The 72,089-nt window shown below is 35.4% G+C and overlaps 3 protein-coding genes across 11 annotated transcripts; 2 read left to right on the top strand and 1 right to left on the bottom strand.

The window, feature by feature from the left end:
• Window positions 1–22,531: 22,531 nt before the first annotated feature.
• On the bottom strand, window positions 22,532–28,175 carry LOC112286283 (cell division control protein 48 homolog A). 6 transcript variants are annotated; one of them, XM_024528035.3, is made up of 7 exons: window positions 27,422–27,666; window positions 27,006–27,115; window positions 25,870–26,264; window positions 24,634–25,694; window positions 23,838–24,479; window positions 23,349–23,700; window positions 22,532–22,771 (listed from the first exon to the last, which is right to left on the bottom strand). In XM_024528035.3, the coding sequence occupies exons 2-6, from the start codon at window positions 27,059–27,061 to the stop codon at window positions 23,389–23,391; spliced, it is 2,466 nt and encodes an 821-aa protein (XP_024383803.1). In that variant the 5' UTR covers window positions 27,062–27,115; window positions 27,422–27,666; the 3' UTR covers window positions 22,532–22,771; window positions 23,349–23,388. The 6 variants fall into 6 exon arrangements, with proteins under 6 accessions (XP_024383803.1, XP_024383802.1, XP_024383804.1 ...); XM_024528034.3 differs by having other exon boundaries at window positions 22,532–22,707; XM_024528036.3 differs by lacking the exon at window positions 22,532–22,771 and having other exon boundaries at window positions 23,116–23,700; window positions 27,006–27,109; window positions 27,422–28,175.
• A 3,650-nt stretch (window positions 28,176–31,825) lies between these two features.
• Window positions 31,826–42,248, top strand: LOC112286282 (nodulin homeobox). 4 transcript variants are annotated; one of them, XM_024528030.3, is made up of 19 exons: window positions 31,826–32,052; window positions 32,374–32,550; window positions 33,366–33,407; window positions 34,029–34,154; window positions 34,552–34,707; window positions 35,079–35,162; window positions 35,476–35,604; window positions 35,905–36,129; window positions 36,315–36,446; window positions 36,759–36,854; window positions 37,110–37,274; window positions 37,511–37,823; window positions 38,271–38,396; window positions 38,688–38,757; window positions 39,072–39,126; window positions 39,635–39,832; window positions 40,379–40,888; window positions 41,049–41,083; window positions 41,568–42,248. In XM_024528030.3, exons 2-19 carry the CDS (start codon window positions 32,383–32,385, stop codon window positions 42,139–42,141), a joined length of 3,204 nt encoding a protein of 1,067 aa, XP_024383798.1. In that variant the 5' UTR covers window positions 31,826–32,052; window positions 32,374–32,382; the 3' UTR covers window positions 42,142–42,248. The 4 variants fall into 4 exon arrangements, with proteins under 4 accessions (XP_024383798.1, XP_024383797.1, XP_024383800.1 ...); XM_024528029.3 differs by having other exon boundaries at window positions 31,883–32,052; window positions 32,411–32,550; XM_024528032.3 differs by lacking the exon at window positions 41,049–41,083 and having other exon boundaries at window positions 31,883–32,052; window positions 32,411–32,550.
• Window positions 42,249–49,402: 7,154 nt separating this feature from the next.
• LOC112286470 (protein NUCLEAR FUSION DEFECTIVE 4) lies at window positions 49,403–52,903 on the top strand. The gene has a single exon (XM_024528382.3). It carries the CDS (start codon window positions 50,185–50,187, stop codon window positions 52,084–52,086), a length of 1,902 nt encoding a protein of 633 aa, XP_024384150.1. The 5' UTR covers window positions 49,403–50,184; the 3' UTR covers window positions 52,087–52,903.
• The last annotated feature ends 19,186 nt before the right edge of the window (window positions 52,904–72,089 follow it).

Raw genomic sequence — 72,089 nt, 5'->3', positions numbered from 1 at the left:
ATATGTCAAAAAATGAGTTTATCCAGCTACAATAGGGACCGTGCGGCTGGAACCTTGCACAACATCTAGTAAAGGTCCTATTCTCTCCTTAGAGCCCTCTCCTTGTTTTACATTAAATATTATTTTAGGACCTAAAAATTACAAAGTCTCTGCCTTTTTAGATTCAGGAGCCTCAGCGTGTTTTTTAGATGAAGAATTTACTAAAAGACATAGCATATCTTTAGTAAAGAAAACTAAACCTGTTCATGTAGAAGTCATAGATGGTCGTCTATTGTCTTCTGGAGATATTACTCATGAAACCCTTCCTATAGAAATAATAATCAACGATCATAATAGTTTTGTAGTATTTAATATCATTAGATCTCCCTCTAATCTAGTCATTTTAAGTTTATCATGGTTAGAAAAATACAACCCTCAAAAAGATTGGATTTCTCGAACTCTTACTTTCTCTAAAAGTATAACTAACAATGTAGTTAATCAAGTAGAGAGTCATAAGTTCAGTTCAATTAAATCCGTATTTATAGGTACAAAAGCTTTCTTGCATGCTGCTATGAAAGAATCACCATAAATTATTTATGCCACACCCGTTTCTACTGGTGAAAAGACTTCAAGTGGCATTCCAAGCCAATATCAAGAATTTCAAGATGTATTTGAAAAAAAGAATGCGGATATACTCCCAGAACATCATTCCTATGATTGCTCAATTGACCTTCAAGAAAGAGCACAACCGCCATTCGGACCAATCTACAGTTTATGACAAAATGAGTTGGCTGAACTCAAGGAGTATATTGAAGAAAATCTAGCCAAGAATTTCATATGCCATTCTAAATCTTTGGCAAGAGTTCCAATTCTATTTGTGAAGAAAAAAGATGGATCATTGCGGATGTGTGTTGATTATCGAGGACTCAACAAGATTACCATCAAGAACAGATATCCACTACCTTTAATATCTGGACTTGTTGATCAGATGAATCAAGCTAAGATCTATACAAAAATAGATCTTTGGGGAGCATACAATCTAGTACTCATCGAAGAAGGAGATGAATAGAAGACTATATTTCGAACTAGATATGGATATTTTGAATACAACGTCATGCCTTTAGGAGTTAGAAATGCACCAGCAGCTTTTCAACATTTAATGAATGATGTTTTTCGAGAGTTTTTGGACGATTTTGTGGTCTGTTATCTAGACGACATCTTGATCTATTCTAAGAATCCAGAAGAACATGAACTTCATTTTTGTCATGTATTACAAAAATTAAGAGATGCAGGACTCTATGCCAAGATAGAAAAGTGTGTGTTCCACACTACTCAAGTCGATTTTCTTAGATTACATCATTTCAAATGATAGACTTATGATGGATCCTAAGAAAGTTCAAACTATTATAGACTGAAAGATCCCAAAAATGATAAGAGATGTCCAATGTTTTTTGGGATTTGCCAACTACTATCGGATCTTCATCAAAGACTTTTCTCAAGTTACAGCTCCACTTACACGTTTGACTTGTAAAGACAAACTCCAATGGAATCAAGAAGCAGAAGTTGCTTTTGAATCTTTGAAGACAGCGTTTGTTTCTACACCAATCTTGTATCGTGTTGATTTTTCCAAAGCATTCTTTATGGAAACAGATGCATCGGACTTTGCTTTGGGTGCGGTTTTATCACAAATGGGAACAGATGACAAACTTCATCCAGTAGCCTTTCATTCAAGAAAATTCTCAGCAGCAAAAATCAATTATGAGATCCACGACAAAGAACTTCTTGTAATTGTGGATTCTTTTCAAAAATGGCATCATTATCTAGAAGGCGCTTCCAGTCCAGTCACCATGTATGCGGATCACAAGAACCTCGAATATTCTATGTCAGCACATGTATTAAATCATTGCCAAGCTCGTTGGAGCATGTCTTTATCAAGATTCGATTTCATCATCACTTATCGGCTAGGAAAACAACAAGGTTTGTCCGATGCCTTATCTAGACATTCTTATCTTGCACCAAAAGAAGGAGATGTAGCTTTTAAGCAACAAAGAACGGTTCTCTTGAAGCCGGAGTAATTTCATCTTCAAGCAATAAAATCAACATTAACTGTTGATTTAACTTTTCTTAAGCAAGTCCAGTTAAATATGCCTTGAGACCCTCTTGTTCATGATATCAAGAATAATTCTTCTAAATCTCATGATCCCTCTATATTTGAATTCAAGAATAACCTACTCTATTTTGAAGGATGCCTATATGTTCCAGAAAGAGAAGCACGTTTACGTGTTCTTCAAGCTCGTCATGACTTCCCAGCAGTATGATATTTTGGATATAATAAGACTTTAGAGCTGATATCTAGGGATTTTTGGTGGCTTCAAATGTAGAAGGCAGTTAAAGACTTTGTACAATTATGTGATGTTTGCTTAAGATCAAAAATTCCTCATCATCGACCTTTTGGACTTCTTTAGCCATTACCCATTCCAAAACAACCATGGTCTTCTGTTTCTATAGACTTCATCACGGATCTTCTAATCTCAAGTTCTTATGACTCTATATTTGTGATAGTAGATTGTTTTACCAAGATGGCACATTTTGTACCATGTACAAAATCTATCACAGGTGAAGAAATAGCTAAGCTCTTTCTTGACAATATCTATCGCTATCATGGATTATCCAAGGATATTATATCAGATAGGGAAACTCAATTTGTATCAAGATTTTGGCGAACGCTTTTCAAGATTCTTAAAGTGGATATAAAACTATCTTCGGCATTCCATCCTCAAATTGATGGACAAATGGAGCGTGTTAATCAAGTTTTGTAGTAATATTTAAGATGTGTCATTAATTACCAACAAGATGATTGGACAACTCTTTTGCCATTGGCAGAGTTTGCTTACAATAACATGGTACATTCTTCTATAAAACAAACACCTTTCTTTGCTAATTATGGTTATCATCCACAACTTGATACTTTTGACTTTTCAAAAGTTGATAATCGTGTTGCAAAAGATTTTGCAATTCATTTATCAGAGCTACATGCAACGATGAAGGCGTAGTTAAAAGAGGCTCAAGAACAACAAAAGGTCAATGCGGATGTCTATTGAAAGGAACAACCATCATTTGTCTTGGGTGATAAAGTATGGCTACTTCGTCACAATATCAAGACCACTCATCCTTGTGACAAGTTGGACTATCGAAGGTTGTGACCATTTTCTATTTCTGCACAAATTAATCCAGTTGCATATCGTTTACATCTACCGGAGTCAATAAAAATCCATCCAGTATTCCACATGTCTCTTCTTAAATCATACAAGACGGTGGATATACGAATAAGACGACAAACCCAACCTCCTCCTATAAAAGTAGATAATAATGAAGAGTTTGAAGTAGAAGAAGTCTTAGATTCAAGGCGGTGCCAAAATAAATTAGAATATCTTGTCCATTGGCACGGATATGGTATTAGTGAATGCACATGGGAGCCATTAAAGAATCTTGTAAATGCAGCAAAGGCGGTGGAGGCTTTTCATCAATGACATCCATCAAAATCAAGATGAAAATCTTCTTTATAAAAGAAATAACATCTAGGCAAGATAACATTCTACTTTCAATTCTTGTTCCTAGCTTCTTTTTAGTAGTGACGCTCAGGAGATGGAGAACAAACAACAAGCAGATTCAACTCAAGAGCCTTCATTTGCTAACTTGTCAGATGAGACATTATGATTGTCACAACCTTCAAGATGACGCAATCGAGATGAAGATCTTCAACAACGACATGTTCTTCCTTGAATAGATGGCAAGATATAACGCATTTGGTATCACGATTTGGGAAGGGACTCCCGATGTTTGGTGATTGTGCTAGAGGTAGGAACAACTCCTGATGGTGTTCCAAATATTCTATTCGAAGGAAGTTATGAAGGCCTCAACAATGATCAAATAATTGGGTGGTCTTCCTGCCCTGATATGGGACACTACCGATGGTTGAGAGGCCCTATCAATCATCTTCGAAGAGAACAAAGATCAGAGTATGTGGCAAATACAATTCGTCGCATCATAGATTTCTTCAACATATGATGATCGCTCCTTGTGGAACTCGTCCCTAGAAGAGAGGATAATGTCATGGACATAATCATGTAAGCTAGTAATTACATATACAAATAGATAGAAATAAGTAAAAGTAGATAAAAGTAAGTAAATTCTATAGTATTTAATATGGAAGCTTCCTAAAAGCTTCATAGACGCTGCTTTGACTTCATAGGTATCTTTAATTGACTTTTTGGATTAGAAACGTGGTCAACAAGTTGGCCATGTGCCACACATGTTGTTAGCTTGAAGATCAAGGTAACTATGTGGCCCACACGTAGAAGAACTTGTCTTGTAAGTGAAGGCATGTGTTTTACAAAGTCAACACATATTGGAGGTCCTATAGAATGTCGCCACATAGCTCCTAGTTAGATAGTATATATAGAGACAAGAGTGAAGGCTTCTTCACTCTTGTCAACTCCTTTCTTGCTTCTAGTCTAGTTTCAAGGGTCTCTAGTTTTCTTGTCTTTTGGCAATAGCCATTCCAGTTTCTCTTTCAATATATATCCTTGTTTATATATATTTTATTACCTCTCTTTGAGTGAAGGCTCACTTGTCTGAATTGTTTTTTTCATCGAGTTCTTATCCTTGACAAACACTCCATCAATTGAGACATCAATCATTGATGCACCCAATTGGGATTCAAACTTACTTCTCGGATTTCTTTATTTTGAGATATGCGACAAATTAATGAAGAATTGAAGATAGTTCGGCACTCAGGTCCTACAGCCAATAGTTACTTCATAGAGATTGTGGACTGTATGGTGTCCAAATCTTTTAGAATATCATATGATTTTGTATTAGTGATAATTTCCAATGTCTGTTTCTTCTTCCCATTCCTAGACACCGTGGCAAGTAAATTGATTTTCTCCATATTAGAAATTGGTAAAGCTATTGGAACTGAATTTAACGAAGCCTATAAAATTGGTTCTTTCAACAAGTAAGATTGTTCTTCCAATTGATCTGATATTAGTTCCTTGGAATTCATACTTCTTAGAGGATCTTTCAACCAAAAGGACGTTTTCCAAAACTGTGCAGAGAATGAAACAGCTCGACATGGAATCGAAGCCTCCGTAATTGATACCTCATTGAGGTGCACAACCTATTCAGGTCTTATATTGAGTAAAGAGTCCATGTCAGGACCTGGATTGGATGGCCCCATAATTGGGTCAAATTGGTCCTTCGCTTCAAGATCACCCAAATGTTGAATTGATCCTTTATCCTTTTGCTGATTTCTTGTATGGACAGCTTTGACTACCTCTACCCAATGAACTGGTGATTCTTGTGTTCTGTTATTTTTTTCCTCTATAATTTACTTAATCGATTGTATCTTCTGATCATGATTATTATGATCAAATGGAACATTACATTGATAATGAAAATAATCTGATTGCTTGTAATTTCTACATACTATAGCATATTCGTCTATAAACCTTAGATTAGGACATTCATTGACATAATGACTAATTTGCCTACACCGGTAGCAACGTAGTGGTTTTCGACCTATACCGTCATGTACACTTAGAGTCTCTACTGGAATATATCTATTAGGTCGATTCCAAGTAGCCATAGTAAATGATCCTAGCTGACTAGTTGTTATTGGTCGAGAATTAGACTACTGAATTGGTATAGTTTGGAGATTATCTCCTTAACTGTTTCCACTATTTTCTATCTTTGTTCCATAAACTGGATTATAATTAGTATTTTGAAAATTTCCAAAGCGATGATTAGGTTGATTTGAGCGATTACTATTCCAACCACTCATATTTCCAATCTGTAATTGATTAACATCCCATTGAGTTGACTGTATCGTCTGATTATTGAACTGTTCTAGCCTTTGTAAATGCCAACAGTTTTATATAGGGTGCTTTCTTCCGCAAAATATACATTGAATATCCATTTATTTGGGTGATGGACATTCCGTATCAAAATGACCTTGTCCCTTACAATTATTACACCATACATTAGGTCTCATATTAAAAGGCTTATGTCGTTTCTCCTTGTCTTTAGCCAAATTTACGGCCAATTCTTCCATCTTCTTTGTTAGATTTAATAACAAGGCTTTATTTGGATCTTTAATAGTCACATTTGTGAGCAACTCCACTTGTTGATAGGTTGGCGATGTACAATAAGGTGTCATTGTTATTGACGCTATTGCTTAGAATGGTGTAGCATTAATTCATTTTTGCAACATAACATTCCTCATGTTGGATGCAGCCATTTGTAGATAATTACCCATCGACACATTTCTTGATTGTATTTGTTGGCTTCCTAAACTTGGAATCATCGTGGCCTCCACTGTTAACAATTAATCATAATAACATTCTTCCCACACCTTTGCTCGTGCCAACGATACCTCTACCGTAGCTAGTCGAGCCTCTTTTACAAACATTTTTAATTTTGGTGGATGTAAACCATTGATTAATATCGACAATATAAACACATCTGGCATTTGATTATTTTTCCATTTACGAAGTATATCTATGACCTAGCCATAATAGGACTCCACTGATTCCTCCGCAAATATCTTGCTATTCATAAAAATTTCTCTAAGCCGATCTTCAAATCCAATTGGTCTAAAATGGGTTAGAAAGGCATTCCTTAAGGCCTCCCAATTGAAAAATCTACCCACTAATTGTTGAATATACCATTCAAAAGCTGTATCTTTTAAAGTTGCTAGCAACCATCTCAACCAAATGTCTTCAATTCTACCATTATTAGCCACGCAGGCTATCAAGAATTGAGATATATGGTGATTGAGATCAGAATCCGACCAACCACTAAAAGTAGGTAATGGTGCTACTTGTAGTTCGATCTCCTATTTCTCCCATTTGTATTACAATTGATACTTCTGGCATTCCCGCGGCCATTGGTGTTATCATTGGTTTCCTTGCTATTTGAATTTGAATTTTTCTTCCTTTGGTTTTACTTGGACCTACAATTTTTTTTTGTCATTCCCATAGGAGATTTCTTATGCATAATTGTTCATCTCTTTCTTTTACTTGTCGATTAATTCTTTGATAATCCTTCCCTTCATGATTATCACTCATAATCTTTCATTCTTCTTTACAAAATCAATATTGCTTTGAATTATAACTTATATATTTGTAACCCTAAAACTGGTTTTTCTCACATTCTCATCCAACATATAATTCCATCTCCCATACAATCAATTTCTAACATTTCATATTGTTATCATTTCCTCGGCAACGGTGCCAAAATGTTGTTTTTGTTGTATTCAAGCTTCAATATACCAAAGCAATTGAACTAATAGAGGTGGGTTCGAATACGGAAAAAGACTAGTTATATGAATTGGGTTTGTTAGTGTCACAATTGACTGTACTCTAGCTATCTGAAATCAATTATCAAACTACAAAACACCAAGGCTTACTACTTCTATCTTAATTCAAAACATAATCCATTCTACGACTATCAATTCAATAATACTTCCATATTCTTATCCGTTCATCTCCTACTTACTCTCTTTATGATTTATATATATTCAATTATTGATCTTAAGCTTACCTATTATATTCAGTTTCTCAATTCATCACATAGAATTCAATATCTCGGCTTACGACTCTCACAATCTACCACTCCATACCAACTTCTCAGTATTAAGAAACTATCCATTACTCGTCAACAACAAAGAAACAAAAAGAGGTAGTACTAAGCTTGCCTCGGCTTATTACTATCACAATCTAGCTCCGATCTCTCTTTCTTCAACCTCTTTATCCTACCAAAAAGATGATCTGTCGGCCAGCGGATTCCAAAGCTTATGACCCTTTGAATTCTTGACCATTTATTCCATTAAAAACCTACTGTTACCAACTAAACTACCTAATCATCAGTCTAATTCTCAAGGTTATCAATAACCAACTAGTAACTTACCACAAAGCTTATTTACCTATTCTACATCCACTATATTCTCCATTCCACCCAATCCATGAAACTTCTTCCATATCAAAATCTTCCACAATAAACCACTTCTTTAGTAATACTTATCTCCCATCGATTTATGCATGAAGTAAGTCAGAGATAGAGTAATAGTACAAAGGTTCTTACTTAGTGATATAGATGTGTATGTTATACAAGGCATATTGGCCATGTAAGAAGAGCTCAACTTTGTTTGTGTATTTTGTATTAGTTTGTTTTTTAATTTACATATTACTTTGTTGTTTGTAATTTTGGAGGTCTTAAGTGGAGGTTTCGGAGGCCTTGCTTCCACAATGCATTTCACAACAATACAAAGAAGAGAATAGTTGTAGTAAGACTAAAAATTGTTTTTTTTCTTTTCACTTACACAATATACAAAGAACACCATATGTGGACAAACTAAACCTTAATGGCTAAAGATACTACAACAAACTTGGTCTCAATCTTCTAGTTTGAATCATACATTGGTAAAACACTCAACGCATAATTATATGCCATTGCTTTGTCCAAAATCATTTCTCTAAAGAAAATCGCCTCTTGATGTGGCAGCAAAATTCTCTAATCATTCTTAGCAAGTCTCAATGAATTCAAATGTCCACACATTGCTCAAATCAGCTAGTATATTATGCAAAATGCAACAAGCAAAGTTCCAATCCACAATGCATTTTGTATCTTTTATTCAATTGATTTGGATATAGATTTCTTTGAACAAAGCCCAAGTACCTTTTAAGATTTGTTGAGATCATTAAATATAGCTGATGCTCTCCATAATATTTACTATAGACTACAGTAATTACTGTAGCTACAGTATTTAGAGTCTAATAAAGAAGTATTGTTCATCCTCTTATCTTCTCTTTTCTTGTGTACAAGACACATCTAGATCAATAGATTTTTGTGTGTATGACTTACTACTACTCTTGTGTGTGTATGACTTACTACTACTGGTGTGTGTGTATGACTTACTATTACTCTTGTGTCTTTTTAAACATTCTCAAAACGTTATCAGCACGATTCTCTTCTATATACTATCACAATTTTTTTTACTCTAATCTTTGACTCTTCAAACCTGTTGCTACCCTTGCTTAGTATCTGGGTCATGATCTTGTTCTTCTTATTGGCCCCTCGCACATTAGTTGCTTGCTTAGAGCACTTGTTTCACTCTCTGCCTTGCTTGCTGTGAATACTTGATCTAACCCAACTCCACCCTCTGCTTACTCTGAATACTTGATCCAGCCCAATTCCACCCTTTGCTTACTCTGAATACTTGATCTAGTCCAACTCCACCCTCTGCTTGCTCCCTGTTCCCTACTACGCCCCAAACTGCCGCCGAACAGACACCAAATCTGTCGCTGTCGCTGCCGCTCGCCGTCGTCGCCACCGTAATGCCGCTGCCACTGTCGTCGCCATCGTCGCTGATCACTGCTACCCACCATTGCCTGCCCTTACCAACCGCTGTTGTCCATCACTTCCTACCGTTGCCCGCCGCTGCCACCTTGCCATTCTACCGCTACCTGCTGTCGCCATTTTATTGCTGTTTTGCTGCCTTAATCTGCAATTCTTTCTCCTTAAAATATATATATATATATATATATATATATATATATATATATATATTAATTTTTTTAAGTTCAAGTTTATCATTTTATTTGACTTTATACTTTAAGATACGTTTTACTCAACTTTTCTACTTGATCTTATATTTTCTTTATAGATTTATTTATAATGAGTGCTTCAACATCTTCAACTGCTTCTACAATGGTTCCTACTATTACTAGTGCATCCCAACATTTTCAAACTCTTTTATTTCCACCATTGACTGTAAATGGAAACAATTATCTATTATGGGCAAAAATGGCAAAAGCAAATTTATTTGCAGAACAACTCTCGGATGCCATTATGTTTGAAGAATCTCCTACAACAAGTATTTCTATATCTCCTGCTATTCGTTGGAAAGCACTTCTTCTCCTTCGTCGACATCTTATACTCGCATTTCAATATTAATATTTGGAAATGGAAGACCCTGTAGAACTTTGGAAGAATCTTAAATCTAGGTTTAATCATCAAAAGACCATTTTTCTTCCACATGCACGTCATAATTGGACACATTTACGTGTCTTGGATTTTTTAAATTTAAATGCTTTCAATAGTGAAATGTATAGTATTATCTCACAATTATGATTATGTGGACAAAGCATTTCTGAAGAAGAAATGATTGAGAAAACTCTCTCTACATTTCTTCCTGCATCTGCTGTGCTTGCACAACAATACATGAATATGAAATTTCAGAGTCATTTTGATCTCATGTCCTATCTACTTCTTACGGAGAAGCAAAATAAGCTACTCTTGTGCAATGCGGAAGCTCGTCCTATTGGAACTATAGTTCTTGAATCTCATGCACTTAATATTTCAAAGTCTAAGAAGAAATTATATAAACATGGGAAACGTGCTCATAAGTATCAAGGTAGTCATAGTCAAGACCATTTCTATACATATGGAAAGAATAAACGTTCTACTATTAATTATAATAGAAAAAAAAAATTAGAGATGCGTTCTTGTCATAAGTATGGAATGATTGGACATTTAGTACACGCGTGCCGTACTTCAAAATATTTTATTAAAATGTTCCAAGAAAATAAGAAACTACGAGCTAAGGCTCGTGAAGTTCATACCATGGATGCGTCCATGGATTCAATTGGTGTTGATGACTTAGAGGCTTACATGACTGATAGAACCTCTAATGATGAATCAAATGATGCGCTTATTGATTCTGCAACAACACATACTATCTTGCGAGATAGACAATTTTTTATTGAAAAATCTTCAACTTGGCAAACTAAAAATATGATGACTATGGCTGGAGCAAATGCGTTTTTTTTCCAAGAGGGCACAATGATGGTAAAATTACTTGCGGGTTCCATCATAAAATATAAACATGCGATGTTTGTACCCTCAGCACCTCGGATTCTGATCAGCTACCGAGATGTACATATTAATGGTTATCACCTCTCGACCGCTATTTTAAATAAAAAAGAAGTTTTGGTTCTTGCAAAGAATCATAAAGTTGTTGAAAAAGCTTTTGCTACAGAAAATGATTTATATCGAATTGTGATTTGGCCTCCCATTATATTTAATTTTGCATCATCTATCTCAGAGAGTCGTGTTTCTCTCTGGCATGGACAATTGGGACATCCAAGATCCACATTATTTAGAAAGATCATTCCATGTATAACTGGGCACAATTTAAAGCCTGTGGATGTAGACTCTATGGAATTATGTCGTGTATACGTGTAAGGTAAAATGATTACTCGGCTTTCAATTTGAAAACTTCTACAAGAATTACCACCAATGCTTGAAAGATTGCATGGTGATATTTGTGGTCCTATTAATCCAATATCAAGACCATTTCGTTATTTTTTGGTCCTTGTTGATGCATCAGGTAAACAATCACATGTTTCATTATTATCAACTCAAAACATGGTGTTTGCCAATCTTATATCTATGCTTATTTGCTTTCAGGCACATTTTCCTGATTATCCTATAAAAACATTACATATGGATAATGTAAAAGAATTTACATCAAAGTCTTTTGAAGACTATTGTACTGCAACATGAATCGAATTGACATATTGTGTTCCATATGAATATGCTCAAAATGGACTTGCAGAGTCATTTATAAAGCGTATACAACTCATTACGTGGCCACTCTTCCTTCATGCAAATCTACCTACATCTATATGGGGTCATGCAGTTTTACATGCTGCAACATTAATATGCCTCCGCCCTTCTTCTCTTGAAATTGTTTCACCACATGAGCTCATTTTGGATTGTGTTCCAAATGTATCTCACTTACGAGTATTTGATTTCCGTGCTTGGATACCACTATCAGAACCTCAATGGCGTACCATTGGAGCACATTGACAAGAAGGCATATATGTTGGTTTTGATTCATCAAGCATTATTCGTATTATTGATCCATCAACTGGCACATTATTACGTGCACGTTTGCAAAATTGCCGTTTTGAAGAAAGTGTATTCCCATCTCTTCAAACAAGAATATTCAATCAACAAAGAAATAAAGTACTCATATTTGAAGCACCAGAAACGTTTACAATGAATCCCGATCCTATAACATCTTTGGCAGAAACTAAAGTTGCTAAGATTTTACATTTAAAACGGATCGCGGATGAAACACCTCATGGCTTCAATGATGCACCCAGAATTTTAAGAATTCCTTTTAATGAGGCTCAGAATGCACCTGCTCAGATTGCAGTGCCATTGACTACAATACCTCAAGTTATAACAACAACAACTGAAAGAACTCGTGGACCAGATAAGCAACCACGTAAGAAGAAAGCTATAAAATTAACTAATCCTGGTATTACTTTTCAAGAAATTGCCACTCATCTTGTAGGACTACCAATTCATGATGATATATCCATGCATAATGTACCTTCAATTCCTATGAAAAATAATCTTGGAATTGGAAGGAATAAGAACAAGTTGAGTAAAAAATTATCTATTCTGTATTGTGCTATAGATGATATTTGGAATAGACCATCTATTACGGTAGATGAATCATTTGCATATATGATTATAGAAGCCCTTTCTTGTGAAGAAGACGATCTTGAACCTCAAACCATCGTAGAGGCAATGCGTCGCTCTGATTGATCAAAATAAAAAACTGCTATTGAGAAAGAGTATACATCTTTGCGTAAGAGAAAAGTCTTTGGTCTAATTGTAGACACTCTTACATCTCGCCCTGTGGGATATAAAATGGTATTAATACGCAAGTGAGATGCTCAAGGCCAAATAACCCGCTATAAAGCTCGTCTTGTTGCTCAAGGATTTACTCAACGATTTGGCATTGATTATGAATCCACATATTCTCCAGTCATGGATTCAATTACATTTCAATATATTATTGGAATGACAGTTCATGCCACCCTTGAGATGCATCTGATGGATGTAGTTACTACATATCTATATGGTTCTCTTGATGCAAATATTTATATGAAAGTTCCTCCTGGCTTAGAAACAGGAACTCCAAATCAACCTGCTTCAAGAAAATATTGTGGTATTAAATTATGTAAGGCCTTGTATGGTTTAAAACAATCTAGATGAATGTGGTATCAACTCCTTCGAGATTATTTAATTAAAAATAATTTTATAAGTGATCCACTAATCCCTTGTTTATTTATCAAACGAGATAAAACTAGTTTTGTGATCATCGCTGTATATGTTGATGATCTTAACCTAGTGGGCACTACATTTGCATGTGTTACAGCTACAAACCTACTTATACGTGAATTTGAGATGAAAATGCTAAGAAAAATAACTTTCTGCATTGGTCTTCAGATTATACATCTTACAGATGGTAGCATTTTTCTCTACCAACTAATGTATATTAAACGAATTTTGGAAAGATTTAATATGAATGATGATTATCCATTGTCCACATCAATGGTTGGAGGTGGTCGTGATGGTGTCACGGACCAAAAATACAAACAAGAAATCTAAACAAGAAGTTCAAGAAGAAATGACAAGAACTAGATTATCAGATGAGTACAAGAGCAACGCCAAGAGAATTGAGCTAGAGCTTCAAGAGATGTGTTGTCGAGACTGAAGAACTCTTCAGCCTCGACTCCTATATATACTATTAGCCTATGGTTCTAAGGAAGCGCATCAAGAAGCTTCCCGAGAACTATGAAGCTTCTCGAGCAACTACCCAAGAGCTAGGAAGCTTCTCAAGTAACTTCCTAGAATCTACTAAAATATTCTAAGAATCTTCTAGAGCCTTCTAAGGGAATCTTTAGAGAATCTTCAAAGAATCTTTAAGAAATCTTTAAAGAATATTCTAAGAGAATATTCAAGGAATCTTCTGGAAGTTTCTAGAGACTTCTTTCTAGAAGGTTCTAGAAACTTGTCTCTAGAAAGGTCTAAGGACTATGTCCCTAACATCACCTCCTCCTTTAGCTTCGAGGTCTCCGAGAAGCAATGTTATCGTCAATCAATACCAACGTAAGAAAATGAAGATCTGTCGCATAACCTCTGCTATGAACTCCAATTGTTGTTCACGAGGCAAGTGATTCAATGGTCCTTGAAGCCAACGATAGTAGCCCATGCCTTCTTCTGACCAAGCATGAACCTCCGTGTCTTCATTGTGAAATTGTCCTGCAAACACTCCTTCTGGCTGACCATTGTAGGCAGGCTCGACCTCAAATACAATCACCAGCGATCTATTGCTCGGAATCCTTCGACGTCGTCGTGGTGCAGGCGGTTCTTCATCTCGCGGTCGTCTTCGTGAGCTAGTTGCTTGAGATGACATGACAAGTGTAGTATCTTGGCTATCCATATTGAAAGGCTAAAACAATAAGAACAAACTTGGGCTACTAACAAAGTTCTACGCTATCTTGGAGAGAATGACTACATCAACTATGGATTTTGGTGGTGCTCTCTCCTCTTTTCTGTTTTCTGGATGAGCAAGCTTCAGTAAGAAGCTATCGTCGAACCGGCTTGGGTTTCTCAGGATATCGTCGATGAAACTCCTGTACCTTTTGCGGCGCATTTGCGAGATTTTCGGCCGGCTCCCATGTTCGTTCATTAATATCGTAACCGCTCCAATGCACAAAGTATTCTAATTTACTCCGTCTTTGCCGTGAATCCAGGACCTTTTCCACCTCGTATTCTTCGTGGTTCTCTATTTCTATGCTAGGTGGTGGACATTGTACTCTTCCAAGAAAAGACGATTCTCGATAAGGCTCCAACAAAGAAACATGAAAGACAGGATGTACCTTCATAGTAGCTAGTAACTCTAGACGATACGCTACAGGATTGATCTGCTTCTCGATAACAAATGGTCCCAATCTTCGATAGTCCAATTTGTCATATGGCCGCTTGGTCTTAATATTTCGTCGAAGCAGCCAAACTTTGTCTCCAATCGTGAATTTAGGTGCGTGATTCTGAAATTTATCCGCGGATGCCTTGTAAGATTCTTGGGCAGTTTGCAATTGAAGCTTCAATGTAGTTTGAAGCTGCGAAAGCTCCTTCACCAATCCTTCAGCTGCCGGATTGTTAATCGTTGACGAACTCCATAAGTCAAGCTTTGGATGGTATCCATAATTGGAAAAGAATGGCATTTGTTGAGTTGACGCATGAAGGGTGTTGTTATATGCGAACTCGGCTAGCGGTAGATATGCGACCCAATCATCTTATTGATAGTTGATGGTGCAACGTAAATATTGCTCTAAAACTTGATTCACTCGTTCTGTTTGGCCGTCCGTTTGAGGATGAAATGTCGAAGAAAGCTTGATATCCACCTTCAATATTTCAAAAAGAGATTTCCAAAACTTTGACACAAACTGGGTTCCTCGATCCGATACGATATCATCTGGTAGACCATGATATCGATACACATTATCAAGAAAGAGTCTTGCTGTGTCTTCGCTTGACGATGTCTTCTTGCAAGGGACAAAATGCGCCATCTTTGTAAGCCGGTCTACGACAACAAAAATGCTGTCAAATGAATTCGATGGTGGTAGATCCGTAATAAAGTCCATAGAAACCGAAGACCATGGTCGGCGCGGAATAGGCAATGGCTGTAGAAGTCCATAAGGCCGATGTCAAGGGTTTTTGGATCTTGAACAAATGTCACAAGATACAACAAAATCTTTCACATCCTTCCACATTTGAGGCCATCAGAAATCGCGGGAAATAAGTTCTAAGGTCTTATTGAATCCAAAATGTCCCACAGCTGGAAAGTCATGACGAGATTGAAGAACTCGGAGTCGTGTTGGCCCTTTTGGGATATACAACCGCTCTTCGAAATATACTAGATCTCCTTCCATCTTGAATTTATCATCACTAGCATGTTGCTTGATATCAAGGGCTATAGAATCTTCAATTGTTGCGACCCGTACCTGGTCGAGGAAGTCAGCATCAATTGGTACAATAGCTGCATTGAGCCGAAATTTCTCTGGCTTCAACAATGTCGTGCAATGTTGATCAAATGCTGCATCTCCAGCCTTTGGCGTGAGATATGATCTCCTTGATAATGCATCGGACAACCCTTGTTGCTTCCCAGGCCGATAAGTAATAACAAAGTCGAACCTGGATAGCGACATACTCCACCGAGCTTGACGTCGATTCAAAACCCGAGCCGACATAAAATACTCCAAATTCTTGTGATCCGTATATACGGTCACTGGATGTGCAGTTCCTTCGAGAAAGTGGCGCCACTCTTGGAAAGAATCTACTATAGCAAGGAGTTCCTTATCGTGGATCTCATAGTTGATCTCAGCAGCAGAGAATTTTCGAGAATAGAACGCAACTGGATGGAGCTTCTCATCTACACCCATCTGTGAAAGTACAGCTCCCAAAGTAAAATCCGAAGCATCTGTCTCCAAATAAAAGGCCTTTGTAAAGTCCGGATGTATCAAGATTGGAGCTGTAGTAAATACCATCTTCAAATCTTGAAATACTTTTTCTGCGATAGATCCCCATTCGAGCTTGTCCTTACACGTTAACCGAGTGAGGGGGGCAGCAACTTGAGAATAATTCTTGATGAAGATCCGATAGTAGTTAGCAAATCCAAGAAAACATTGTACGTCCCTAACCGTCTTTGGAACTTCCCAAGACATGATTGCTTCCACCTTCTTTGGATCCATCTTCAAGCCTTCCGTAGTCGCAATGAATCCCAAAAACTCCATCTCAGTTTGGTGAAATAAGCACTTCTCCAATTTGGCATAGAGTCCTCGCTCCCGTAGTTTTTTGAGTACCAGACGAACGTGCTTCTCATGTTCTTCCTCGTTCTTAGAAAATATCAAAATATCATCTAGATAGATGACAACAAAATCGTCTAGATGCTCTCGAAAGATGTCATTCATCATGTGTTGAAAGACCGCTGGAGCATTAGTAAGACCAAATGGCATGACATTGTATTCAAAATGGCCATACCTTGTTCGGAACGCTGTCTTCCATTCATTTCCTTCCTTAATTCGCACAAGGTTGTAAGCTCCCCTTAGGTCAATCTTTGTAAAGATCCTTGCACGCCCAAGTTGTTCTAGAAGACAAGAGATCAAAGGCAGTGGGTAGCAATTCTTTTTTGTCACCTTTTTGAGACCTCGATAGTCCACGCACATCTATAGTGAGTCATCCTTTTTCTTCACAAATAAGATTGGTGCCCTAGCTGGCGACTTCGAATGACGGATGAAGTTCTTGGCTAGATTCTCGTCAATGTACTTCCGCAACTCAGTCAACTCCGTCTGCGACAAATTGTAGATTGGTCCTAAAGGTGGTTGTGCTCCTTCTTACAATTCAATGGCACAGTCATAGGGTCGATGCTCTGGCAGCATATCAACATTCTTCTTTTCAAAGACATCTTTGAATTCTTCATACTGCTTTGGAATAACCAAAGTCGGAGTTGCATCTTCTCGAGTCGGAGTTGCGAAGATGACAAGAGGTGTATTTTGCTTGGCTTCCTTCATGAAAGCCCTTGCACCTATAAACAAGGATTTGTTTCTAGACATTGTCTTGGCAGATTCCACCTTCAAGGAGTTTGTTGGAAATGTCACTTTCCGCAACTTCCAATCTATCAATGGATTATATCTATCAAGCCAAGATAGTCCCAAAATGATAGGACATGAAGGGGTCTTGATAATATTAAACACAATATTGCTCTCATGGTTTTCAAGACGTACCTTCAATGGTTTAGTTTCATGGATAACATTGCCCGAAGACAATGGTCGTCCGTCTATGACTTCTACATGGACAGGCTTAAGTTTCTTTACAAGAGAAATATTGTAAAGTTTGGCAAACTCTTCATCTATAAAGCAAGCGGATGCACCCGAGTCTAATAAAGCATCGACTTGTAGTTCTTGAATACCCAGATGTAAAGGTACCATAAAACAATCTGAAGGTTGAGTTGAGAGAAAGGGACCTTGATTAATTTTGGATGTTGAGATGTCCAGCCGCACGGTCCCTATTGTGGCTGGGCGTCCTTGTTTTCCTACATGCTTGTACTCCTGAGTCTTGTTGTTTGAGGCTTCTGTTTCTTCTGACAATCTACAGCTTTATGGCCCGCTTCTCCACAATATAAACACAAGTTTTGTTCAAACCGTCGCTTCCTTTCCTCAGCTGTGAGGGGTTTGAAACGTACCGCATCAATTTGCATGGGTTCAGGATCTATGGAGTGATTCTCTGGACCTTTTGAAAATGTAGCAAATACTCCATCATTTCTCCAGCCTGATCGTCTTTCTTGTCGTAATTCAAAGAGGCGGTTGTCACAAATAATTGCCTGAGATATAAGTTCTTCTAAAGTATCCGCCTTAGGCATGGTGATCAATAAGTTCTTGACATCATCTCTCAGTCCATATCAAAATCGTGTCATGAACGCCTTATCATTCCAATCAAGATCACATGTAAGCTGTTGAAATTCTGCAGCATAGATTGCAGCAGAACGTGATCCTTGTCGCAGATTTTGTATCTTTCTTTCAGCCACTCTTTCTCGATCGCTATCTCCAAATGCAGCAGTAAGTCTCTCTATGAAAGCCTCTAGGTCGTACAATATTGGAGAATCCTTCTCCAATAGTGGAGCAAACCAAGAGCGAGCATTTCCTAATAGAAGAGTATCTATGAAAGCAACCTGGGTAAATCCATTCGGATAACGAGAAGGATATAAGCGTAGGTAAAGCCGTATTTGTTGCACAAAACCTCGGAAGTTGGCTTTTGTTCCGTCAAACTTGTCTGGCATACTCGCTTTTGGTTCTTTCGTACTAATCCTTGAAGTATCCATAGGGGTCGTATGTGACACATGTCTTGCTTCTCTCAGTCGAATAATCTCTTGTTGTAGGCTATGAATTTCGCGTCTAGCTTCTTCGGTCACTAGATCAATTTGAGGTTCTTTACTTGGATTGCGAAGAAATGCAATCTCTTTTCGTACACTATTCATAAGAGCTTGAAGATCTGCAAGAGTTGCCACTCTATTGTCTACTTGTGGAGATGCACTGTCTATGACCTGGTCTACTTCCATATTTAGAGAATAGATGGATTAAAATTTTGAGAGAAGAAGAAATTACTAAGTCTCTTGGAAAAAATTGTAGCACTACCTGTCACTAAAACCTACTCGGAGAAAAGGAAAAAAAACACTAAATGATTTCAGTTTTAGAGGAGGGTAATCCGCAACCTCTAAAAATGCCTCAATGCTTTCGAGAAGAGGGATAATCCGCACTCTATCAAGAAGACAAAGTTCTGAAATCGATGTTAACAGTCTTTTTTACTAGCTATCCTAAACAAAAAGAAGGAATTAATATCAGTCCAAGAGAGGGTAATCCGCAACCTTTAGAACGCTCAAGTATCTCCAAGGAAAGGGGTAGTCCACTCTCTGCCTCAAAGAACTAAGCTCTGATATTGTGATTGAGAAAATATCAGTTTAGAGGAAGGTAATCGGCAACCCCTAAAGCGCTAGAATACCTTCAAGAAGAGGGGTAATCCGCTCTCAAACAAGAAGGATTCAGCTCTGATATTAAGATAAAGGTAGTCTCGACAAACTGTCACGGACCAAAAATACAAACAAGAAATCTAAACAAGAAGTTCAAGAAGAAATGACAAGAACTAGATTATCAGATGAGTACAAGAGCAACGCCAAGAGAATTGAGCTAGAGCTTCAAGAGATGTGTTGTCGAGACTGAAGAACTCTTCAGCCTCGACTCCTATATATACTACTAGCCTATGGTTCTAAGGAAGCGCATCAAGAAGCTTCCCAAGAACTATGAAGCTTCTCGAGCAACTACCCAAGAGCTAGGAAGCTTCTCAAGTAACTTTCTAGAATCTACTAGAATATTCTAAGAATCTTCTAGAGCCTTCTAAGGGAATCTTTAGGAAATCTTCAAAGAATCTTTAGGGAATTTTTAAAGAATATTCTAAGAGAATATTCAAGGAATCTTCTAAAAGTTTCTAAAGACTTCTTTCTAGAAGATTCTAGAAACTTGTCTCTAGAAAGGTCTAAGGACTATGTCCCTAACAGATGGTCATGATCCATACCGTCCATGCAAGGAGGAGGAGGAAATATTGGAAGATCAATATCCATACCTCACAACGGTGTCATACTATAATTACTTACAGTATGTAAAAATTAGTGAAAACATGTAATATGTTTATAAGTCTTAATGTGAGTTAGAATAGTTAGTATGTTAATTTAAAATGAATTGAAATAAGAAAAATTATTTAGAAGTTAATCTAGTTTGATCATAGAGTTTATATTATATAGGATTTAGATAGTTAGTATAAAGATTAAGGGAAGGGAGGAGTTAAAAGATGAAAATATAACTAGAAGGAGGTTTATTGGGAAGGATGAAAGTAAGGCATGGTTGGATGAAGACAAGGGGTGAAGAACTTCATCCCTATTGGTCGAATACCATGCCCAATGGGCTTTGAGGAGGCTGCCCGAGGCCATATTAGAAATTAGGGTTCCTCTTTCGAGGCCATTCGAACTTTTGAGGCTAGAATCAGAAGGTTTAGGGTTTTGGGTATAATTTGGGTGAAGATTTTGTGTGATTTCGAGTTTTTATTGAAAAGATATGAATGTTCAAAGATAAGGTGTCAATTTCGTACCTACTGTCACTTCTTTTGGGCATCACATACAAATACGGAGAGCAACGGAAGATCGGCGACTGGATTTGGAGGGAGAATTTTTTCGGCTACACATTCTACTTACTGTATAGTGAATTCTAAGATTGAGTGAAGGAGTTATGAGGCGTTGAAGATAGCACTTGTAATTCGAAGGCAGTAAGTATATTGTTTTGTTGCTAGTTATGGGTGAAGCCATATCTTGAGTTTCTGGACGAATTTTTGGCTCAAAATTTCCACAAGTGTGTGTAATTGGGTTAAGAAGCTTTAGATCAAAGTTTCATAGTATTTGAATAATTACTTTGTGAGATATGAAGGAAGTTGTACACGGGTGTAAAAAAGCTAGGGTTTGAAGCTACAATTAGGGTTTTGAAGATATCACAAGATCCAAGATGAATTTACGGTTGAATTTTGGTGTGGTAGTTTCTAAAGATATATCAGTACTCCATGTTAAATTTGGAATTTTTTAGACGGTTAGATCGTAAGTTATGAGCTATTGAACTTCGGGAAAAATTCCTCATAAGGATATATAAGTTTTTTATAACACCTTAGGAAGTATTTTGGTGTTCTTTGGATTTTAAGGCTTGTATATTGATGTAATTGCTCCAAAGGAGAGGAGTTTATATATATATAATTGTTACCCTTATATTTCAAACTTGATTGAGTATTTAATGACAGCCAGAAGCCCAGCGCTTTCTTGAGGCAAACTCTCTCTACCCCGACAACAGTTGGAGCACTTTTGTATTTAGCTACATCTACAAGACTTGATATTACATTTGCAGTTAGTGTTCTTGCAAGACATAGTGCACGTCCAACACTACGACATTGGAATGGCATCAAATATTTATTACGTTATTTAAAAGGTACTGAAGACTTGGGATTATATTATACAAAATCTGTAGATCCAAAATTGGTTGGATATTGTGATGCAAGATGTAAATCTGATATTGCAACAGCTAAATCTCAAACAGGATATGTATTTTTAAGACATAGAGCTGCAATATTATGGAAATCAGTGAAACAAACAATAACTGCAACTTCATCCAACCATGCAAAAATTATTGCCTTACATGAAGCATCTCGAAAATATATTTTGTTGCGATCAATTGATAAATTTATTCAAACAACCTGTGGATTTTCATATGATGATTCTCCAACTATCTTGCATGAAGATAATAGTGCTTGTATTGCACAGATGCAAGTTGGTTTCATTAAAAGCAACAAGACAAAGCATATTGATCCAAAGTATTTTAGTTATATTCATGACTTGATTACTAATCAAGTACTTATAATTAAGAAAATTGAATCTACAAATAACCTTGCTGATCTCTTCACCAAAGCTCTCCCATTAAGCAAACATCATTGACTTACTTATGGCATTGGTATGCGGCGACTTGCTTTTCTTGAATAAAAAAGTTAATGAGCTCTTTAAATAATTAAAGAAAATGATGTTATACTCTTTTTCCTTCATCTATGGTTTTGTCCTTAAATAAAATAAGGTTTTCTTAGATAAGATTTTAATGAGGCAACAATTCTTGATCTTACAAGATCACAGAAAAGTATAGATCATAAATCTATATAAATTTTATATTATGTAAATATTATGATGAGCAAGGAGGAGTGTTGAGATCATTAAATGTAGTCGACGCTCTCCATAATATTTATTGTAGACTATAGTAATTACTGTAGCTACAGTATTTAGAGTCTAGTGGAGAAGTATTGTTCATCCTCTTATCTTCTCTTTTCTTGTGTACGAGACACAACCAGATCAATAGATTTTTGTGTGTATGACTTACTACTACTCTTGTGTGTGTATGACTTACTACTACTGGTGTGTGTGTATGACTTACTATTACTCTTGTGTCTTTCTAAACATTCTCAACAAGATTCTTATGCAATGTTCATTTGCAGCCTATGCTTTAGCCAAACAATAGTTGAACTCTTTATTGATTAATCGTTCTACAACTGGAAACTTATAATTAAGAATAACTAATTGACTCACACCATAGGCTGAGTATGCCTGCAAGTAGTACCTAAGATCAAAGCATTTTTCAAGGTTTTTGAAAATCCCCATCTTCTTGAACATTGTTGTATCTACACAAGATCCAAGCCTACCATTGATTAGGCTGATGATATGGCAGTCAAGGTCACAGATGATCTACACATTCACAAAGTTTGAGTTTTAAATCTCATAATGTCTGTTGTTTTTCAAAACATTGTGGTATGATGTTAGGCGATGTGATATAGAGATAGAAAGAAGAGAGCTAAGGCAAACAATGTGATTTTTGATATTTGACGCACCCCTCTTGATATTCTGATTTCAAAATCACCCACCTCACAACAAGACAACAGGATAGGTGATTTGATGAAGTATTAAGTGAAATTTCAAAATATCACTGGATACTTCAAACAAATATCACCCAAAAAGGCCGCATAGACTAGTATCAAGAGTACATGCCTTAACTATGAACTCCCAGTCTTTTAGCTAGACAAACACACTAATAAGCCATGAAAATATGAATCAACCTTAAGATTGAGCAGCTCAACATATACAAACGACCTCGAGTATAAAACTGTGAATCGAATTGCAGCGTTTAATTCCCAACCCGAACTGGTCGACACAGCATTCAGGCAGGGGGACCGGGAAAAAACTGCCACTCGCACTGGATGCATATTCATTTGTACAAACAAATATTAACTACTCCTAATATCCTAAAACTCAAACCCCAGCTCACCCTATAACGATTTCCTGAAGCGTTGTGGCAGATAGAATCCTTAATTATACAAGTCGTCTTCGTCAGTTGCTCCTCCAGCAAACGCAGACACCGTCCCTGCAGCACCATTTGCAGCAGTCCCGGAAGCAGTGGCTGGTCGTTCTGGAAAACGGAACTCTGAACCAATGCCTCTAGATTGTTGCAACGTTTGGGCAAAAGCTTGGTACTTGCGGATGTCGGCATCACTAACACTCCTGCGAGCGAATTTCATGGACTCTTCAAAGTGCGCTGCTTTGATCTCTGACACTTCATCGGTATCATCCTCTTCCATTGCTTCTGGGTTCTCAGCTCTCTTTTTTTCCTTTTCAATATCCTGCACAGAGGCATCGGAAATCCAAGTCTTAGGGAGAGACGTGGAATGAAATTGCTAAAATCTCAACAACAAATCTAGGAATAAGACGTGCAAATCTAATTGAAATAACAAAGCTCCAGAGTTGTCCATATACATACTTTTTCAATATTTTCACGAATTGCGTATTTACAAGCCCGTTGACAAATTTCGGTGATATCAGCACCACTGAAGCCCGTAGTGTGGCGAGCAAGTGCCTCCAGATCGACTTCCTTAGCAATGGGCGATTTGCGCAAACATGCTTGGAAGATCCGTAACCTGGAAGCTTCATCAGGAAGTGGGATGTAGATCAGTTGGTCCAATCTTCCCGGTCGCAATAGGGCAGAGTCAATAATATCAGGTCGATTCGTAGCACCTATAATGAAGACCGTTTTCTTTGCATTCATGCCGTCCATCTCTGTGAGCAGCTGGTTGAGTACACGATCTGCTGCACCACCGGCGTCACCGCCGCTGCTTCCTCTTTGAGTAGCAATGGAGTCGAGCTCGTCGAAGAAGAGCACACAAGGAGCTGATCCTCGGGCCTTGTCAAAAATTTCTCGTACATTGGCCTCGCTCTCTCCGAACCACATAGTCAAAAGCTCAGGACCTTTAACACTGATGAAATTAGCTTGACACTCGTTGGCAATAGCCTTTGCAAGCATTGTCTTACCACATCCAGGTGGTCCATAAAAGAGGACTCCCTTGGAGGGTGACATACCAAACTTCTCAAACTTTTCGGGGTGCTCCACTGGATATTGCACAGTCTGGGAATAAGAACACGCTCTGAGTGAAATACATAGAAAGCTTAACCATAAGCTAGAGGTAACTACGTCAGGCAAATCAAGACGAGAAAGGAAAGAAAAAGCTTTTCACTGGTGACATCAGGAAAAGAAAAAATAAATTGAAAAAGGAATATACCTCTTGGAGCTCCCGTTTAACATTATCAAGGCCACCGACATCTTCCCAGGTGACATTGGGCACCTCAACAACTGTCTCTCGTAGTGCAGAAGGATTGCTTGTACCCAACGCAGTCTGGAAGTGCTCGTTTGTAACTGCCATAGAATTAAGGATTTCAGCATCAATGGAATCTTCCTCCAGGTCAATTACATCCATCTTCTCTCTAATACACTGGAGTGCAGCTTCGGTGGCCAACGCTGCCAAATCTGCTCCGACAAAACCATGAGTCTCCTTTGCAACTTTCTCAAGATCGACGTCTTCAGCAAGCTTCATATTTTTGCTGTGAATACGCAACACCTCCAGTCGACCGACTTCGTCAGGTACTCCAATGTCGATTTCGCGATCAAATCGGCCAAACCTACGTAAGGCAGGATCGATACTGTTAGGGCGGTTGGTAGCGCCCATTACAATCACATGTGCACGAGACTTCAAACCGTCCATCAGTGTCAGCAACTGAGAGACAATTCTCCGCTCCACCTCTCCTTGAGTTTTCTCCCTCTTGGGGGCAATGGAATCGATCTCATCAATGAAAATGATGGCTGGAGCATTCTTCTCGGCCTCCTCAAAAGCTTTCCTGAGGTTGCTCTCACTCTCTCCCGCTAGCTTTGACATAATTTCAGGTCCATTGATAAGAAAGAAGAACGCTCCAGTTTCGTTAGCCACAGCTCTTGCGATTAGAGTCTTCCCAGATCCAGGAGGACCAAACAGAAGGATTCCTTTCGGTGGCTTCACTCCAATAGACTTGAAAAGCTGGGGGTGGCGCAGTGGAAGTTCAACAAGCTCTCTGATCTGTGCCATCTGGCGACGGACTCCTCCGACATCATCGTAACCGACCTCATTCAAGCGCTCCTCATCCTCCCTCCTCACAGGCTCACCCTCGCAGAAAATTTCCGTGTCGGGTGCCACGATACAGTATTCAGCTGGATCGGTTTCGATAATTTTGAATTCTATGCTCCTCATTCCTCCACGAACCAGGAACAGGTCCCCTTTACGTACTGGTCGGTATGCTTCCATAAAGTAAGCTGTAAATGAAAATACACAAGTATAGCTAATTGGTAAACTCTGGATCTGATGAGAACATCTCTACACAACCACAACAACGTGCAGTATAGATTATTAAAGTTTGTATTTGAATAAATAAAGAAAGAAAAGGAATAAGAAGAAGAAGGTGAAGAAGGTGGCTCGGGGTTTACATACGTTTGAGATAGGCATCAAAGATGTTGCCGGTAACGCCTTCGACTGAATCGTCCAAAGGTAGAACGTGGATACGCTTTCCATACTTCACATCGGCACACTGGTGCACAGAAACGACATCGCCGAGGCGCACTCGAAGGTTAGCCCGAACGACTTTGTTCATCCGAATCTTTGGCTCCTCGCAGGTCTCATCCGCCAACACAATGCAAACAGTGTCTTTCCGTTTCTTGCCTTTGACCAGGACTGTGTCGCCTCTGAAAAGCTGCAACTTGTCCATGGTCTCTGTGTTAAGAGCAACGACAGAGTTGTCATCGTTCACAGCCTCATCCACAATCAAACGATTGGCAGCTTTCTTACGTTCAAGGATTGCAGATGTAAAGTCTCTCTTTGTCCCCCTCCTGCACCCATTTCATAGAACAATGAATTATTAACATGGTGAGAATTAGGCAAACCGTCGCTTAGAAAGCGACACTTGCTGTGACAAGATCGTCAAGAATGCAGCAATGCAACTGCAAAAAATTTAAAGGAAACTGATGGATTCAACTTAAATGAAGCCACGGTTAGTTCCTTTCCTAGCCAACTAATGACTTCTTCAAATGAAAACAAAAATTGTATGCTCTGAAAACACAGTTCAAGTATCAAACGGCATGGTTGAGACGGAAGAGTGCTATCCGAGGCTAATAAAGAAGTGACAACCAAGAGCATCAGACCCATCCATTCCCTAACTGCGTTGTACCCTAACCCTAAAAAAAACTATCGTCAATATTGTCAATATAAACCCTCCGATCCATAGTGCCGCAATTCTGGAACAATCAATTGACGAGACACAAAACTGCCTCTGGCGAGGTGAACGCAAACACATCACAGGAGAACTACCGACCACGGACACGAACCATTCAAAATTAACCGCTGATTACGTATGCTTCCCAACAGACAAATCCCAGGAACTCTCATTGGCACACGCCTTTGCAAATGCTCAATTAGAAAAATAAACGCCGCATGCACGGAGACCAAAACACAACCTTGCAAATCACTCAACCACACGATCGAGTAATTTATCACAACAAGCAACCAATACATACTACAACAATAATCTTCAACCAAATCAACATGAAACGTCCAACTTATTAGGAACCTACCCTTCCGGAGCAGGAGGAACATCCTCAGGCTTCGTGCCAGAACCAGAAGAGGCCATCTTTACACAATCTCCCAAACTCCACCACCTTCTTCTCTTCCAGCAAACCTGCACCTGGCTCACAAGAATACCTGATATTCAAATCCCAAACCTCTCAAACCCTCATAATGCAAATACTTTTAGTCGTTACGTATCCGATAAGACAGCCATGGGGCAAGTAGTGCTACGTGATGCTTCAATACTTGTCAGATAAATTACACGCAATGCAGACATCCCAACCCTTCAAATAGCGTCGGGGGTCACCTCGCGCACGTCACGCGAGATGCAAGCAAGATGAAGATTTGCAACGTGGAACACCGCCTTCCGGCCTACTAACGATCACACATATGTAAGATAGAAGCCCTCCTCGCGGCAACTTACGAGTGATTGATTCGAGTCAGTGGTAGACCAGCTCGACAATTGCTTGAAGAGCCTCCAACCTTTGAACACCACCCGACCGCGGTCAAAGACCGGATTGCAAGGCCACCAAGAGCTCTCAGTTCCAGGTGCAAGCAATCCGGAGGGGCGGACACCGCAATGACACTGGAGTAAAGCCTCAGTCCTTCTCCTTTCGTCTTTTAACTTCGCAAGTTCATCGCGTCGCTCCCTGTCGTTCTCGTTGTCCCCACTCCATCACGCCTGATGATTGTATTTGTGCAGTAATCTTTTCCACGTTAAAATAAGACGAAACTTTCTGGAAAAAGACAGAACCGAACCGAAGTCGGCTCAGGACTGCTGAACGCACTTCAAATCGCAGCCACACTCATCCCTTCCAGTTACAAAAATTGTGAGCTCAGTTTCGGAGAACAAAATTGCGGATGATTGTTACGAAGCTTCAGATATTCTGTGCGGGGATTTCACTTTTTGTCTGTGTGCATAGAAGTTTAGCATGCGAACTGAGGATTTGTATTCGAGATAGTGAGGGGAGGAAGACGCCGCGGCAAGAGGTTCCGCAAAAGCACGCAGACACAGAAGCGGCGCCATGTCGCATCCTCCATATTTAAAGCTTGGCCGTAGAAAGAAGTGATGGACATTCTGGCGCCGCACTCCTCTTTGTGCTGTGTGCTGTAACAGAACGGGGCCATGGTCGACTCGGACATGGCAACGGGGCTTCCTCCATCGCCACCATTCTTCGGAGAGGGGAAGCCAGTATGAGTAAGCCATGCACCAAGAAGAGCCGTCGCCTCGCAAAGAGCACCGCTAGGGAGGCATCCATTCAGCATCGATGAATGAACTATCATCTGTTGGAAGAATAACATATGAGTGGCGGTTTTTTCATCCAACGTTGTGCTGCACTATTATGCGTGGTGTTTGGAAACTATGCTTCAAATGCGGTTCTTCGAGTTCTATACGTGCAATTTCGTTTCGCTTGATTTAGATAGGACGATTGTGTGTTTTTTGGAATATACATTCATATTTTAAAGTTTTAATTAAATTTGTATAATTTTAAGGAATTGTTAAAGGCGCATAATTTTGAGGAATTGTTGCTTGCATTACAATTTCTTATGGGATATTGTGGAGAAGGTTGGCCATTATTGCATACTTGCTTTCAAGTGGAGGAAGTATTGGGAGTGAGGATTTAGTGTGTATACACAAGTAGAGAGTTACATAAAAAAAAGTGAAATTAGGTACAAATAGAAAACAACAAAGAAGAGTTGGAGTAGACATAAGTAAAGAGCATCAAGGGAAGAAAGTGGCATGAGAGAGCACTAAGAGAGCAAAAGTTGAAGAGAGAGCCTAAGTGTACCCACATACATTGTGGCCTTAACAATATATGGATATTACTTTAGCAACTATCTAATTTTATTTAAAGATATAATATAAATCTATTTTATAATATTTATTATAATTTTTTTTATTTTACTTTATACCTATATTCAAATTTTGTGTCTAATTAAATAATAATAATAAAATCTATCTACAAAATTAAAAATATGAATATCCAAATATGTGTCATGCATGCTGAACACTATTATGCATCAATAAAATACAAATAATGAATTTTTTTGTAAATAAAGATTGACATATACAAAAAAATTGAGTGTCAAAAATCATCATCAAGTATGCAATCAAATATTCATTAAAAATATATTCTTAAGGAAATGTGAAGTATCTAAATACAACTCAATCATGCTATCTCTCACTCCACAAAGAGAGAATCTAAAAATGCAAGTATGTAGAAAAAACTCTAAACTTTACTCAATGGCTAAATTACCATAGACAAGCAAAATCTTACAACTATGAGCTTTCTCTCTTAAAAGCACTTACAACACTTGATTTAATAAGATTATCAAGTCAAGTAGACTTCTCTACATCAATCATCAAACCTTAGTTGATGTTAACAAGGTTAACTAATATGAAACACTAAATGAATAAAAAAAAATCTACTACACTAAAATAGACTAAATCCATTTGACATGGTTTGGCATTTAATACCATATCATATAACAAAATCAATAAAGATTGTATCATGTTTTTATTTATTTTTCTTTTCAAATAGATATTTAATTCTATTTTTGATAAATTAATAATATTAGTACCATCAAATATGTAGAGTAAGTAATTCAAGTTAAGAATCAATCTTCTTATCATAAATCTAAGCATAATCAAGATGAATAAAATTATGATAGTAGCAAAATGTCATTCAATATTCGTATTATATTCTTAGAATAAGATGAGTGTGTGTTATTTTATTTTTCATTTTATGATTATATTTTAATTTTCATATAAAAAATAATATTTTTATTTATATTTAATGTTTTCATTTTTGTAGAATTTTTTCTTTATTTGATTTGGATTTAGATCAAACAATATGTAATTATTTGAATCTTATTTACACATATGTTTTATGACTTTTTTTAATATTTATTTTATTATGATATGTTAATCTTGTCAAGTTACCATGGTAATGTTATCAAAATATCATTTAAATCCACATATAAAATATAAAAATATTTGAACTGCATGCTTGAAGTCAATGTTTTTTTTCTTCCTTTACTTCCTTTAAAAAATACCATTTATATATTTATAGCTAACCTAATTGTCAGATGTTACTTAGTTAGCATCCTGCAAATTGTTGTGATAAACTTGTTCAGAATTGAATTATAAAAATCAGTATGTAGGTTGAACTGAAACTATAACTTTCAAAATGTACACATACATAAATATTTTAAATTTTCTCAAAAAAATACTGCAATTGAATTCTTTTCCGTACATGTAGCCCACTTAATGTAATTTCAGATTAGGTTCTGATTGTACATATTACTCACAGGTCTTCAGGTTAGTTTGAAACCATGTTATTCTTCGTGCTTAATGTTATGTAATTACACCAAGAAGTCATAGCTTTTTATGTGAAAATTTAAGTCTTTAAATTTATTGTATGAAATCTTGAATTTCCAAATAATATTGGAATGATCAAAAAATAACTGTGAATTTTTAACAAAGCTTGGCAAAAATAAACGAAAATGACTATGAGTAAAAATAACATGAGTGCAAACTTTTTAGTTGCAGTCAATCTATCAACATCAATTATTGTTGAAATATGATTATTTGATCAAGGTCATGTAAATAAATAAATGACATGATAATTATTTATATTTTATTTACCATAATTAAATGATGGATCAGGATACTGTAAATCTTCTGCACAAAGTAGATTTAATGCTAATTCGACCATACTCATGTTAATATTCATGAATGAAAAATAAATAAATAAGGAAATAAATAAATTATAATGATTATATTTATGTGTATGTGTATCATATGTCTTGACATTTTATTTTTATTTTTTATTAAGCAATAATGACTTATGTGGTTTGTAATCAAAAGTTCTTCAGCAAAGTTGTTTTATATTCTATGTTTACTATTTGTCACAATATGAATTTTTGTGATTTGATAGTTTATAAGTTTTAAATAAACACAACATTTTTTGAGTAAGTCATAATATTTTATTGTAAATTAGATATGGGTATATGTGTGTGTGTAAATACACTCCAGAATAAGGTAACATCTTCAAAAATGCAAAGAATGGCTGGATGTTATTTAACAATAATAGCACAACAGAAATTAATAATGATGATATATTTCTTATTTTTATTTTTTGATACTTGAAATGAAATTAAAAATTAAAATATCAAAGAAAAGTATTTTTCAAAGCCATTTAAATTCAACTTAAACACAAATTTACAGTTTTACCATTCCTTCTGAACAGCAATTGATAAGAAGTGAAAGACGTTGGACTTAAACTTTAAGGTAGATCTTAAAAGCTTGCTACAAGTTTAGAAAATGAAAAAAAAGTTTTCTTCTATGTCATGCTTTTATGAATTTGTCAAGAAAATAATAACATATATTTATTTTTTCATAATAAGTAATTGAATATATTTGATGATGATGCAGTTTTTATGCAAACTAATTAAAATGAAGTATTTTTTAATAAATAAATAAATACTGTTTATGAACAAAATTATCCGAAATTAGGAAAGTTGATACACATTTAAAAAATCCACTTTTTATTAATAAAAAAATTAACACTTTGACCTAATTTTTTGTTAAGAAAGTATATATTTTTGATCGAATGACAAAATAACAAATTTTCTTAGCAATTCCAAAGAGATTTTCATGGATTCTAGAACCAAGTGCGAAAGGAAGCTTCAGCAACGAGGAGTTGAGGACTTGGAACAGGACGTGGGAAAGGGACCTGGTGGGGCAGGAGAGGAAGGGAGGAGGCTCAGATCTTCTTCGAAACCAGGAGGAAGAGCGAGCGAGGAGGAGAGACGACAGACATCGTTTGTTTGTTCGTTTGGGTGTTTGTTTGTATTGTATCGTAGGCCATTCCTTCCCTTCCCTTCGTTTCTACACTCCCAGCGATGGCGGAAACGTGCAGCTCGTAGGGCTCCGCTCTGCCATTGCCTCTCTTCGCCTCCCTTCCTTCTCGCATTATCCCTTCTCCCCTATCGCTTCTCGCTTCTCTTTTTCTGCTTCCATGCTCGTTCGGAACTGGCTATTATCGAAAGGTTTGTGGTTGTAACCGTTTTTATTTATTTATTTTTATTTTTATTTTTTATATATTTATACTTTTTTGGTGAAATTTCTTTTTGTCATAGGCTAGCTTCGAGGATTTTAGAAGCGGGAGATAATGGCGTTTGTAGTATTGTAGAGTTTTGTTTTTTTTGTAAAAAGAAAGCTTTTAACGTTAGGTGAGTTGAGTGAAGTATTTTGGTCCGTTTTTTGTGCGTCGGAGGGATTAGGATTGAGGCGTGCGGTTAAGGAGGAGGTTGGGGGTTATTATTGGATTCGATTGGATTGGTTAGGCCGTTGTGGTTCGTGGTTTACAGAATCCGAGAATGCTTAATGTGGAGAATACGGGTGTAGAAGGCGAGGATAATCCTTACGACATCTTGGAGGTTGATCAGGTTCTTGAATCTCACTCGAAGAGGTTTAGGCGCAGGGAGTCTGATCAAGAATTTTCCCCGGCTTTAGAGCAATCCAACCGAAGGAAGAAAGCTAAGCAGGTGTGAGAATTGGCGTTACCGATTCTTTTTCTATTATATATCCTGGCTCGCGACTAACTTCTAAAATTGTACTCGTCAAGTTAAATTGTAAGGAGTGCTTCTGTCCTGAGGTAGGGCAAGGATAAACGCATTCTTTCTAAATTATTAGACGAATCCAAGACTCTCGTGCACGTGAAAATACACGTAATGTCCACTTGCCACCGATGTGTCTCAGCTACAATGCGACGTATGAAAATTATTCCGTATTGGTGTCAGCTTATGAAACTCAACGTCTTTCAGCACATTAAATTCAATCTAACATTTCAAACTCGACGTTTTGCATTAAAGTTCACAAAACTGGAGCATTTGTCATGTGCTTTATTTCAGCCGCATGTTAGCAACGCTTTGTAATTACGGCTTGCGATTGTACTTGATTCTGATAATGCCGCAGCTTGTACTTTTATTTTCGAGATTGAAATTCATTTTCTTAAGTTGATAATTAAACGTGATTGGACTAGCCTTTTGAACTTCAGTGGAATTGTCAACGTCGTTCGAAGTTTGTATCATGAGAGGCTCCTAATAGCCTCGAACTGCTACTGAAAACTTGCAATAGAACTCAAGGTCATCATTTGTAGGGATTTGTACTCGGCGTTCCACAAGCTGTCAATTTGCGATATAATGAATGTTATAGAGGGAAAATTTTAGTCTGTAAATTGGACCAATCGATACATGATGTATGACACTACCAGGATGCTCTTGGCTGGTCATTTTTACTGTAGCGCCATTGTAGATGACTACTTAATGGACCTGACGTGATGGTGTGGCATCATGTACAGACAGGTGGTTTCAGAGAAGAGATGGCGCCGCGCGGTACTAATGTAAGCAATATTTTCCTCTTTCTCATGAATACTTAAAGGCGACCTTAGAATTTTTCAATCTTTTCGATTGGTTTTGTAAATTTCTGCTGGTTTGTAGATACAACATCGCTTCAAGCCAGAGCCTTTAATATCTCAAAATAATACAAGAATTGAAGTAATCCACTAATTATTTTCATGTACCTTCTTTCATACATCTTTCTCTCTAACTGTTCAAACTTGCGAACAGATATCTCTAGGATTTTACCAAAAAATAAGTAGAATTTATACATTTACTTTTCAGAATCGAAATTTGGCATTGAATTTTAGAAAATATCTTCTGCAATTAAGAACCTGAGAAACATCTTACTGTCCTAGCGAATGGTTCTCATGCAATTTACTTTTTGTATATTAGTGCGTGAAGCATGTCTTGCAATGGTAGTTTATTTACCTGTGCGGCAGAATCTTTAAGGGTTCTGGGTTACTGGATCCTCCTGCGAAGAAAAGATGAAATACAACCTTGATTCTAGCGGACATTGTTGTCGGCCTTAGTTTCTTAATCTTACGAACCGCGTCCACGATCAGATCCTTTTTCCTGGAAAGTTGTGCTAGATTTAATGTCTCTTTGAGCTTGTCTCTCTGCAGGTCATTGACGAGTTCGTTGCGGTTGAGGAACTTCATGCGTTAAGCCCCAAAGATATGAGCTCTCTTCTACAGGAAGAAGAGTCACTTGTATTGAAACTAAGCTCTGCAAAAGGAGTAATATTAACGGTAAGCGCTCTCTCTTTCGATTATCTTAAGGATGCTGATAGTTTTAGCATGTATCCTCTTTCGTCTAGATTTTTTTGTTAATTTTGGGGGTAGTGCTTCTGTCGTGGTGAAGAATTTTTTTCTTTGAAATTATTGCTACTGCAAATGCATCATAAATTCTCCTAGGCTTACATGTATCTTTTTATTGAAAGCGTAATTAGTTGAACGATATTCAACGTCAAATTTATTTCTACATGTTTTGAAACTTGGTGCCATGAAAGGCACATACCCAAGTCTGGTTGTCGTTATTCATCAAACTGATCATGTATGGTCATTGATGAAATGATAAAATTCAATTGAGACTATCTGTCTCTGATTTGTCAGGAATTAGTTTGCTTAGTCGATGGTCTGTTTGCAGGTGGATGTGGAAAAACTAGCTAGCTGCCTTCCTTTACATCTTATGGCATGTGTTGCTTCCAGTAGCAACGAGCCACGGCTGCGATACTGGCTACGTTCTGTGCGCTTACTTCACACATTGAGTTCCTTGGCTCATGGTTACCCTAAACTTGCACAGGTATGCTGTCTGAATGAACTTTGAAAGTTCTCTCGACAGATTTTTCGTGGTTGGTCGTCCGTTCTTTGTAAAGTTCCTCAATCCTTATTTTTCACTTTGTCGTCGCTTTAGATTTTTGTTATGGTTCCAAATTTGTATTGCACAGAAAGAACCCTAGCAATTAGTCTGTCGTAGTTGTGAGTTTCATGCCTCGTCGAGTCTCTTACTGCGTGTCGGTCCTTGTGGATATAGTACGCCTAATCCCATCTCTTCTGACGCACTATCATGAGAGCAGCTTAATTTGCTATTTAGTTTTAGTGCTTGACTCTGTTCATATATCCAGATAAGGCGTAAAAGCTGACGGTATATACTTCATGCTTTTGGTGATCCAGGTACTGCTACAGGACGTGAAGATAAGAATGCAGATTCTTGATCTTGTCACCTACATGCTTGTTGTTTTAGCTAATATGGAACAGGTTACCATCTATCTTATTTTCCACCTCATGAGTATTTGTTGATAACTGGGTTGTGTTTCTTTCTGTTTTATGTCGCATCTTGTTGTGAGGTTTTTTGGATTAAGTACTCAATTTTTGGCAACCTAACATATGGTTGGGTTTTTCTTTCGCTTCCTTGGCAAGGCGTCACTGGCTATCTCCTTGTGATGTATCGAGCTGGTCAAAGTGGTCTCATTACGATGAAAGCTACAAGAGTTATGCTGTTTCTGACAGATCCTTTGTAGCTATGTTTCAGCTTCTGTGTAATCTATTATTGGTTTTGGTACATGTACAGGAGGGTCGAGGTGGAGGCTTCATTGCAGTGCTTCACGCTGCTTCAGTGGCTTGTAGTTTATACCTGTTAATGGCTTTTATCAGCCATGATTGGTTGGACATTGCCCATGTCCTCCTTGATCACCCAAAGGTACATCCACACTTTGTTATTTACGGCGCAGCGTTGTGTAGTTTTTATTATTTAGATACATAAATAGATAGATAGATTGTCTTTGTGTTAAACAAGGACGGTGAGAAAATTCTGTCAAATTCCATCCTGCACATGACATATGATCACAAGAAACAGTCGAGATCTTCCTGATTTAATGCCCTTTTAGTTTGATTTCGTATGCTAAAGTGCGCAGTATCTGTTGTTAGAAATAGTTCTTTCTTTCAGTACTGAGTTGACACTTGTTTTGCGCTGCATCCACTTCCGGCGGTTTGCGATCAGGTAGACGTCTTCATGGATGCCGCCTTTGATGTCGTCAAACGAGACATTGTCCTTCTTCAAGTGAAGTTGCGCTCTCTCAGTATCAAGCTCTCTGCGAAGAAGACCACATTTGAATCTGCAGAGCGCGTAGCTCAAGTGACTGCATTGCAGTGCGAAGCATCACTGCAAGTGCTTCAACATCTTTGTGTTGCACCTAATTTTAGGGATCAAGTACTTGGTCACAAGGTCAGTTTTTCTTTTAAGTTTTTAGCGAAGTTCTAACTTCCAAATGTATAGCTCCCTCTTTTTTTTTGGCTTTTTAAAAAAACTAAATCAATCACAAAAACAATAATTTTAATCTCAATGTAATTGCTTCATAGTCCTTTCACGAAGAGTGCTGATTCCTGTCTTTTACTTGCTAACTGCACTAGGAGCTTTGCAAAAACGGTGGCATCTTGAAATTAGTTTTGGCAGTATTGAAGCTGCAACTTCCGCCTGTATTTTCAAATTCCAAATCCCTGAAAGCAACCTTCTCTCGCTCTAAAGCCAAAGCTTTGGTCATGGTGAGTACTCGTGACTACATTACTCAAGGGTGCTTGCGTGCTGACTTTCTAGTTTCTGTCACGTCTTTGTACTATCACGTTGTCTTTGTTGATATTCATTCTAGCATATAGAATAATGTTGGCAAATGTTTATATATTGCCATTGTAAACCATTCTATTTAGATGGTATTGCCTAGCTGCCTGAATAATGATTTTAATGACCTAAGGATAATTTATATTTTGGCCCCCTTTGGAGCTAGTTTAGCAATCAGCAGCTCTTGAGCATCCTGTTTCCGGAGGCTGATACCTGAATGTGCCTCATTGCTGTGTCAGATGTTGACATTCTGCGAATCGGAGCAGTGCTCATTCTTGGATGAAGTGGCTGCTGAACCAAATGCCATGCAGCTTGCAGAGCAAGTTGCACATGAGGTAAGCAATCCATATCTCTGTGCAGTTTGTTGCGTGACATTGCAGGCTTGCAAGACGAACAAAGCCCTTAAATCTCAATTGAATCATTGTCCATTGTTCGTCTCTCATAGCTCATTGGAAGTTTAAAAATTCATCATGGGCTAATGTTTTAGTCTATCATCATAACCCATGAGTTGCACAATCGAGAATCTCAGTTCAGAATGTATATTTGTGCGTACTTCTGATTGAGGCTATTTAGCGTTTTACCATTTGCAGGTACTTTTGTTAGTGAAAGGTGCTCTGCTGGAGGACCCTAGACTTATCGAAGATGAAGAAGAAGAGAAAAAGAATCCCATGGGGTTTATGCACATCACTTCTTTGCGCCTAGCTGACATATTCTCTGATGATTCGAATTTTCGCAACTTGGTGATGGATCAAATTGTGAGTGGATTCTTTATTAAAATATCTTTTGACAGACTCCAGGTCCACCATGATAACTTGTTTTTATAGGATTGATTGTCGGCCAGTTTAACTAATGATCCTTTATTGAGCTTTATGTCCTCTATTTAACTTTCAAACTACGATCTGCGAAATTATTCTGCAATTGATCTGTTTTCCACCAACATGTGAAGTAGCGAAACACTTGAACTTGATCGATGTTTTTTCACTTTTTGCAGGCTCCTGATTTGGCATCTGTACTAGCAGTTCATCCAACAAAGTTTCAAGAACGTTGGTGTGGAGGTCCTGTTGCTCGAGAATTGGCAGTAGGAGAGCAGGATGCATCGTTGATATTTGACCCGTTTGAAGCTGCAGGAGATGCAATGGCAGCTGCTGCTAAGGTTGGTGCAGGCGTTTGTGTTCAGGAGGAGCCTTGCAATCCCCCAGACTTCCAGATCATACCTTTGGCAGCTACTGCTCATCAGACTCGGGCAGCCTTGTTGGTGAAATTGTTTGCTAACTTTTTCTGTTTCAATGCCGAAGTTTGCCCAGGTATGCTTTCATCAGAATACATGTTCTCTTCAGCACAACTCATCCTTGGATCAGATTGGATTGTATAATATTTACAAGCTCTAACTAAAGATCTTTTGCATTATATACGTGGAAATCTTTCTTCGACTGAAAGGTCATCCATGGTTTCACACAAGCTCTTCAGAAGTGTGTTCCTTAATCTTTAAGAGACTTCAAAGACTTAGTACCACGAAATGCTTGCTGGCTCATTTCGATTATGAGTACAACCGTTATATCCGGATGCTGTGTTTTTTCTTGCAACTCAGTTCTGGGCAACATTCGCATAGAGTTTCCTGGGATCTGTGTTGGCAAATCTGTTGATCTACATTTCTTATTAGCCTGTCAATTCGAAGATCTTTTCAGGTCTAAGTGTGCCAGGACTGTATTGGCGTTATTTATCATCACTAAAGAAGGTCCTTCTTAATGCAGCTGATGAAAAGGACCGGTTTATGCATACGTTTTTACGATACCTTCGCGAAGGACCTTTAAATCCATCTCATCCCTTATTCTTTTTAAGTTATGAGCGTACAGCTGTTCGAATCTGTGAGAATCTCCGTAAGTTTCTGTCCATGCCTTTGATGGCAAGTCCAGTTATCAACTTCTAATCTTCAAATAAGCTGTTGGGTTGATTTTCCAAACCAGATATTCAATTGGTTTCGGTTCTTACGTTACATTTAGAACACTACCCTGTTGATAGCCTGTCAGGGCATTTCTTAATTTCCTGGAAGCACCAGTGAAGGATGTAGTGACCTTGACCTTTGACCTATTCGAATAGGTTCATTCGATTACATTGTCACGTGTACCACTTAGAGCCTCTCAATTTACAATTTGGTGTGCCGATTGCAGATACGCTGTATGACTATGTGCTGACTCTAACATCAGATACGGTAGTGGATGATGATCTCGTTCTAGTCAGGTAAAATTTATCTTGAAATGGCCTCCAAGATTTCTTCCTTTCAAGATCTTTGCATTGAAGGTGATTGCAAATTTTTAACACCTCCTGATGAATTATTCCACTTGGACGGAAGGTTCTCTTGGGTCTTTAGTTCTTGGAATGGCCGTTAACTTGGTAATAGCTGTTCAGCGTGCTGCACTTCGATAAGGACGGCTTTTCTGAACAAAATGAAATCAATTTCTTTTGAAAAGTACTTTCTATATCTGGGTACTGTTGATTATACGCATTTTCTGCGTTCGATTATTTTCTAATCCAGTGTATCGGTTTTAATGCAGTGACTTTGCAGAGGCTCTTCATCATCAAATGTGCCCATCTTCCGTTAGTGTCGCGGTATGTTCTTCTTTACCGACGCACCGCTTTCTACTTTGTACGTGCTTCAGGATGTAACATTATAACGCATTATAACGCTTACAGTTCATAAGGTGGCAAGAATCAAATAGCTAATTCAGAATCGACTCATTAACAGAATCTCTTAATATTACTAGCCTTATTTTGGCGATTCACAAAACATACCAAATTCTTGCTGGACCTGGTTCTTGTAGTTGCTTAATCCGGGCAGCTATTTGCTGAGTCAATTGTAGGGCTGTGGATCTGCATCAGACACAAGATCAGATCAATTATCTTCAGTGTTCCAAGTTCGTCAACAACCCAAAAGTTTGAATTGATTCATGTAAGAAGACTGGAACCAAAGTAAGGCCTACGTAAAAGCACCTAAATTCTTAACGAATCATCCTAAACCCAGCCTACAGTGCCCGGTTAAGGAACAGCAAATTAATAACCCACATTGAATACTCTTTGGGATGCATGCTGATATTTAGGTCCTGCCGTGAGTGAGCAGGATGCTCCACTGATGAGCTTTGTCCGTGATGGACACGAACAAAAGCTGTTACAATGGAAGAATGAGCGAGAGCAGTCAGAACGCTGGAATCGATTGGAACAGTCTAGGCAGTCTGGCAATGACGAAATGGCTGGAGCTGAAGTTGCAGTGCAGGCGTCGAATGAGTCGAAGAAGACCGAGATGGACGAACTAGTCAAGGTAAACTGTGCGGGTTATCTTCTTAAATTTGGAGCTAAAGCTGCACATGTACATTGCATTGCTTATCATCGACATAACTACTTAATGGCCTAAGGAGCCAAGCGATTTTCACGTGTTCTTAGTACGGAGAGTAGGTGTTTTTAGAACTTACGCATGCCAGAGGCAGTAATATGGCTGATTGAGTCTTCAGAATGCATTTGCGATACAAAAGTCTTCCTCACCATCGTCTCGCATAAAATCCTTGAGACGGCCTTACCACTAATGTGCCGATATTATTTGCGTCTTTATTATTTTTTGTGTAGTATGCATCATATTCACACTTTTAATGAAGGAGCATACGTCTGCAACAGGATAACAAGAGGGTTGGTCTTTCCTTAGGGGAATGAACTGCCTTTTACTATCAGCTGAGGAAACGTTGGTATTTGCACAATTTGCCTGGTCCTTAAAGTTGCCTGCGGAAAGTGAACAAAGTCTGTTCAATAATGCTTAAATGGACGTCATGCTGGGTGCGCCTACTGAAGTTCGACCTTGTGGGTCATTCGATAGGTGGAGGAAGTTCCACATACTTCAGGAGAAGCTACTGGGCATGAGATAGAAACTACTCCATTCGCAACGATGGTGGTGAAGTCGGAAGGTGTGGATCAGCATTCCATTCAGCATGATGGACCCTCTCAGGGTGACGTCATTGCCCTCCAGCACGTTTCGATGAAGTTGGAGAACCAGAAAAGTGAGATAGAGACTGAAATTATGGTGGTACATGAAGAGGGTGAATCGGGAAGCGCCAATTTCACAGAGCATGAGGATGCAGGAAGAGGAGAGCAAGAAAGTGAAGGGGTGAATTTTGGTGGAATGGTGACTCCAGCGTCAAGAAGGACCAGTAGGGATCGGGAGCCTTATAGCAGCGAACATGGGGATGAATCTCAACCCAAGAAACGTAAGAGGAACATTATGAGCGATCAGCAAGTCAATGTGATGGAAGCGGCTCTTCAGCTTGAGCCAGGAATGCAACGCAGTCCAAAGTTGATCCAGCAATGGACGAATCATCTGAATTCAATTGTAAGTGTGTTTGGGTACTTCCCCGTATCTTGGTGAACATAATATCTCGTATCGTCTGCTAGATGTCATTAAAATAGAACGTTGATGATATACTATTGTGGTTAAATACTGTGCTTGTAGCTTTTTTGAGAAAGATTTGTACCGTTTTTATCTATTTCAGGGTCCGGAGGTAGCATACCATCAGCTAAAGAACTGGTATGTCATGTGATGACACATTTGCTCTCTATTAGAGTCGAAAGTTACACTTTCAGGCTTTTGACTTAAGAATAAAGTTGCCATGTTCTCTGTTGCATGGTCTGCTGCTTGTGAGACGAGACGCTTCCACCAGGCACTACATTCATATGGTGTTAGCGTGGAAAATATTGACTTGCATAGGTTTTGATATCATAGTTTAAGCTTTCTCGGGTCTTTTGGTCTTCATAGTTTTTGTAAGGGTGGCGATTCAGAACCTGATAAAGCCAGAGACTGACGAGTAAAGGAATTTACGAGTCCCAGTCCGTAGTACCATCTCATTCATTGATTCATCCTGGAGTATGTTGTTGAGAATGTGCGAGAAATTAGCTCTTGACCTCACATTCTAGTGGGATGTTTCATCGTGGGTGGGTTTGTTTCATTGCGTGGAACTTTTCTTACTCTGAAAGTGCTGTATTTGTACTGACAGACAGTTGGTTTGCTGCAGGCTAAATAACCGAAAAGCCCGTATAGCTAGACAAGAGCGTGAAAAGCAGCGCCAAGAAGAAGGGGATGTCCTTGTGACTCGATCTGAAAAGTCCCGCCGTGCTCGATCTGTGGCCTCGGATGACATGGATAGTCCTGCTGAAGCTTCGTCTCGATTGAAAGATTACGATATAGATCAAGGAGACGCGATTCCCCTAAAATTATCCCTTCAAGTTTCCAGAACACCCTCAAATGCTGGTAGTGATGGCGAGCCTCACAATTCTAGTAGTAGTTTGGTCAAGTGGAAGGTTGGTGATCATGTGAGCTTGCGAGGTAAGGATGCCGAAGAAATGGCTGTAGGAATTGTTATCCGAGTAGAAGGCTCCTGGCAGGGACATATTCTAGAGGACGAAAGTCTGTGCTTAGTGCAGGTGTCAGAGCTTAAGGTAGCCAGGACCACGAAACTCCCATTCCCTTCATCGAAGGCAGGTTCTTCGTTTGAGGAAGCTGAAACCTTACTGGGTAAAACTGTTGCCACCTGGGATACCGAGCATATGTGTATGGTGGCAACCACGTCTACACCATCACTCGTCTAAAGAGCGGTAAACTCTACGTCATGAACCCAGCTGTTCAATATCCTTTTTTGTACATGGTTTTGTGCACATGACATGTACATATTTAATAGATACAGCTTTGGAATGAACACAGCTTGATAGACACAGCTTTGTGTTGTGTAATATTGTGACTTATTTTGTCTTGAGAGCTGAAGGTTGGTTGATTTTATACAATTCTTTAGTATATATATATATATATATATATATATATATATATGCAATGAATTTACAAAGATTGACCTTTAAACATACGTCATTGAACCCCGTATTGAACTTGTCTAGCCTTTGGACTGTGGATAGAAAACAAGACATTGTGGATCATGGCATGGCGAGTTTGATTGCTTTGGCAGAACACCTGGCCAGCTTGTACTTGGTGTTTTGATGATGAATACCACTAAAATAGATGATCATTCACATGGTGGCATTCAAGCAAATGGTTTCAATGTCTCTTGCTGTCTTTGAGCATGGATTGTGCTTGGGGGCAATGGGTGGGGGAAAATTTCACCCTTGTGTTTGCAGTCTGCCTTTTATAAAGGAGTGCATGGGTTTATTTGGGGTATAAGAGGTTTTGAATTTGCTTCCTTGTAAAGTGATTCATTGGATTTTCTTTCTGTATGGCTGTTGCATTATGAGACAAGTATCTTCAGTTTGGCTCACCACATGCGTGCTTGTGGCCTAACAAGGTGAGTGGGCAAACCAAGTAATTCTAAACAAGACCAAATTGTTAAATTTAATGAGCATCGTCTACAAACTTTCATCCACAACACATCCTCCCTAGATATTTCGATGGGACTTCAACATGTTTGACATGACCAAAGTCCATAACTCGCATTGAGTGACATTCTTGATGAAAAAATAGTAGAAACTTCCCGCATGTTGGAAAAAGAGATGTATTGCTGCTGGTTGAGCTATAGGAGATCGAATCACCTGTTTCAACTCTGACCTCGAGGGTTGTCCACGGTGTTGTGCCGGAAGACAAAGGGGCTTGTTGCTTGCAAAGAGACCTCGAAATATTCACCAGCATAGCTGATGTGGAGTGAATTTCGAAGAGAGTTATTGATTTTATGCAACTGTGTGTAAGACAGTTTCAACTTACAACCAAGTCGTTGGAATCAACACTGCGGTGCATACAACTAAGTGATTGTCATCGTCTGCGTTTCTGAACTCTTCGGGGTAAGCGGAGGGACATGGGGGAGCCGAGGTCTCGAGTTAGGGTGAGGTCCTGACCAGCGGGGTCCCATTTCAACGTGCTGTACCAATCGATCTCAGGACTTGATCGAGGTGCCGGGACTAGTCGGGTGTGGTTCCAATAGCCACGTCATCAGCCAAGTCAGCAAAAACTCATAGTCAAGGCACTTGGACTAGTGTAGTGTCTGTAGAGTGAATCACTATATGGATTTAAGCTATGACTTTAAGGGGAATGTTAAATAGACTTAGGCTTTTACTAAATTGACACACCCATCCAAACTATTATGAAAAGAAAGAAAAAAAAAAAATGATCTCTATATTTATTTCTCCATTATTGGATCCAAAACTAATGAAAACCAACCACATTCATCATGATTATCATATTCTTCATCATGGGTAGGTTGATTTAGTAAAAACTTGGGTCTATTTAACATTCCTTTATTTTAATTTGTAGTTAAACTTATCTTTTGGGAATATTCCTCACATTATTGTTTTGTTTGGAGTGGAATGTTTTGGAAGTATCAACCACAACTCAAAATGTTAAATATAGCACAGAATGTAGTGCAGGAAGAATGAATGGGATATGTAAAGCATATGAAACAAGTGATGTTTTTATTGTCTGGTACATGGATACCCAAAGTTGGAATTGATTAAAAACTAATTATCCTAATCTTAATTCTAATCCCAAGTTACTCCACAACACTGATAGACTTTATTTTGGCTACTGAATAGGCCAACAAGGTTTTGTAAGATGATTGTGAATGAAAAATCAACAAGTTGACAGCTAAAAGGAAATGAATTTGTGAATGAAATGAATATATATATATATATATATATATATATATATCTATATATTAAAAAACCAAAAGATTGAGTTTTGAAGGTGGCATTATTTTATTTTATTCAAAATAATAAAATCCAACATAATTATCTAGTCAGCAAAAAAAACACTAATGGAGTTAAATTAGTATACGAATTAAAATTTCAAATACAAAGTGATGAATGTTAGTTGTAAAAAACAACAATAATAAGGATTGGAATAATTTGTCTCACTCAGATAGCATCAAATATCATATAGGAATTAATACTGATTTTTATTTTTATTTTTTTGTAGCAGGTTCTTCTCATAATAGAATGAAAATAATCATTTAAAAAGGTGTACAAGAAGTAGATTGTTTTGAAAACAATAGCTTAGAATATCTAGAATATCAGTCAACAACTTATTAGAACGATATTTGTAAGAAAACTTGGAGCACAGAATTGAATGATAATCCAAGACATCAAAATATCATGACTTTTTCATGAGTGCCGAAGCTTTTGTTGTACAACTGCAGATTGCATGTTAATCCACATTGTGTATCCAAGTGTGGTTGGCAATTTTCACATTGTTATTTGTAACACAAGGTTTATGTCTGTGATTTTGACATGTTAGAAGATGCCAATCATTCTTTTAGGTGTCCTTTGACATCTACTTGGTAAAACTTATAAATAAACCACATGTCAATTGTTGATTGATAGTGTGTTGTATTGTTCTACTTGTCGCAATCTTAGTAGGTAGTTTCACATACAAACATACATCACCATTCATCTCTAGAAATGTCCTTCAATGGCTTAGAGTTCACAAAATAATTGTTTGAAGATGTACTTTACTCAACAATAATGACCAAGTCTACACACGTAAAAAAAAATCCTCAGTAAAGTTCTTAAGTGGAACCACGCATTGACACAGTAAATATACATGATTTGGTCAAAGAAGCTCAAAACCTTTTTCCATACCAGCAATTCTTTTTGGAAGCTCAACTTGCTAAAGGCAAATCTTTGTAGGATCTTTGAAAGTAATTTTAAATGAGGTGCTAAATGAAGCATTAAATATGTATCACATCCCTACTTGATATGCCAAAAACTACTGGTTTTGTACTTGGATCTTCACCCTGACCTGTAACACCATATAGCAACAATTAGATGAAACTTCCATATTGCTATATAAGTCATTATGCCTTTTGTTAAATCCAATGTGGTTAGAGATCTACTAAATTATACTTGATACTTTAAAAGTGAGTAGGTTTTTATAGTTCTTAATAATTGAGCAATTTGACAATCTATTGGTATTTGTACTAAAATATGTTATTATAATTAAGCCATATGTACACATGTGTGTGCACATAAATATTTACATACATATATACATAAATAAAATGTTGTTTTGATATACTTAAGCAATAAAATTAACCATATTTACAAAAATAATAATCTTATAGACTGATTAATGACAAAGGAATATTGTTGCTTTGCCACAATCATAATATTTGTGTTTTTGTTACCCAAATGCCAGACACAAAATCATCATAAAAATACCAAATGCCAAAGTGGCGAAACTACAAATGCACAACCACACCTTTGAATGAATTCTCTCCAACAAGATAATCCAAGTTAATCATTGAATCATGGTTTCTTTCTACTCAATCCCCCCCATAGTGAAGGTTTGGGAGGAATCAAAACAATCCTAATCCCTTCAACAGACTGGGCCCCATGTACCCCGAAAAGATAATATCTTCAACGCAATTCCCAGTCTCAGACACTATCATGAAAAGAAGAAAATCGTTCATATAACTTATCGAAGTGGAGCAATGCAAGTTTCAATCAGCGAAGGGTGGCCTTTAAACTTATCAGGATAGAGAGAGAGCTTCGTGATGCTTTGACTGAATGGAGTTGTACGTATTGAGGCACAAATTCGTGCTGCAGCAATAGGATGGTGAGGTAAGGATGGATCTCCAGGAAGGTGCAGTGCCAGATTCTGGCACTTCAGCACTGCCTGCTTTTTCCTGAAACGATCTTCTCCGTCAAATCGACTTGGAGAAGTGAGAACACATGGCAAACAGGAAAGCGCGCGCGAGAGAGAGAGTGAGTGAGTGCTTCCTGCAATCTGTCGATATCCGAAGGGACGCACAACCCGAGGTAGCTTTCAACCACCTCGAAAGGATATCTGAAGCTAGTTCCCGACATCACGTACGTGTGTTACTGAGCGTGTGACAATGACGTGGGTTTCTAGTCGACTGGTGTTCACGGAGCATCATCGTGTGGCTGTTGCAGCGCGAGAGAAAGTGAGCGAGCGCCCAAATGTTAAAATTTTGCCATCGGACCACTTAATGAGTGCAATAACTTCTTTTTGCTTTCGTTTCGTTTTTGGTGTTCTTGTTTTTGTTTGTGTTGTTTTGTTGGTGTTTTTTCACTGTTCTTGTTCTTTTTGGATCTCAGACATCTTTCACTGTTCACGAATTGATTCTCAAGTAAACACCGGCAAGACGGCTCGCATGATCACCACCCAGATTCCCTGATAGCTTCCACGCAACTGCTAACGCAACTGCCGTAGGAACAATCATACCGAAAGAGTGGACGCTCGGAGGCAGTTTCTGAGCCATCATGTGACATCGTTCCGTGCGTGAAAGCAGCACAAGATCAGACAGACGTCCAGGACGCTACCGAATGGCCACCACACACGTCAATTGCGGGACCATCAGAGTGGGGCACATATCATAGGGCATGGATGGAACTCAACTTTCGAACCAGATGCTGCCAGACGCTGTTGCAGCAAGAGCTACCAGAATGCAAAAAGTGGACAGGGAAGGCCCCAAGGAGCGCCTTTCATCTCATCAACAGCTGTTGAAGACCCAGTGCTTGCAAGAGAACAGCACCAGAGCTTTAGTACGAAAGAAACCTGTGATGGGCGGGGGTCTCGGCGGCCGCACAAGGCGGCAGCCTCTCGATCAGCTTTCCCTGCAGCCCACCATGCTAGCGACGACGACGCCGACGCCGACACAGATCCGGTGAGAACCTGTCATGACAGATACCCTGGTTGACACCCTGATTCGTGTTCTGAAATTGAGAACCTCTTTCCCGGGTATACAGCAGGTTGCCAGCTCGCGCAGATAATGGACGGTGTGAATGAGGTTAAATCTCATCTGTAGGAATAAACATCACTGTGCGTGTGTGTGTATTTATCATTAAATTTATGAGTTAATTTAATTTAATTTAAAATTTTTATTCCGACTTTAATGAAAAAAAATTCCGACTAGATTATTCCGTAGTATAGAACTAAGATTCAAAATGCATAATTAAAAAGAGAAAAAGAGAAAGAAAGTAAGAAAAAAAGGGACTGAATTTTTTACATATTATTGTAGTACACACATCTTAATTATGCTTTTACTTTAAACTTTAAATCCTTGATAGTGTATCTTTTAAAGGTAGTTCATAAACATTTATCTTTGAATTGCAGTTAAGTTGTTTAAGTTTCATAAGATACAAGTAACATACGATGATTGGTAATTTATTGGAGTACTCAATAAATTGAAAAGCACTCCTTTAAGTCATTGAAAATTGAAAAGCTCAAGCAAAACTCGGTAAGTTTTGATAATTATATTAATTTTTTAAATTTCAATTTAAATGTTTTTAAACCATTGCCTTAAGATTCTTAAATTTATACAATCTACAACATTGAATATATGACTTTTAACTAGCATCTACAACTTCTATGGGAAGCATTTGACATTTGACAACTTGTGCTTTGTAATCTCATAACTTTAAAATATTATAATATTAAAGAGTATTAAAATAATTACTAATTGACAAAAAATACTTTAACAAAAAATTAGATGAAATGAAATGTTAACTATAAGGTTTATGTCCTTCTAAAAGTAATAGTACTGAGAAATACATTGCATCATATTCTTAGGTAAAAATGATGTATTATTTAAATGTCCAAATATATTTGCTTGTAATTTTTAAAACTCTAGTTGATATTTTTTTTAATAAAAAAACTTTATGTATCTTAATGTATAGTTATAAATACTAGTAATAATGTATTGATTTAAATTTTTTGGTTATGTATTTACAAATTTGGTACTAAGAGATTATACTTATTAATATAAGCTTTTGGCATAGCAATAAAGAATTATTGCAATCACCTAGTCTTATAGTATTTAATAAAATTCACTCCAAATATAAAAAAATAATATTTAAATAATGATATTAACAAAGATTTGACCAATTCAATACAATTGAATGTTTTTAAGTTGAAAAAATATTATTAAGAATTCTAAACTTAAAATTGATTTTTTAAAAAGTTTTTATAAATGAAGCTAAGTATCATGGATACACTATATAGAAGACCAAACAAGAAGTTGAACATAAAAGTTTCAACAAGAAAGCTAATAAGAACTTGATTAAACTAGATAAGTATATGATCAATACTAAGAAAGATGAGTTAAAACTCCAAAAGATGTGTTGTCAAGAGTGAGGATTCCCTCAACCTCGACTCCAATATATACTAGGTATTAGGAAGCTTCTTGAGAAGTTTTTAAGTTGCTTGAAGATGAAGCAACTCTAAGAAATTTCTCAAACAACTTCCTTATTCCTCTTAGAACTTTCTAGAATCTATTTGAATTTTTGCTTGATTCCAAGTGAAGTGTTTGCCATCTCAACAACTCTACAGAAACACCACTTGCAATGCATGTTATCTTATATCCAATAGAAGGGACTTCTCTATTTTCTTAATTTTTGTAAATATCATAAATTATTATAAAAATATGCAACAATCATATCTTATTTTGTAATCAATTTTATGTTAAAAAATCAAAAAAACTGTAAAAAAATCATTGCTATATTTGTAGCAAAAAAAGAAAGAAAAAGATTGGAGTTAAATAGAAATAAACAATTATTGCACGTACACACATGTAAGAGCTTGTTGAAGAAGACTTTAATTAATCAATATTTTGTGCACATCAAAGGGAGAATTTACAAAATTGGATACAAATAAATAAATAAATAATATATATATATGTATATTTAAATAAAATTAAATGTTAAATAGGGATAAAAATTAGATACAATAAATTAAATAAATAAATAAATATATGTATATATATAACATGGAGATAGATAGGAATGGGTAGATAGATACAACGACAGATAGTTGTGCGGTGTGCCAAATGGAGATAAATGAACAAAGGGATTCCAACGTGGCAAAACCCAAAGAGAGAGAGAGACATCGCCCTACAAAGAGAGAGCCACGCCCTCTCATCCCACTTCCATCCCAATTCTCCCTCCCTCCTCTCGCCTCTTCCTCTCGCTTCCCACGCTGCTGCTGTAATCGACATTGTGATTGCGTTGCGAGCGAGGGAGTGAGTTAGAGAGTGAGTGAAGAATCTTGTGTTTTTGTTCGAGGTCCACTGGATTCAGTTCTACTCGGAAGCAGTGAATTTGTCATAGAATAGAATCCTGGGAACCATCCCTCACCCTGGGCTGTTGCCATTCTGCCTCGCCAATGCTACCTGCAGTTTCGGTCTCCGCCATCTCGTTATTTTTTCACTGTTGGCGCTGCGAAGCGGCTCAGCGGATTCTGCGCTAGTGGGTTGTGTATAGTGAGTGATCTGTGCAAGGGTCGTATCAGCAACTTGTAGTGCGCTTGTTGCGGGATTGCGGCTACTGGATGCTTTAGGAGGTGACGTCGTGTTGAGGACTCCTTTGGTCGACGTGCAATGGTCATTTTGCGGATTTCCTGTGTCGTGAGCTCGGGATATTTTGTTTACCAGCTTCGACAATAGCTGTTTAATTGAGAACGTGACCTTGCACAAATATCTTGGTTTTCAGTGAGTTTTGGTGCACGATGATCTGAAGCTTGGTTCTTTGAGGCCGACGGCTGGAGATCGAATTCCTTCGAGTTCTACTAATTTCTAGTTTGCGACGTTCATTCTCTTCTACATTCTAATCGTTCCGAGAGAGGTGAAAGCAGGTCTGCGAGCCGCGGTGACAGAAAAAAAGTTGATAAAAAAATAAAAATATATGGGGCGATCATATTGGCTCCTCCGAAACCGATGGATGATGATGGCAGCTGGGGTGTGGATTATGTGCTGCAGTGGGGGCTCATACCTCTACGCAGACTACTCCGGCGCCATCAAGGATAACCTTCACTATGACCAGGAGACGCTTGACACAGTCGCCTTCTTCAAAGAATTGGGCGAGAACGTCGGTCTCCTCTCTGGTATCCTCTACGACGTGTGGCCCTTGTGGGCTGTATTTCTCCTCGGCGCTTGCCAAGTGAGTTCAGGCTATCTCAAAGCATACCTCTCTGTGTCAGGAGCCACAGCATCTCCACAGCCGTGGGCAATGTCACTCTACCTCGGCATTGGCGCTAATGGCCAAACATTCTTCATCACCGCCGTACTTGTCTCCCTCGTAAAGCGGTTCCCCATGTCGCGTGGGATGGTGATTGGAGTCATGAAGGGTCTCGTCGGGTTAAGCGCCGCTGTGTTGTCACAGTTTGCAAAGGCAATTTACCCGCAACACTCCACCTCGGACTCCTCCAAGATTATCTTGTTTCTAGCTTGGTTTCCGGCGTCGATCGTTGCGCTCTCCTACGTTTTCTTTTCGTTCCAGCCAACAGAGGAACGAGATAAGGATGGCAACTATATTGATCCAGAATGTGAGGAAGATGAGCCGCTGTTCTTATCAGTTATTGCAGGTTCCATGATATCTCTTGCTGCATTCTTGCTGACCATCATCATGCTGCAAAATACAGTGCGGCCGTTTCCACAGTTGCTCAGCCTTGGCGTTTGCTTTGTGATGCTTACACTCCTCCTATTTCCGCTCGGAGTCGTCTATATCTCAAGGATCAACACCAGCAGGTCACTAGGTAATGGCAACACTTTTAATGCCATGGCGTCTCTCTTGCCTGCTCCATATGCAAACAAACCATCCACAGTAAGTCCACCTTCGGTGCATCGATCGGATGATTCCTACGGCACATTTTCTCGCCACAGTACTCCCAATCTTGCGCGAGTTGACTCATTTCAGCGCCAATTTCCTGCTCGGGGCGAGGACCACACCGTTTGGCAAGCGCTTTGCAACCTCGATTTTTGGCTTCTGGTGGCCATATCCATGATTGGACTCGGCACAGGCCTCACCGCAATCGACAATGTTGGCCAAGTGGGCTCATCGCTGGGATACTCAGAGGCCTCAATCAATTCCTTTGTTTCAATGGTCTCAATCTGGAATTTTCTCGGTAGATTAGGAGCAGGCGCGTTATCGGAGTTTGCATTGCACGAGAAAGGCCTTCCCCGATCCCTGTTTATCATGTTGGCGCTTATGGTTCTCGCGCTTGGTCACACAATCTTAGCTGTCTCTTTCCCCGGTGCCTTGTACTTAGGCATAGTGCTAATTGGCTCGAGCTTCGGTGCTCATTGGTCATTGATCCCCACCGCAACTTCGGAGCTCTTCGGGCTCAAACATTTCGGCACACTGCTCAACGCGGTAACAATGGCGAGCCCCCTGGGGTCGTACGTCATGTCTGTCCACGTCGCTGGGTTCTTCTATGATGCAGAATCACAGAAGCAACACCCATCCAGACAAACCAGCAACTCCCTGATTCGCAGATCACTGCAATTGCTGCGGCCGATGAGAAGTCTAATCGCTGACAAAGTCTCTCTACAGAACCAAAGTAACATGTCCTGCACCGGCGCTGTATGTTTTCGCCTGACGTTCTTCATCATGGCCGGGGCGTGTGGTCTGGGCTGCATCTTGAGCGCGATCCTAGTAGCAAGGACAAGGAAGTTTTACACGGAGGTTGTGTATGAAACCTGCCAGTTGAGGAGGGCCTGCAGCGTGAGTAGGAGTCGTCATAACGACACGGAACAGCCATCCGACTCAACCGAGTCCGTTCCATTCGCATCAAACGTTACAACTTAGACTTAGCATCCTTTTTCGCACTGCAACTCTTTTCCTGTTTTTGTCTTTTTGTTTACAGCAGAGGAAGTGGTACCTTCCAGAATTCAACTGTCGGCTCCGAGTACAGCGAAACTTGAGAGGATACAGTTAACGCTCACTTTTTCCATAACTCGAATCTTCCACACGCGCTGGTTGACGTCAAATGGTGCAACTAGGGACCGAAGTGTTCGATGCTTGCTTGGTTCGATGGCAAAGCCGATGCAGCGATGCGCAGAAACAACCTCTTGGGGTGATTGGGCGAGACCTGAACAAGAGTTTTGAGCACTCGGGGAGCGCGAAATTGACTGGAGGTGATCGTTGCGTAGATGATCACCTGCGACCGCGCCTTCGACATGGACTGAGAATCCGAAGCTTTTGTGATTTCGTCGCAGAATGAATTGCTCCAGGTGCTCGTGCGGCGGCGGCAGCGGCCCATCGTCGGTTGAACAAGCCATGGCGAGAGTATCTGTCGGTAGAGTCCAAAAAAATCAACATGACATGTGCCTGCGGCACGAACGTGCCTCGTTTTGTCCGTCACGATGGCTTCGACGATGTGGATAAAATGTAGATATTGGTGGTATCGATCGTGAGGGCTACCATGGTTTTGTTATCTTGCTACGTGAAATTTCAATCAAATTAAAAATTAATTGAAAAGGATTTATTTCGTTAAAAAACATAGAACATTCAGGTTGGAAAAATTTGGAATAACTAAATCCAACTTTAAAGTGTCATTATTTATTTATGAATTTTATGTTGATAAATCTATTTTATTTTTAGTTTTATTTCTGTTTTAATCAAATTAATGATATTGTGGTATATACCAATGGATATACAAAAGATATATCTTTTATTTCTTTTAAGTAAATAAATATATAAAAGCTTCATTTTTGCTTTTATATATATATATATATATATATATATTATCTAACTAGGAGCTATTTGACAACGTTTTGAAAGACCTCCAACACATGTCCAACTTGAAGGAGAGATGTCTAATTTTTAAGACAATCTTCTTATAGTATATTGGCAATTAGTTTTGATATAACAATGAAGCAACCATATTTTATTTCCAATGTGGGATTGGAGTTGTTCCTTGCGATAAGCATATGTATTGATGTTTGTTGTTCTTGAACTTCTTTTAATTGTACCTTCATTGTTGTATGTAGCTTTAATAAAAAAATTGCTAATTTTTTTGTTAAATAATTATTAAATTTTAAAAATTTAAAAATATCAAGTTTTTTATGATAAGGATAATTAGTACAAAATGGTGTTTCTTAAGTAGAAAAATATGCCATATCATTATAAAAAAACTTTGCTAATAGCAAAAGAGTTGTTCAATCATCTTAATGGTAATTGATGGTACATCTCCAATACTAGTTTAATACTTAATTAACATATTCCATTTATCCAACAATTTACAGATGAAAAGCCAAAGATAATTTTATATCTATTTTCAATATTTTAAAAAGAATTATCCAAAACCTCAATACAAATTGAATCCCTCTATAAGATATAATATCTTTTTGTAATCTATAATAGTAATAAATATTATCAATGAAAAATTTAGTTTTTTATATTTTAATTTATTTATTTATTTTTACTAGTGATGGATTTTATACATGGTACAAAATGTGCCATCTTAGTGAAATGATTAACTATCACAACTGTAGAGACATAAGAACTTGAAATTAGAAGATCCATAATAAAATCCATAAAAATAAAAGTTCATAGTTGTATTGGTATAGATAGTAGGTGGAATAATTTGTAAGGATAATGTTAAGGAGTTTTTGATCTTGAATAAACATCATATGATTGTACAAAGTCTTTAACTACCTTCCTCATTTGATGCCACCAAAAAAATTTCAAGAGAATTTTCAAGATTCTTGTTGTATCCAAAATGGTTATTTTTAAAAAATTATGAATAGTTTAATGAACTCTTAATTGAGCTTCAATATCAAGGGTATCTATTATAATTGTTACTTTAATAATATGAATAGATAAAAATAAATAAAAATAGATTAATTTCATAATACCTTTTAGAAAAGCTTCTTAAAAGCTTGTTAGATGGTGTTTTGTCTTAACATATGTTTGTAGTTGATTGGTAAATTAGAAACTTGATTAACAAGCTCACTATGTGGCATTTATATAAAAAACTTGCTTTGCAAGTTAAGATACAGATCATGCAAAGTCAATATATTTTTGGAAGTCCTATAGAATGTTGCTATATAGATCTTAGGTAAATAGTATATATAGAGATAAGAGTGAAGCCTTCTTTACTCTTATCAACTCCTTTTTTGCTTCTAGTCTAGTTTCAAAAGTCTCTAGTTTCCTTATCTTTTGGCAATAGCCATTTCAGTTTCTTTTTTAATATACATGTCTCTTTATTTTTAATTTTTCATATTTCTTTGAAAGAGCATCATTTAATTATTTTCTTTTATTGAATACTTATCATTGATAAATTGAAAAGAATGCACTTACAATATTAGAGCTTTGTTTTTTGTTTTTTTTTGTTTTTTTATTAAGAGTAGATTATTCTTTTTCTTGATAAGACTTAAGTGTATTAGAAGTTACAAATTACCCTCTTTTAAATTGATATTGTCTTCAATTTTTTTTTTCTTTGTTTTTAAGTCTTTTCTTTTATTTGTCTTAAATAATATCACATATCTTTTCTTCTTCAAGTTTTATCATGCCAAAGTTTTTTGAAATAAATAGTACAATGGCACAAGTACAAGAGTAATTAAAGGAATTAATTCTTGTGATTTTTTGAATTTCGATATGAAAGTCACACAAGTGCACTTTAATGCTATTATAATTCAATGACAATGTCAACATCTTCTCAGCACATACATTTAGAAATAGAAGATATGCAGATTGATGAGATATGTTTCAAACCTGTTATTGAACAAAAAAAGAATTATCATTATTAAGATGGATTGTACTTGTATTGTGAAGAACCTAGGTACATTGCTTAACATTGTCCAAAGAAGCAACACAACTACAAAATGAAAAGTACAATTGTCAAAGAAGATAGTATATCAAAAAATGATTTTGTCTAGCTATAATAGGAACTATGTAGCTGGAATCTTGTACAATACCTAGTGAAGGTCCTATTCTTTCTTCAAAATCCTCTTCTTATTTTATAATAAATATTATTTTAGGACTTAAACATTACAAAGCCTCTATCTTATTAGATTTAAGAGCTTCAGTGCATTTCTTAGATAAAGAATTTTGCTAAAAGATATAGCATATCTTTAAAAAAGAAAACTAAACTTGTTCATATAGAAGTCATAGATGGTCATCTATTGTCTTTAAAAAATATTATTCATGAAACCCTTCATATAGAAGTAATAACTAATGGTCATAGTAGCTTTGTAATATTTAATATCATTAGATCTCCTTTCAATCTAATTATTTTAGGTTTATCATGGCTAAAAGAATATAATCCAAAAATACATCGAATTTCTTATAGTCTTGATTTTTTTTAAAGTATAATTAAGAGTATAGTTGATCAAATAAAAAGTCATAAGTCTAGTACAATTAAACTTGTATTTGTAAATGCAAGAGCTTTCTTGATGATACAAAAGAAGGATTTCCTTGTGTCATCTATGTTGCATCTATTTCTAATGGTGGAAAGATTTAAATTTGTATTTCAAGCCAATATGAAGATTTTCAAGATATATTTGAAGAGAAGAATGTAGATATTCTATTAGAACATCATCCCTATGCCTACTCAATTGATCTTTAAGAAAGAACTCAATTGCCATTTGGACCAATTTATAGTTTATTACAAAATGAATTAACCAGACTTAAGGAGTGTATTGAAGAAAATGTGGCCAAGAACTTTCTATGTCATTCCAAATCTTGAGCACGAGCTCTAATTTTATTTGTAAAGAAAAAAAGATGGATCATTATAGATGTGTATCAATTATTAAAGACTCAATAGAATCACCATCAAGAATAGGTACCTTATCTTTGATATTTGGACTTTTTGATCAGTTGAATCAAGCTAAAATCTATACAAAATTAGATCAACAAGGAACATATAATCTAGTATGCATCAAAGAAAGAGATGAATCGAAGACTGTATTTTGAACAAGGTATGGATATTTTGAATATAACATCATGCTTTTTAGACTTACAAATGCACCAGCACCTTTTCAACATCTAATGAATGATATTTTTTGAGTTTTTTTATATGACTTTATTGTCTATTACCTAGACAACATCTTAATATATTCTAAGAATATAAAAGAATATGAACTTCATATTTTTCATGTGTTACAAAAAATAAGAGATGTCAGACTCTATACAAAAAATAAGAGATGTCACTGATAAAAAAAAAAATATATTCTATACTACTCAAATCAACTTCTTAAGATACATCATTTCAAATGATAGACTTATGATGGATTTTAAGAAAGTTCAAATTATTATGGATTTACAAATCTCAAAAATGATAAAAAATATCTAATATTTTTTGAGACTTATCAATTATTATAAAATCTTTATTAAGAACTTCTCTCAAGTTGTAGCTCCACATTTGTCTTGTGAAGACAAACTTCAATAGAATCAAGAAGTAGAAGGAGCATTTGAAGCTTTGAAAGCAATCTTTATTTTTGTACTAATCTTGTATTTTTTTGACTTTTTTAAGCCATTTTTTATGGAAATAGATGCATTAGACTTTGCTTTGAATATTATATTATCACAAATGGGAATAAATGATAAATTTCATCCAATAGCTTTTTATTCAAGAAATTTTTTAGGAGCCAAGATCAACTACAAGATTCACAACAAAGAACTTCTTTCAATTGTAGATTTGTTTCAAGAGTGGCACCATTATTTAGAAAGTGCTTTTAATCTAATTATTGTTTATACCAACTAAAAGAATCTTAAATATTTTATGTCAACATATATTTTGAATCATTTCCAAGCTTGTTGAAGTATGTCTTAATTAAGATTTGATTTTAAAATTACTTATTGACTCAAAAAATAATAAGATTTATTAGAAGTCTTTTTTAGATATTTTTAATTTGCACCAAAAGAAAGAGATGCATCTTTTGATTAATAAAGATTAATTTGCTTGAAGCTTGAATACTTTCATTTTTGAGTAATAAAATCAACATTGACTATTGATTCAACTTTTGTCATGAAAATTTAATCAAGTATGTCCTCTAATCCTCTTGTTCATGATATCAAGAACCTTTCTTCTAAGTCTCATGATACTTCCAAGTTTGAGTTCAAAAACAACCTATTCTATTTTGAAGGATGCTTATCTATTTTAGAACGAGAAGCACATTTACATATTCTTTAAGAATGTCATGACTTTTCAGCGATTGGATATTTTGGATATAACAAGACTTTAGAACTTACATCTAAAGTTTGTTGGTTGTTACAAATGTGGAAGGTAGTGAAAGACTTTTTTCAATCATGTGATATTTGTTCAAGGTCAAAAATTCCTCGTCATCGATCTCACAGATTTTTTCAACCATTATTCATTCCAGAATAATTATAGTCTTTTGTTTCTATGGATTTTATCACGGATCTTCCAATTTCACATTCTTATGATTATATATTCATAATAGTAGATAATTTCACCAAGATGGCTCACTTTGTACTATGTACAAAAACTATTACAAGTGAAGAAACAACCAAGCTTTTTATTGACAACATCTATCGCTATCATGGATTGCTTAAGGATATTACATCAGATAGGAGAATTCAATTTGTATCAAGATTTAAAAAAGTATTTTTCAAGATTCTAAAAGTAGATATTAAACTATTTAATGCTTTCTATCTTCAAGTTGATGGAAAAATAAAGCGTGTGAATCAAGTTTTGAAGCAATATTTGAGGTATACCATCAACTACCAAAAAGATGATTGGACAAATCTTTTGCCATTTGTAAAGTTTTTTTATAATAATATAATATATTCTTCTATATAATAAATGCCTTTCTTTTGAAATTACAGATATCGACAACTTGATACTTTTGACTTTTCAAAAGTTGATAATCTTGTGGCAAAAGATTTAGCAAATCATTTATTTGGTATATATACAACAATAAAGGTGCAACTAAAAGAGGCTCAAGAACAAAAAAAAATAACACAGATGCTTATTATAAAAGACAACCTCATTTCTATATTGGTGATAAGATATAGTAACTTCATTATAATATTAAAATTATTTATCCTTGTAAAAAATTAGATTATGATAGACTTAAAATATTTTCTATTTATGAATAAGTCAATCCGGATACTTATCAATTACATCTATTAGAGTCTATAAAAATACATCTTATATCTCACAAGTCTCATTTAGAGCCATATAAGATAGTGAATATCTTAAAAAGAAGACAAATACCATTGCCTCTTATATAAGTGGATAATAATCAAGAATTCAAGCTGGAAGAAGTCTTAGTCTCAAGGCGACATCGACATAGGTTAGAATATCATATTCACTGGCTGTCAAGGACAAGAAATCGATGAAGAAACAATTCAGACAAGTGAGCCTTCATTCAAAGAGAGGTAACAAAATATATATAAACAAGTATGTATATTGAAAGAGAAATTGGAATGGCTATTGCCAAAAGACAAGAAAACTAAAGACCCTTGGAACTAGACTAGAAGCAAGAAAGGAGTTGACAAAAGTGAAGAAGCCTTCACTCTTGTCTCTATATATACAATCTAACTAGGGACTACATGGCGACGTTCTATAGGACCTCCAATATGTGTTGACTTTGTAGAATACATGCCTTAACTTACAAGGCAAGTTTTTCTACGTGTGGGCCACATAGTTAGCTTGATCTTCAAGCTAACAACATGTGTGGCACATGGCCAACTTGTTGACCATGTTTCTAATCCAAAAAGTGAATTAAAGACATCTATGAAGTCAAAGCAGCGTCTATGAAGCTTCTAGGAAGCTTTCATATTAAATACTATAGAATTAACTTACTTTTATCTACTTTTATTTACTTCTACCTATTTATATATGTAATTACTAGCTTACATGATTATGTCCGTGATATTATCCCCCCTTTTAGGGACGAGTTCCACGAGGAGTGGTCATCATATGTTGAAAAAATCTATGATGCGACAAATTATATTCGCCACATACTCTAATCTTTGTTCTCTTCGAAGATGATTGATAGGGCCTCTTAACCATCGGTAGTGTCCCATATCAGGGCGGGAAGACCACCCAATTATTTGATCATTGTTGAGGCCTTCGTAACTTCCTTCGAATAGAATATTTGGAACACCATCAGGAGTTGTTCCTACCTCTAGCACAATCACCAAACATCGGGAGTCCCTTCCCAAATCGTGATACCAAATGCGTTGTATCTTGCCATCTATTCAAGGAAGAACATGTCGTTGTTGAAGATCTTCATCTCGATTGCGTCGTCTTGAAGGTTGTGACAATCATAATGTCTCATCTGACAAGTTAGCAAATGAAGGCTCTTGAGTCGAATCCGCTTGTTGTTTGTTCTCCATCTCCTGAGCGTCACTACTAAAAAGAAGCTAGGAACAAGAATTGAAAGTGGAATGTTATCTTGCCTAGATGTTGTTTCTTTTATAAAGAAGATTTTCATCTTGATTTTGATGGATGTCGTCGATAAAAAGCCTCCACCGCCTTTGCTGCATTTACAAGATTCTTTATTGGCTCACATGTGCATTCACTAATACTATATCCGTGCCAATGGACAAGATATTCTAATTTATTTCGGCACCGCCTTGAATCTAAGACTTCTTCTACTTCAAACTCTTCATTATTGTCCACTTCTATAGGAGGAGGTAAAACTTGTCATCTTCTTGGTATGTCCACTATCTTGTATGGTTCAAGAAGAGACACGTGGAATACTGGATGGATTTTCATTGACTCCCGTAGATGTAAATGATATGCAACTGGATTAATTTGTGCAGAAATAGAAAATGGTCACAGCCTTCGATAGTCCAACTTGTCACAAGGACGAGTGATCTTGATATTGTGATGAAGTAGTCATACCTTATCACCGAAGATGAATGATGGTTGTTCCTTTCGATAGACATCCGCATTGACTTTTTTTTGTTCTTGAGCCTCTTTTAACTACGCCTTCATCGTTGCATGTAGCTCTGATAAATGAATTGCCAAATCTTTCGCAACAGGATTATCAACTTTTGAAAAGTCAAAAGTATCAAGTCGTGGATGATAATCATAATTAGTAAACAAAGGTGTTTGTTTTGTAGAAGAATATATCGTGTTATTGTAAGCAAACTCTGCCAATGGCAAAAGAGTTGTCCAATCATCTTATTGGTAATTAATGGTACATCTTAAATATTACTCCAAAACTTGATTAACACGCTCCGTTTGTCCATCAATTTGAGGATGGAATGCCGAAGATAGTTTAATATCCACTTTAAGAATCTTGAAAAGAGTCTGTCAAAATCTTGATACAAATTGAGTTTCCCTATCTGATATAATATCCTTGGATAATCCATGATAGCGATAGATATTGTCAAGAAAGAGCTTAGCTATTTCTTCACCTATGATAGATTTTGTACATGGTACAAAATGTGCCATCTTGGTAAAACGATCTACTATCACGAATATAGAGTCATAAGAACCTGAGATTGGAAGATCCATGATGAAGTCCATAGAAACAGAAGACCATGGTTGTTCTAGAATGGGTAATGGTTGAAGAAGTCCAAAAGGTCGATGATGAGGAATTTTTGATCTTAAGCAAACATCACATGATTGTACAAAGTCTTTAAATGCCTTCTACATTTGAAGCCACCAAAAATCCCTAGATATCAGCTCTAAAGTCTTATTATATCCAAAATGTCATGCTGCTGGGAAGTCGTGACGAGCTTGAAGAACATGTAAACGTGCTTCTCTTTCTGGAACATATAGGCATCCTTCAAAATAGAGTAGGTTATTCTTGAATTCAAATTTAGAGGGATCATGAGATTTAGAAGAATTATTCTTAATATCATGAACAAGAGGGTCTGAAGGCATATTTAACTGGACTTGTTTAAGAAAAGTTAAATCAACAGTCAATGTTGATTTTATTGCTCGAAGATGAAATTGCTCCGGCTTCAAGAGAACCGTTATTTGTTGCTCAAAAGCTGCATGTCTTTCTTTTGGTACAAGATAAGAACGTCTAGACAAGGCATCGGACAAACCTTGTTGTTTTCCTGGCCGATAAGTGATGATGAACTTGAATCTTGATAAAGACATGCTCCATTGAGCTTGGCAACGATTGAATATGCATGCTGACATGAAATATTCAAGGTTCTTGTGATTCGTATACACATTGACTGGACTGGAAGCACCTTCTAGATAATGACACCATTCTTGAAAAGAATCCACAGTTGCAAGAAGTTCTTTGTCGTAGATCTCATAATTGATTTCTGCTGCTGAGAATTTTCTTGAATGAAAGGCTACTGAATGAAGTTTGTCATCTGTTCCTATTTGTGATAAAACCACACCCAGAGCAAAGTCTGATGTATCTATTTCTATAAAGAATGCTTTCGAAAAATCAACACGATACAAGATTGGTGCAAAAACAAACGCTGTCTTCAAAGATTTAAAAGCAACTTTTGCTTCTTGATTCCATTAGAGTTTGTCTTTACAAGTCAAACGTATAAGTGGAGCTGCAACTCGAGAGAAGTCTTTGATGAAGATCCGATAGTAGTTGGTAAATCTCAAAAAATATTGGACATCTCTTCCCGTTTTTGGGATCTTCCAATAGTTTGAACTTTCTTAAGATCCATCATAAGTCCATCATTTGAAATGATGTAATCTAAGAAATCGACTTGAGTAGTGTGGAATACACACTTTTTTATCTTGGCATAGAGTCCTATATCTCTTCATTTTTGTAACACACGATGAATATGAAGTTCATATTCTTCTAAATTCTTAGAATAGATCAAGATGTCGTCTAGATAACAGACCACAAAATCGTCTAAAAACTCTCGAAAAACATCATTCATTAGATGTTAAAAAGCTGCAAGTGCATTTATAAGTCCAAAAGGCATGACGTTGTATTCAAAATGTCCATACTTAGTTCGAAACGCAGTCTTCCATTCATCTCCTTCTTTGATGCGTACTAGATTGTATGCTCTCCGAAGATCTATTTTTGTATAGATCTTAGCTTGATTCAGCTGATCAAGAAGTCCAGATATTAAAGATAGTGGATACCTATTCTTGATGGTAATCTTATTGAGTCCTCGATAATCAACACACATCCGCAATGATCCATCTTTTTTCTTCACAAATAGAATTGGAACTCCTGCCAAAGATTTAGAATGGCGTATGAAATTCTTGGCTAGATTTTCTTCAATATACTCCTTGAGTTCAGCCAGTTCATTTTGTGATAAACTGTAGATTGGTCTGAATGGCAGTTGTGCTCCTTCTTGAAGGTCAATTGAGCAATAATAGGGACAATGTTTTGGGAGTGTATCCGCATTCTTTTTTTCAAATACATCTTGAAATTCTTGATATTGGCTTGGAATGCCACTTGAAGTCTTTTCACCAGTAGAAATGAGTGTGGCATAAATAATATATGGTGATTCTTTCATAGCAGCATGCAAAAAAGCTTTTGTACCTATAAATACGGGTTTAATTGAACTGGACTTATGACTTTCTACTTGATTAACTATAGTGTTAGTTATACTTTTAGAGAAAGTAAGAGTTCGAGAAATCCAATCTATTTGAGGGTTGTATTTTTCTAACCATGATAAACCTAAAATGACTCGATTAGAGGGAGATCTAATGATATTAAATACTACAAAACTATTATGACCTTTGATTATTACTTCTATAGGAAGGGTTTTGTGAGTAATATCTCCAGAAGACAATGGACGACCATCTATGACTTCTACATGAACAGGTTTAGATTCCTTTACTAAAGATATGCTATGTCTTTTAGTAAATTCTTCATCTAAAAAACACGCTGAGGCTCCTGAATCTAACAAGGCAAAGATTTTGTAATGTTTAGGTCCTAAAATAACATTTAATGTAAAACAAGGAGAGGGCTCTGAGGAGAGAATAGGACCTTTATTAGATGTTGTGCAAGGTTCCAGCCACACGGTCCCTATTATAGCTAGACAAATTCATTTTCTGACATATTGTCTTCTTTCCTAGCCATACTCCTCATTTTGTGATTGCGTCGTTTCTTTGGACAATGTTGAGCAATGTGCTTTGGTTCTCTACAATATAAACATAATCCTTCTTGACGAAGATGAGTCTTTTCTTGCTCAGTAAGAGGTTTGAAACGTATTGCATCAATTTGCATATCCTCTACTTTCGAATGTATGTGTTGAAGAGGAGTTGGTGTTGCCATTGAATTATAGTAACGTTGAGGTCTACTTGTACAGTTCTTAGATCGGAATTCAAAAAGGCGATTGTCACACTTCACATCAAAGTCAAGTGCTTGACTCAATGTTTGATGATCAAATAAGTTGAGCATTAATTTTTTTATCTCAAATTATAGTTCGTAGAAAAATTGGCTAATAAGTGCAGTATCATCCCACTTGATATCAGTGACAAGTTGTCAAAATTGTGAAGCATATAATGTGACTGATCGATTGCCTTGTCGTAAAATATGGATCTTATTGGTTGCAACACGAATTGCATTATGTTCTCCATACATGGATCGAAACTCCACCAAAAAAGCCTCTAGATTATCCAATATTGGATCTCGTCGTTCAAGAAAAGATGAAAACCACGATAGTGCTGAACCTGAAAGAAGTGTACCAATGAATCTAACTTGAGATCTTGGAGTCGGATAGCTTTGGGGTTGAAGTTCAATCACAAGTTACACTTGATTGATAAATCCTCGAAACTTGGATCTAGTGCCATCAAACTTCTCGGATAGGGTAATTCTTAGTTCTCTAACATTTGAAGGGCGTTCTACCATAAGAAAAAGGACATGGTTTGGTGCAGATGTTGAAGCAGCTCCAACCATTTCTATATCTTCACTTCCTGCCAATCTTGTTGCTCCTTGTGGTGGTAAATTGAGTTGATGCATTGCAAGCATTAACTCCCTCAATTACTCTTGTATTTGTGCCATTGCACTCTTCATTTCAATAAGTTCTGCCATGATAATACTTAGAAGAGAGAAGATATCTAATATCGCTCAAGACAAATAGAAGAGAGGACTTGAGAACAAAGAAAATATTAAGGACAATATCAGTTTACAAGAGGATAAACCGCAACTTCTAATATGCTTATGTCTTATCAAGAAAAAGGGGTAATCTACTCTTAATCAAGATTAGACTAAGCTTTGATATTATAGGTGTACTCTTGGTAATCTGTCAAGGACAAGAAATCGATGAAGAAACAATTCAGACAAGTGAGCCTTCATTCAAAGAGAGGTAACAAAATATATATAAACAAGTATATATATTGAAAGAGAAATTGGAATGGCTATTGCCAAAAGACAAGAAAACTAAAGACCCTTGGAACTAGACTAGAAGCAAGAAAGGAGTTGACAAAAGTGAAGAAGCCTTCACTCTTGTCTCTATATATACAATCTAACTAGAGACTACATGGCGACGTTCTATAGGACCTCCAATATGTGTTGACTTTGTAGAACACATGCCTTAACTTACAAGGCAAGTTTTTCTACGTGTGGGCCACATAGTTAGCTTGATCTTCAAGCTAACAACATGTGTGGCACATGGCCAACTTGTTGACCATGTTTCTAATCCAAAAAGTGAATTAAAGACATCTATGAAGTCAAAGCAGCGTCTATGAAGCTTCTAGGAAGCTTTCATATTAAATACTATAGAATTAACTTACTTTTATCTACTTTTATTTACTTCTACCTATTTATATATGTAATTTCGAGCTTACATGATTATGTCCGTGACATTGGCATAGATAAGATATTAGCAAATACAAATAGGAACCAACAAAAAATCTTACAAATACAATAAAAAAGATCAAAGCTTTTCATTAAAAACATCTTACAAATACAATAAAAGAGATCAAAGGTTTTCATTAAAAACATCTATTACAACCAAGATGAAGGATGGCAAATCTTTACTATAAAAAAAACACAATTTATGAAAGATTGCATTCTACCTTCTATCCTTATTTGTAATTTTTATATAATTATGGCATTAAGCACATGAAGAACCAACAGCTAGCGAATTCAATTGAAGAGCCATCATTTACTAACTTATTGGATGAAATATTGTGATTATTATAACTTTCAAGACAACATAATAGGAATGAAGAACTTTAAGAATGACATGTTCTTTCTTAAATAGATAGCTAGATATAATGTGTTTGGTATCATGACCTAAGAAGAGACTCTTGATGTTTCTTGATTTTATTGGAGGTAGGCATGACTCTTGATGGTGTTATAAATATTTTGTTTGAAAGAAATTATGAAGATTTCAACAATGATTAAATCATAAGGTAGTCTTTTCACCTTGAAATAAAAAATTATAGATGGTTGAGAGGACCTATCAACTACCTTTGAAGAGAATGAAGATCAAAGTACATGATAAATACAATTTGCTACATCTTAATCTTCTTCAACATGTGATCACCACTCCTTGTGGAACTTGATTCTAAAAGGAAGAATAATGTCGTGGATATATATATATATATATTTTTTAATTTTTATCTAGATAATATGAATAGATAAAAGTAAGTAAAAATAAATTAATTTCATAATACGTTTTAGAAAAGTTTTTTCGAAGCTTCTTTGATGTTGTTTTTAACTTTATATGTGTTTGTAGTTGATTGGTGGATTGGAAACTTGATCAACAAACTAACCATATGCCACATGTGTTGGTAGCTTATAAAACAAGCTAACCATGTGGCATTTATATAGAAAACTTGCTTTGCAAGTTAAGATATATATCATGCAAAGTCAATACATTTTTGGAAGTCCTATAGAATGTTGTCACATAGATCCTAGGTAAATAGTATATATAGAGACAAGAGTGAAGCCTTCTTTACTCTTATCAACTCCTTTCTTGCTTCTAGTCTAGTTTCAAGAGTCTCTAATTTCCTTGTGTTTTTGCAATAGCCATTCCAGTTTCTTTTTTAATATATATACTTTTTTATTTTTAATTTGTCATTTTTCTTTGAGAGAGCCTCATTTTATTATTTGCTTTCATCAAGTTCTTGTCCTTGACATTCATCTTGTGAAGCATATAAGCTCTTATAAAAATAGAGTTGATTGTATTTAAATTCAAACTTAGAAGTATTATGAGATTTGAAAGAATTAATTTGAATATCACAAATGAGAGGATCTAAAGATATACTTGATTAGACTTAGTCTAAAAAGATTGAATCAACAATTAATATTGACTTTATTACTCAAAGATGAAATTGATTTAACTTAAAAGATTACTTTTTAATGATCAAAATTTACAACTATTTCTTTAGGTATAAGATAAGAAAATCTAAAAAAGACATCTTATAAACCTTCTAATTTTTTTACCTAATAAGTGATATTGAATACAAATCTTGACAAGAACATATTTTAATAAGCTTGTCAATAATTCAAAATACATGTGAATATAAAATATTTAAGGTTTTTATCAATTATAAAAATTATTATTAAATCAAAAGCATCTTCCAAATAATAATAATATTTTTATAATAAATTTATAATTAAAAAAATTCTTTATGATGGATCTTATAATTAATCTCAATGGTTGAAAATTTTCTTAAATAAAAAGCTATTGGATGAAGTTTTTCATTTGATCCCATTTGTGATAATATAACATCCAAGATAAAGTCTTATGCATTTTTTTCCATAAAAAATGCTTTAAAAAAGTTGATGTAATATAAGATTAATATAAAAATAAAAATTATCTTCAAAGATTTAAATACTCTTATAAGTTATTTATTCTCCTTAAGCTTGTATTTACATGTTAAACATATACATGGAGGTACAACTTAAGAAAAAAAAATAATAAAAATTTAATTATAATTAGAAAATTTTAAAATTTATTGAATGTTTTTTTTATTTTTCTTAGAATCTTTCAATCTATTATAGTCTAAACTTTTTAGGATCCACCATAAGGTCATCATTTAAAATGATGTATTATAAGAAGTCAACTTGAATAGTGTAAAATACACACTTTTTATTGTGACATACAATTTGGCATCTTTAAGCTTTTGTAACATAGGAAAAATTAGAAGTGTATATTTTTATGTATTCTTAGAGTAGATTAAAATATTTTCTAAATAATAATCAATAAAATTATTCCAAAAATCTCAAAAAAATATTATTTATAAGATATTATAAATTAGCTAGTGCATTTGAAAGTCCAAAAGAGATAAAATTATATTCAAAATATTTGTACATCATTTGAAATGTAATATTCTATTCATCTTATTCTTTAATGCATATCATATTGTATGTTTTTTGTTGATCTATATTTTTTATAGATTTTTTTTTGATTCAATTGATTAAAAAGTTTGAATATAAAAGATAAAGATTACTTATTTTTTATGGTAATCTTAGTAAGACCTTGACAATTGATACAAATTTGTAATGATCTATCTTTTTTCTTTACCAATAAGATAGAAGCTCTTATTGAAGATTTTAAATGGTGTATATAATTTTTGGCTAAGTTTTCATCAATGTACTCTTTAAATTTGATTAATTCATTTTGTAATAAATTTTAAACTGGTTCAAAAGATGGTTGAAATCTATCTCAAAAATCAATTGAATAATCATAAGAATAATGTTTAGAAAGATCATTAATATTATTCTTCTAAAAAATATCTTAACAATCTTGAAACATACTTGAAATGCTACTTGAAGACTTTCTACTATTATAAATGGATGTAGCATATATAACAAAAGATGACTCTATTTTATAGCATTAATGAAAGCTCTAATACCTATAAATAAGGATTTGGTTGTATTTGACTTATTGCTTTTTATTTGGTTGATAAAAATCTTAATTTTACTTTAAAAATAATTAAGACTATAAGATATCTAATCAATTTAAGGATTATATTTTTTTAGCCACAATAAATATAAAATAAATAGATTAGATAGAGATCTAATAATATTAAATATCAATAAGCTACTAAGACCATTTATTGCAATTGTTTTAGGGAGGATTTTATGGCTAATATCTTCAAAGATAATAAATAATCATCTATGACTTCTATTTATATAGATTTAATTTTTTAACTAAAAACATGGTATATCTTTTAATAAATTATTTAATTAAAAAACAAATAAAGACTTACGAATCTAACAAGATAAAGGCTTTGTGATTTTTAGGTCTTAAATAAAAATATACTAAGAAACAAAGAAATAATTCTTTGAAGAGAATATGAACTTTATTAGGTATTGTATAAGATTCTAACTGCACAATCTCTATTATAATTGTATAAAGGCATTTTTTGACATATTAATTAAAAAAAAAATCATACTCCTTATTTTATAGTTGTGCCATTTCTTTTGAGAATGTAGAGTACAATACTTAGATTCTCTACAATATAAGCACAATTCTTCTTAATGATGAAAAGTCTTTTTTTGCTCAATAAGAGATATAAAACATATTGTATCAATTTGCTTGTTTTTTAGTTTCAAATGAATGTGTTAAAGAAGCACGAATATTATATTGAATTATAAAAATATTATGGCTTATTTATATAGCTCAAAGGTTAAAATTCAAAAAGCAAATTGACTCACTTCACAGCAAAGTCTTTTGCTTCATTCAAAGTTTGAGGATTATATAAGTTCAACATAATTTTTTTATTTCATATTGTAATCTATAAAAAAATTGATTAAAAAATGTAATATTATTCCACTTAATAGCAATTACAAGTTTTTTAAATTATTAAGAATTATTAATTAATTTTTCTTATAAAAAATTACAAATCTTGTTGATTGTAACACAAATTGTATCATTTTTTTTATACATAAATCAAAACTCTATCAAAAAAGATTCCAAATTATCTAATATTAGATCATATTATTCAAAAAAATATAATAAACATGATAAATCAAATCTTAAAAGTTATATTTTAATAAATTTGATTTATAATCTTGGATTTAGATAACTTTGAAGTAGAAGTTCAATCACTAGTTGTACTTGATTGATGAATATTTGAAACTTTAATCTTGTGCTATCAAACTTTTCAAATAAAGAAACTCTTTGTTCTCTAATACTTGAACAATGTTCTTTCATTTGAAAAGTATTATGATTTGTTGTAGATATTAAAGCAATTCCAATCATCTTCATATCTTCACTTATTGCCAATCTTGTTGCTCTTTGTAGTGGTAAATTGAATTGATGTGTAAAAAATATTGACTCTCTCATTTGCTCTTGCATTTGTGATATTACACTCTTCATTTCAAGAAATTCTATTATTATAATACAATAAAAAATAAAAAATATCAAATGTCACTCAAGATAAGTAGAAAAAAAGATTTGAGGACAAAGAAAATTCTAAAAACAATATCAATTTTGAAGTGAATAATCCAAAAATTTTAATATGCTTATATTTTATTAAAATATATATATATATATAATCCACTTTTAATTAAGAAATGATAAAGCTTTGATATTATAAGTATATTTAATTAATATATCAAAAATAAGAATTTAAAGAATATAAATAAACATGTGAAACGTTTATTTAAAGAAAGATGAAAAAAATAAAGAAATATTGATATTTAAAGAAAAATTAAAACGATTATTATCAATTACTAAAAAACTTTAAATATTTAACACTAAACTAGAAATAAGAAAGGACTTGACAAGATTGAAGAAGGCATCACTCTAGTTTCTATATATACTATCTAACTAAGTATCTTGTCACAACATTCTAAAAAAACTCTAATATGTGTCCAACTTATAAGATATTGGTCTAATTTGTAAGACAAGATTCTTATGTGTGTACCATATATTCAACTTTTATCAAAAGCGGCCAACATGTACAACATGTACCCCAACTTGTTGGCAAAGTTTTCAACCTATCAATTACTTATAGACATGTATAAATGCAACCCACGTTTATAAAGCTTCCAAGAAATTATTTTACAAGATATTATCAAATTTATCTACTTTTACATACTTCTACTTACTCATATTATCTTAATAATTATTAGAGTAAATATATATGTTCGTAATAATAAGATTGCAATAATATATTTGTATGTATATTTCTTTTTATTGATTTAAAAAATAATATATTTTAAAAAATATTATTTTAATTTTAATCTTCTATTTATTAGTATTTTTTACAATAGATATAAATGTAGATTATTAAAAATTAATCAAAAGATCTTAAAAATAAAATTATTTGATTAATGTATATTTTATTGTAAAGGAAAAAAATTATCAAATATATATTTAATTATTTAATGAAAAAAAAGTGTATAATTTCTATTATTATGCCATATTATTATCCCATATAAATTATAATTTTTTAAAAAAAATTAATAATAGTATTATTAAAAGACTAGTCCATTATAACCAATTTTAATATTTTTTCTAATAGTAACAAAAGTAGTAATCAAAGTATTCATTGTAAAAAATCTGCACCCTAACTTATTTTTATTGATTTTAAAAATTACTTCAATTAATTGTAGTCTTATTTAGCAAAACTTTTTATATAACTATTTTTAAAGTTAAGTACACTAAATTAAGATTTTAAAACCAATTAATATACTTATAAAGATAAAATTATGTTAGTTCTAACATATCTTTTTAGTTTCTATTGAAATTTTCATCAATACTCATTCAATTATTCTAGTTTTGTTGATTTTTTTTTTTTTTTTAAATCACTATTTTCTAACATCAAAAGTCAAATATTTTATAAGATTATATATATATATATATATATTTAACCATCTTCTAATATAAGTAGATTTGTTTTTATAGAAATAAGTATTAAAACAAAATGTATTTTTATATATGTTATTTAATTATTTTTAAAATTTTATTTTAAGAACAATTAAATTTTTATAAGTGATTTTTTTTTTTTTTTTTTTTTTTTTTTTTTTTTTACACATAAGTGATTAAGTAAGGACACATCACTAATTGTAAACTAGATAAAATAAAATAAACTAAAGACACATTACTAAGATAAACAAAAGAACAATACAATGAATTAGAGATAAAGAAGAGAATTTTTTTTTGTGCCGAATGGCACAAATTTCCACTAGTATTTAATAAGACACTTATTTTTGTAGAAAATGCTTAAATAAATTTTCTCTTAGTTTAAATTTAGCAATAAAAGTCTAAAGAATGAAAATTGTTTTTAAAAAAAGTAGTCTTTACTTATTTTATTATCATAAAAATAAAAATATTATAATAAGTGTGTATGAAAGTATGTTTTTCTGTCATTAATAAAAATTTTATATAGCGCCATTTTTATGCATAAGTATGTATGTATGTATATATATATATATATATATATATATATATATACATATATATATCTATATACTTTAGCAACTTCCAATAGCTAAAAGAAATTGAATTTTATGCACAATTTTTCTAAACAAAGAGAAATCAATAGAATTGTCATAAGACCTTTCTGAAGCATTGGTTGAAAATGAACTATTTAAAAGAATAATCTTTTAATTTGATTAAATTTAGTAAAATAAATATAATTTATAATTATCTCATTATGCATACATATTTTATACTTTTAATATATATATATATATATAGATATATATAAAGTATTTTTTAAAAGTATATTTGAATCATTTACAAAGTCCTTTATGTTATGTATAAAATTATTTTTGAATATAAAAATTATTTTTGAATATTACAATAAAAAATATGCTTAATTCTCTATAAAACTATATATATTATTATAAAAGTTTGATAATACATAGAAATAATAATAAATCTCATATATTAAAATGAATCCACATATTATTTAAAATTTTACTTGATTATAAAATAAAGAAGTAGATTCTTTCAATACAATTGTTTTCTAGGTACAAAGATGAATGTATTAATATAATAAGACTGGTAAAGTAAAGATGACATATGAAAAATAT

Source organism: Physcomitrium patens, chromosome 9, assembly GCF_059467195.1.
Source record: "Physcomitrium patens ecotype Gransden chromosome 9, ASM5946719v1, whole genome shotgun sequence".
NCBI lineage: Eukaryota > Viridiplantae > Streptophyta > Bryopsida > Funariales > Funariaceae > Physcomitrium > Physcomitrium patens.
This window is presented reverse-complemented; position numbering and strand designations above follow the sequence as displayed.

Excerpts from the sequence above, each read along its gene's own strand:
- LOC112286470 (XM_024528382.3), top strand. The coding sequence starts at position 50,185 with ATGGGGCGATCATATTGGCTCCTCCGAAACCGATGGATGATGATGGCA.
- LOC112286282 (XM_024528029.3), top strand. The coding sequence starts at position 32,022 with ATGCTCGTTCGGAACTGGCTATTATCGAAAG. Across the intron at positions 32,053-32,410 it reads GAACTGGCTATTATCGAAAG|AAGGCGAGGATAATCCTTAC; the intron begins GTTTGTGGTTGT and ends ATACGGGTGTAG. Across the intron at positions 36,447-36,758 it reads AAGCCAAAGCTTTGGTCATG|ATGTTGACATTCTGCGAATC; the intron begins GTGAGTACTCGT and ends TTGCTGTGTCAG.
- LOC112286283 (XM_024528036.3), bottom strand. The coding sequence starts at position 27,061 with ATGGCCTCTTCTGGTTCTGGCACGAAGCCTGAGGATGTTCCTCCTGCT. Across the intron at positions 25,695-25,869 it reads CTTTGATGCCTATCTCAAAC|CTTACTTTATGGAAGCATAC; the intron begins GTATGTAAACCC and ends TTTCATTTACAG. Across the intron at positions 24,480-24,633 it reads TTAAACGGGAGCTCCAAGAG|ACTGTGCAATATCCAGTGGA; the intron begins GTATATTCCTTT and ends TCTTATTCCCAG.